Below are 72089 nucleotides of genomic sequence, written 5' to 3' on the forward strand. Positions count from 1 at the left end.
CCAAAGACAACCCGGTAACTGCACTTGAACCGTGTGCCCTTGTTTTAATAGAAGGAGGTGTGGGCTGCTGGAGTTCACATGTGCAAATTCTGAATCTGTACATGTGTAGGACAAATTGGAAAACACAAACTATTGTGAAGATATAAAAAGAGAAAATGTAATACAGGGAGTTGTCCCACAATTCGAAAGAGGGTGAAAAGCTGAACAGGCTGTGTGTGCTGACTCCAACAAGATCAGCAGTAGCAGAAAAATACAAGCATCTTTGCTTAAGCAGCAAAGGGGATGGCATCTGCTAGCGCCTGGGGCTGGGTGGACTAGAAACTACATGAGCAGGAAGAACAGAAAATGGGGTCTAAGGAAGACATAATTCTCCTGTCTATAATACTACAAAATACAGAGAAACGTTCAGGGAGTTCTCTTGTCTTGCCTATTCTGCTTTTTGTCCAAACTAAGACCCAGTCACCAGCCACCCCAAAAGCCCAACAAGTAGTCAATCAATTATCTGAGAGCCAACAATAAGATCCCACCACTCGTCTGATTCCAGATTTTCTAACGTGCTTATCTCTAGGTGTTGGTGCATTAAATATAATAAGAAATAAATATATAAACAAAATAAAATAGGAAGTTAAGTATTTGAAATAGTTGTCATTCAACAATTCATTCCCTTCCTTCATGCTTCAGATAGCTCTGAATTGAATAATTACTTATTATTCAACCTTTCTCGTTACATTCAATTGTTTACTCTAAATAATAGCAGACAGGGTTATAGACACTGTGATTAAGTTGTATGGATAATAATAATAATAATGCATTCATATGAAATAGTAAGGAAGACAGGAAGAGTGACAGTGGACACAAATCTACTCAGAGAAGGAAAGATGATGCTGTGATAGGCTTGCACAGAAAAAAAGATGAGGAGAGATAGAGGGGCCTCCTGACATCCCAAGAGGATCTCAAGACTTAGAGAGATCACAGAGATGCTGACATTGCCTGCCCCTGCATTTAACACATTCCTGAAGAAAGTAACCGGGTTCAAAATGGATTCAAGGAGAGATGAGGGAGTCTGGTTAGGGAAATGTACTAATCAGGAGTCAGTGGGAAAAGAGACAAGAAAAGGGAGCACATGGCAAACTATGATACAAAACCAGATGGAACTTCGCAGGACTATATACTCCTAATTGTTGGCATGCATTTTCTACTGAGTAAAATTTGTTTCACTATGGGACAAATGTATGACATAACCCCTTCCTAAATGATGAATATGCTCAAACTATGTGAACATCCTGAAATAAATGTTAAGCCAACCATCAGTTCCATCTTCCTCAAGCCATATTGGTCAATTTATATGCTGTTACCCATATCAAACACATTTTCTGCCTGTTTATTTTTTTAAAAAAACTATTATTATTTGTTCTCAACCCACACCAGAGAAACTGCTTCTTCCAGTACATGGTAACTAACATTGAGAACTAACTAGTCAACAAGCTGAGAATCAAACCTCGGAGTGCTCAATTCTAAATAGGGCCTACACGCTACATCGCTCTTCCCAAGGTTCAGTGATCTTTGAGAAACAGAAGGGTGGAAAGATTTTTGAAGTCAGAGGCGGTCGTAACATTAGGAAACGGCATTTTCCAAACATTATGGCAGATGAATAGATGAACTCACAGAGACTGTGGCACTATGCGAAAGCTCCTGTACAAACTCCAGCCAGACAGAATCCCAACATAGAAAAGGGAAAGTGGAGGGGGGACTGTGTGGCTGCAGAGGGTCTGGAGAAGGACACTGGATATGTTCAAAATGCAGTGTATTAAATTCTCAAAGAATGAGTTAAAAAGCTGCTTAAAATTAATTTGGCTACTAGAAAGTTGAAATTATATCATGCCATAAGTTCAATTGTGATGTATTCCTGCTGCCTAAATCTCATGAGCTGGCAAGCTAAGTGCTCTCAAGAAACTTTAAATAACAGCTGAACAATCTCTTACAAATTTTTGGCAGTTTTATTATAAAATTTTAAAAAATAGGATAGCTCCTATTATAAAAGTGTAGTAAAATAGAATAGAAAATTAAGATTTCTTTGGTTTTTTTCTTTCTGAGTTGTGTGTCCTTGTGTTGGCCAATATACAGCAGAACATTGGGCTAGAATGTCTAGAAGGACACTATCAACACAAGCCCTTTGTGGAACTCCTTACTTCTGTATGTGATCAAAGGCCTGGCTGCAGTATCAGTCTTATGGGATTAGAAACTAGGTTCCATGCTACCATAAGTAGCTATAAATACACTCACTTTTAAGTATTTATGACATCACTAAACATCATCGGGTATCCTTGTGTGACATTTTCATTTTCGTTCACGCAAGACCTTTAAGATGTTGTCATAGTTACTTTTCCTGTCGTTGAGCTAAAACACCTGTCAAAAAATAAAATAAATAAATAAATAAAAAGAACCGAAGACATCTGAAGAGATGTCTCACGGTTAAGAGCACTGGCTGTTCTTCCAGATGTCTCAGAGGTTAAGAGCATTGGCTATTCTTCCAGTGTACTCTGGGTTAGCTTTCGGGAGCCACGTGGCAGCTCACAACTCTCTGTAACTTCGGACCTTGGAAAGTGGTGCCTTCTGTGGGCCTTTGCAGGCACCAGACTTACAATGGTGAACAGATATACACGTAGGCAGAAGTATCATATACACAAAAAAATAATTTTAAAAGAGAAGTAACTTAGATAAGGAGGAATTTATGTCAATGTATAGCTTGAGGGTATAGTTCATCCTAGGACTTATACCTGTGGGAGCATGGGACGACAGCTGGCCACAGTGCATTCAGTTAGGCAGAGTGCAAAACACTGTGATCATCTGCCTTCCTCCTTCGTATTTAATCTGGGACCGACCTCAGCCAGTGGAATAGTGCCATTTCCACTCAGCAACCCTTCACACCTCAGTCAATCTATTCAAGTGATCAAATAATTCCTGACTGGCCTAGCCAGTAATTTTCCTAATCTAAATCATTTATCAGAAGCTTACCTTTTAGATTAAGATCAGCAACTTCAAAATTAAAACTTCCCAAGTTTTGAGAAATGAGAGGGTCACAAGCAGAGCAAAGATTAGAGAAATAGGTAATGTGGCCCAAGAGAGGAAAGCCAGAAGAAACTGAAAGGAGTCTAGGGGGAGATAGCAAACCAGCTGTTTCTAGAGAGATGCTATCACAGTGGTGGCTGCTGAGCCACAGAGTGGAGTGAGGCTCCAAAGTTGAGTCCAGCAGCACAGCCAAAAGGGCAGGACCACATGAGCAGACAGATGGACAGCTGTTCCAGATGGGCAGACAGCAATTGAAATAAGTGACATCAACAGCAGGGACTGAGCTGAGCTGAAGCTCCTGGGACACTTGACATTCCTCTAGCTTTTCTGGCTTTGACACATACCTTGGGTGATCAGATGACAGCCTGGCTGACCTACCTGATCATCTGTGTGGTGCCAGTTGCCCAGCATCCTCCTGGGAGCATCCCACGGCTGTGTCATAACCCTTCACACCGTGCACATGAATGGCTTTGGCAGCCGATGTTGTCACACTGCCTCTGCTGAACTCACTGAACAGCCTATGCTGAGCTGGATTCAAACGATTTTGCTCAAGATTCTAAGCCACCTCCGGCTTAATGAAATGTTTTCTAATATTGTTTCTAGCACATATATGACTTAATTATTTAAAATAAAAAATATTTTAAGTAATTATTGCCCTCTTCAGGGCATGCCCAAAATATAGTTTTCCATTTTCTCAGGTACTCTGCCTAAAATGAGATATATATTTTATCATAATATCATAATAGAAAAAGGTATTTTATAAAAAGATATAAAAGTGTACAATTATATTAAAATACCTTACCATGGTTATTACTTTTAAATGATTATAACATGATGAGTTAATTTCATAGCCACATTTGCAAAAAATAGTAATGCAGAGACTGTAAGAAACCAGAAGTTAAAACAAATAATCTGTGCTCATTTTTATAGTAAAACACTCAGGTAAGTTCTGAAGTAATAAGAGAAAATAGAATGTAATACACAATAGTGGTAAATGGTTTTTTTATAATATAATCCTTAAAATGCATATTATAGATGAAAGGAAATTCATCTTTCTTTAGGAAATTTTGTTTTAAGATCAATAGAAAATGAGATTAAAACTTCAAAATGGACTTTAGAATGAGGGTCTCGAAAGGGTAGGATGACAGTCTCTCTGCATGTCTCTGAGGGCTCTGCTGTTGAAGAAAAGAAAAAGATGGTTTTCATAACGAGGGAAAGAAAATGCCCAAAGACTTCTCTTTTGCTTCTTTTGTGACACATAGACAAAGACAGACACTTCTGTAAATGAACAACAAGCAGCCATTCTAAGACTACACAGCTGTTCTGTGGACTAGCTTTGGGTTTTGATCATGCAGAAGAAAGTTCCCTCTCTATTGTGAAGTGTTTCGATGTTAGCCTTTTATAGAATTTCATTTATATTTACTATCACAGTTATGCATATTTATGGAGCATGTTGTAGTATTTCAGTAGGTAAATACAATACGATGATACCAGGTCAAAAGTTAAACCCTACTCTGCAAACATAAAGCCACATGATGTGGCTTCCAGGTTAAATTAACAACTTAGACATCCAAGTGCTTGCCAAGTCTTCTGTCTTAAAGCCTTTTGTTTAAGATTACTTTGCCTTAAGAATGGCTGTGGGGTTCCTTGATCCACTTAGGAACTCTGCAAACATAAAGCCACATGATGTGGCTTCCAGGTTAAATTAACAACTTAGACATCCAAGTGCTTGCCAAGTCTTCTGTGGATCAAGGAACTTCACATAAAACCAGAGACACTGAAACTTATAGAGGAGAAAGTGGGGAAAAGCCTTGAAGATATGGGCACAGGGGAAAAATTCCTGAATAGAACAGTAATGGCTTGTGCTGTAAGATCGAGAATTGACAAGTGGGACCTCATGAAACTACAAAGCTTCTGCAAGGCTAAAGACACCATGAATAAGACAAAAAAACCACCAACAGATTGGGAAAGGATCTTCACCTATCCTAAATCAGATAAGGGACTAATATCCAATATATATAAAGAACTCAAGAAGGTGGACTCCAGAAAGTCAAATAACCCCATTAAAAAATGGGGCTCAGAACTGAACAAAGAATTCTCACCTGAGGAATACCGAATGGCAGAGAAACACCTGAAAAAATGTTCAACATCCTTAATCATCAGGGAAATGCAAATCAAAACAACCCTGAGATTCCACCTCACACCAGTCAGAATGGCTAAGATCAAAAATTCAGGTGACAGCAGATGCTGGCGAGGATGTGGAGAAAGTGGAACACTCCTCCATTGTTGGTGGGATTGCAAGCTTGTACAACCACTCTGGAAATCAGTCTGGCGGTTCCTCAGAAAATTGGACATAGTACTACCGGAGGATCCAGCAATACCTCTCCTGGGCATATATCCAGAAGATGTCCCAACCGGTAAAAAGGACACATGCTCCACTATGTTCATAGCAGCCTTATTTATAATAGCCAGAAGCTGGAAAGAACCCAGATGTCCCTCAACAGAGGAATGGATACAGAAATTATGGTACATTTACACAATGGAGTACTACTCAGCTATTAAAAAGAATGAATTTATGAAATTCCTAGCCAAATGGATGGACCTGGAGGGCATCATCTTGAGTGAAGTAACACAATCACAAAAGAACTCATACAATATGTATTCATTGATAAGTGGATATTAGCCCAAAACTTAGGATACCCAAGATATAAGATACAATTTGATAAACGCATGAAACTCAAGAAGAATGAAGACCAAAGTGTGGACACTGTGCACCTTCTTAGAATTGGGAACAAAACACCCAGGGAAGGAGTTACAGAGACAAAGTTTGGAGCTGTGATGAAAGGATGGACCATTTAGAGACTGCCGTATCCAGGGATCCATCCCATAATCAGCTTTTAAACGCTGACACCATTGCATACACTAGCAAGATTTTGCTGAAAGGACCCAAATATAGCTGTCTCTTGTGAGACGATGCCGGGGCCTAGCAAACACAGGAGTGGATGTTCACAGTTAGCTATTGGATGTATCACAGGGCTCCCAATGGAGAAGCTAGAGAAAGTACCCAAGGAGCTAAAGGGATCTGCAACCCTATTGTTGGAACAACATGATGTACTAACCAGAACCCCGGAGCTCTTGTCTCTAGCTGCATATGTATCGAAAGATGGCCTAGTCGGCCATCATTGGAAAGAGAGGCCCATTGGACTTGCAAACTTTATATGCCCCAATATAGGGGAATGCCAGGGCCAAAAGAATGGGAATGGGTGGGTAGGGAAGTGGGGGGGCGCTATGGGGGACTTTAGGGATAGCATTGGAAATGTAATTGAGGAAAATATGCAATAAAAATATTAAAAATCAAAAAAAAAAAAAAAGAATGGCTGTGGGGGTTTTTCAAAAGATTATGAGACGCTCTTCTCCTCAGAGAGAGCAAATCTTGCCCCAAAGCTAAGGGTATTAAATTCCTTAAAGAGATATAAAAATATTAGCATGGATTTGTTTACCCAGGCAACCCATCAGGGAAGAGAAGTGTGTGAGAAGCCTGGGGCGAGACAGCAACTGCTCTCTTGCCAGTGTGGATCTCTGGAGCCAGTGGAGGGAGCATGGCAAGCACGTGCATGCCAGGAGCTCTTAATGCACGGTCTCCTCAGATCTGTAGCCATCTCTTCCCTGATCATGTATCATAACCATCATAGTCACTGCGCCTTAGATCTGGGAGAAATGGGTGATTCACTCTACTGTAAGCCTATAGCACTGACATATTTTTAGAGAATAATAATAGCTGGCTTATTTACAAGTTCTCCAAAGTCTAGGTTTCGAGATTTAAAGTTGGGAACTTTCCTAATATAATCTCATTAAAAATTCTGTCACTAGTGATTCCACACCTGGGGTGTGCTTCATTTTCCAACAAAATGTTTACAAGAATAAGTAAATCCATGGTAGGTAGATGACATTCCGGGGCAGTCCTTATACATCACAGTACTTAGCAGAACAAATTAGACTCAACATGTTTTAGAAATTGAAATATAGAAGAACATTTTGATTGGGTAGGTAGGGATTTATCCAGGGAATATTGGGGAAGGGCCATCAATATGATCAAAATGCATTAATTCTCAGAAAGTTAATAAAAGATATTAACAAAATAATATTTAAACATGTTCAAGCTGGCTTCATTCTAACGATGCAGGGATAGTAAAAAAAAAATACAAACTAATAACTGTGATCTACCACATAACTAGACTTATGGGCATAAACTATATAGTTCTTTCCATGATATAAAAAAGCCCTTGGCAAAGTCCAACACAATTCCATGACCAAAGTCTAGGGATACAGGAAACATAAATCAATATAATAAAGGCAAACCCACAGGCAACATCATGCTGAATGGAGAAAAACTTCTAGCATTTTTACTAAGCTCAGGAATTCAGGGAAGGTCTTGAAGTCCTTATTACAGCAATGATACAAGTGAAAAAAGATAAAGGAGATACAAAGGGGAGAGGAAAAGAGTCAACATAACTTTATTTGTAGATGATATGATTCCATATATCAAAGATCCTAAAGACTCCACCCAAAACCTTCCCGAGCGGATAAACCTATTCAGCAGAATAGCAGGCTACAAAATTAAACTGGAGTAAAATCAGTAGCCTTCCTATGCACGTGACAAAGATAGTGAAAGAGACATTAGGAGACAGTGCCAATCTCAATAGCCTCAAAACAGAAAGTACCTCGGAAGCAAACTCTAAGAAGTGAGAGCTAGACAACGAAAAAGATAAAACACTAAAGAAGACGCCCGATGATAGAATCATCTCTTATGCTGCTGGACTAGTAGTGCCAATATCGTCCACCTCTGTGTCCGACCTCACAGTCTCTTGACTATTGGGTTTAAAAACTTTCAAACTGTGTTAACAGACCACTCGTTTCTACAGATCATAGGCTAATGATGTCGATGGCACTGGGCAGTGGCTGAGGCCTGTAGCAAACATTCCCTCACTTTTCTCCAACCCTATCTCCACCGTGTATTTAGAAAGTGTCTTGGTTGACAGTTTGCTTTATTCCGCTACTATGAGGTTTTATGTAAGCGATATCACCGTGGAACATGGGGTGTGAGAAATCTTGAAGATGTGCTTTCAAGCCATAACCATTCATGTTTGCTTCAGGAATAAACTGTCTCTTAGCCCTTTTGGAGTTGAGAATTGTGTTTTTCAATCGGCAAAGCTCTTTGGGTCGCTGGAGGCCCCTGGAGAGGATGATGGAACCTTGCCCCTCCCCCTTCGTTGTTCTCATTAGCTTCTAGGCTATGCCGATGATTACTTTTGCTCCACTGAGAGCCATAGGCCTGATATGCTACTCTCGGCCAATACGCAATGCACTGACACCTCTAAAACGAAAAGCCTCTATGAAACTTTCTCTGTACAAATTGATTATTTCACATATTTGTTATAATACAAATTTGTTGAGAACAGGCTGCACCATGAGCCATACTCTACTCCATATAAAGAGATGGGCAGCCTTGATGATGGCCCCTGAAAAGGAAAGAATTTAAATTTCTATACTCCCTCCTTACACACACACACACACACACACACACATTACACACACATACACACAACTCACACTCCATACTACATCACATTTTATCACAGATATAAACCATGCACATTTACTTTGGTAGACCTTAACTTATAAGCAGTCATGAATCCTATGCCATACTCCCTTGTCTTCACATGCGCTCCTAGTTGGCTAGTGTGATTTGTTTGTATTACTTAGAGAATTGGTTACCTGGTCAGTCGCTTGGCCCAAGTATATCTTGAGTTCTCAGCCTCTTTGGTGGTCTCCATGAAGAGTCCTTTGGCCAGTATACTATTCTGTTCTTTCCTACCTGCATACTTCAGTTTTAGGAGATATTCAGAGGGTCTTTCTGTGGTTCCTTTCCTCAGAAAATCTTTAAATACTATTTCCCAAATTCATATATTTAAATCACCAAGTTTAAACATGTCTTAGAATGGTAAATGTAAAGTCCCCAGTAGAGATTTTGTGAAGGTGGCTTTAGAATATAGGTTACCGTGCCACTTTGTCATCTGTACAGAGAATGACAGTGTTCTTTATAGCCAGGAACTTGACTTGAGTAGATGAATTATTGTTGTACTTTGAATTTTCTAAACAGTGTGACTCAAAAGTCACTATCTTGAGAAAGTACTTCAGTATGTGATCTCATTCAATAAGAATAACTTTATGGGGTTAGAAGAGTCAAAGAACAACCAGGGAATTCCTGAAGGGTCAACACACCCTTGGTTAGAAATAATCTTGTGTGGATTCTTGATAAAATGGGTGAAGCATCCAGGAAATTGTAGTAGTTGTTTCCCCAGTGTACAGAGAGAACAGGCTAAACCAAATCCAGAACAGGTGTCTGTTCTAGGGAGAAACAAATCAATATGGTGATGTGGCTCAAACAAGCCACAATTGCTCCCACATGTCCCCTTTATGCTGGCTCATGCTGAGCAACACTGTTCTCTGCTTCAGAACCTGCATATTTTGTAGTACTGCTGTTCTGGAAAACACGTTCCGTTCCCTTTTCATGGTTTCTTAGTCTCATTGGGAACATAATCTAATACCAGGGTCAGAAGGAACTCAAGAGTCATGTTATTGGCATTTGGGACAATAAATATGTGAATGAAGGCAGAGCAGGCTGTGGAGAAGAAGTAGGCATGTGAGAGGAAAGCAGAAAGCTTGGCCATTTAAGTTAAGTTCCAAGAAAGCAGACAGGCTCAATGATAGAATCTGTATGCAGCTGAATGCAGGGATTGAGAGAGAGAGAGAGAGAGAGAGAGAGAGAGAGAGAGAGAGAGAGAAGAAGAAGAAGAAGAAGAAGAAGAAGAAGAAGAAGAAGAAGAAGAAGAAGAAGAAGAAGAAGAAGAAGAGGAAGAAGAGGAAGAGGAAGAGGAAAGAAGGAAGAAGGAAGAAGGAAGAAGGAAGAGGAAGAAGAGGAGGAAGAAGAAGAGGAGGAAGAGGAAGAAGGAAGAAGGAGGAGGAGGAAGAGGAAGAAGAAGAAAGAAGGGAGGAGGAGGAAGGAGGAGGAGGAGGAAGAGGAAGAAGAAGAAAGAAGGGAGGAGGAGGAGGAAGAAGGAGGAGGAGGGGGAGGAAGAGGAGGGAAGGAAGGAGGGGGAGGGAGAGATTGAGGGAGAGAGAGAGTTCATGTCCAGGATGTTATGCAAGCAGACCTAGGGCATGGGCTGGTATCAGAAAAGGAGATAGAAAAGTCAGAAGTTATGTTTTTGAGTTAGAAAATGGGTTAACTCAACAGTAAACAACCTCTAAGCACCTAATTCAAGGGAAGGCTCCTAGGGGTTCATAAGTGACTACTCTTACAATTTCTTTAGCATGGGTTCAATCAAGTGTATCTGTTTTCCTGAGGGGTGGTCTCCTGTCCAGCTCAATTTTGATAACAGGAGCAATTTCCTTAACACTGAGCTCAGGGGACAATAGTATGTAATAGTATAATCTTCAGGGCTACTTAGAATGCCGTGTCTTCATGACAGAAAGTATAGCTCAGATTTTAGTCTTTTGACCAGCAGAAAGTAGCTCCTCTAATGTGACTCAAAAAGTCCTGGTACCTCCTTCCACTCTTCATCCTTTCATATGGTATTTTCAGTCCTGAAGAGAGGCAATGCTGATATGTTCTTTCCTTGTATCTTATCAGAGAAACAAGAGGTGGGGCCTGAAGCTGGTCATCCTCAATGGCCTCCAAGCTAGCTCATGGTTGTCTAGGTACCTCCCATGCTATTGAAATTACCTTTACCATGGAGGAACCTGTTCAGGATTGACACCCTGGCCCTGGGGCCATTTTGCTCCTGAAAATTTTCCACTTGAGAAAGCACTAGGTTGGGTAGAGAAATAGCCTGATGATCATGCATGATTCTTATCCACTTGATATCATTAATAATGAGGCCTCATAAAACTGTAAAGGTGTAATATTTATAATAGTTTACCAATAGGAAGTTACTTGCAGATTGCTAAATATTTTTCCCGTTTTTTAAAATTCCTTTTTATACGTATGTCTTGCTTTCATGTATGTTTGGACATCACATGTATGTCTAGTGTCCACAGTAACCAGAAGAGGATGTTAGGTCCCCTGGAACTGGAGTTACAGACATTGTGAAGCCTCCATGTGGTTGCTGGGAACTGAATACCCCCAGATTCTGCAAGAGTAACAAATGCTTTTAATGAGTCAACTTTCCAGTGATATCTAAGATGGTTCTGTTTCATCTTTGGGGACAAAGGAAATGCTACTTCTCAGGCATTTAATTGTGTACTGAGTGTTGAAAAGAATTTCCCTGTAAATCTAGTTTAGATGGTTCATCCAATAAACATGAATCACAGAGTTTGTGCTACTTAGGGAGTTTTCACGTTGGCTTCTAACTCAGAGCTTTGGTCCTTCTGTTTATAACTATCAAATTTGCAGACTGTTATGCCTCAGTACCTCCACACTATATTCATCTCACAATCATGATTTCCTATAAAATTCTGACACAGTGCTTCAGCAAATGCCATGTATGCTGAGCACACACCTTATGCCTTATTTCAAACTCTTCTCTTTTTCTATAGATCACCTAGGGAACTGGGAAGTCTTTGTTTCTGACTGGTATTGACAAACAATACAAGTCATCTAAAGCTCATTTTTATTTTTAGCAACCCTTTGTAACAGCAGTTAGGTCAGTGCTATTAGACATCATTAGCTTTGAGTTACTAAAACTTTTTACAGATTTTAATCCCATGACAATAAGCCTTATTATACAATATGTTTTATATATATTCATACATATATACATACATATTCCCTCATTATAACACAAGCCAATTAATTGTTGATTGTCAAAATCCAATCCTTTTAAGAAGCTACTACAGAAGTAAGTTTTCATATGGCTTCACTAAGACCTTTGTGTAAGTTATTCCCTCCCGGAGCCATTCCTCTGACCCGCCCTCCCACCCACCACCTTCTCTTGATTCACTTCAGTCTCCTACTTCTGTTTTGTTTGTTTGTTTTAAGAGAGAAAAGAGGAGAAGGAGAGAAATGAGAGAGGGGGAAGGAAGGAAGGAAGGGGGAGGAGGAGGAAGAGGAAGAGGAGGAGGAGGACAAGAAGAACAAGAAAAACAGAACAAGAAGAACAAGAAGAGAGAGGGAGAGAGCATGAAGTTGGGTTCTGGGGAGGTGAGAGAAGAGTTGGAGGAGGAGAAAGAATATGATCAAAATACACCATAAGAATTCTCAAAGAATAAAGGTAAAACCTTATTATGATACATCAACCATTTTTCTTTAACCTTTAGAGGAACTAAGGAGAAGAGGAGGAGTCTTGCTGCCTATTAAATGGGTTTTCTAATGACAAGAAATATAGTGATCCCTCCTTTGGGCATTTTCCTTGGCAGAGTATACTTTCAACACTCCTTTATCCACCATTTTATATGATGAGATATGGCCATATCTTAGCCATATTTAAATGCTTATGTAAGTTTCTCTATAATCTTTCTTTGTAATTACAGAACCCAGACAGTCTGGCTACCATCAGATAATATCACTTTCTCTAAAATTATAATGCACATAAGTTGCTGTAATTCTTAAACTTAAAAAGTAATATGCTTATAAAGTCTCTGGGGGTCAAATTTTATTGCAATATCCTGGCTAGAGACAGTATACATTTTTGATGAGGAAGAGTATACTAAGTATGTAGCCTTTGTGACTATGGACTCCTGATGCTCTCATCCTTTCATATGAAGTCTCTTTAATGTACTTTAGCCCCCAACAGGCTGGATCTTTGAGGAAATGTCAATACCCTCCCTTGTATTCTGACAGCTTGTCCTTGAGTAATAGTCATTCCGTCCTACTAAGCCTCATCTGCAAGTATTGCCTTTCAAGTGTCAAACAGATGGAGCTGGGTGTGGTACCAGAACCCAGGACAACATTCTGAGAAAGTATACTCATTCTCTCCATCTTACTCACCCAGGAGGTCTGTTGTGAACATTCCCAGATGCCTGATGACCTAATGCCTAAAACTGCTTATTTCTTCCCTTTTACTTGGTTTTAGCACTCCTTTTTGGGTTTGGTGGAGAGCATTAGCAATGAAATCTTTGTCGATAATCTTGGGTTATTATCGTGTAATGTACTCGCCGTCCTTGATTTAAAACCCTACCTCTCACTCAGACAGCCTACAAAAATAGTTTCTGGAGCTGAGCAAGAATAAATATGGCCTGGGAATGGATTTCAGTTACTGTTGCCTGTGCCTTAGACAGCTCTCCACCCAAGGGTACCTGCCCTTGGGGGTGGAGGGCGAGTTAGAGCAGAGTCAATGACACAGACTCTGGGAGCAGGTGAGAAATTCTGTAGCGTGCTCATCTGAGCAGGGCTGCAAGCTCCTTTAATACCCTCCACCCAAGCCCCCATTGGTTCCAAGAAAGTATCTATTCTAAACAGCAGTTTCTGATTGGCTGGCATTGTCTGCACCAGCAATCCTTGTTCTCTTAGGCAGTCCTCAATTAGGTCCTCCTACAGGAGATGCTTTTGCACCTGCACAGCCCCCATGGGTTACATAGAGGCATCCCTGCCATTCCTGCTACAGATTACCTTAACACCATGCTCCAGTATATCAGTTACATGAACTTCTTATAGTAACAGAACAAATAAAGTCACAAATCTTCATATTTAAAAGCTACTAGTAGATGTATCAGGTAGGCAGGTTAGACCATAGTGGAATGTGATCTGATGGTGCATTGGGTTGGTGGTAAGTGAAGGATTTGCTTGCACATTCCAAAAGGATCCACCTAATAGTCACAGCAATGGATGTTAAGTCCAACACTGAAATAACTATTAAGTTGATGGACTATGGTTAGTCTAAGCCAGTTTGGCTTTGGAATTTGGTTTCAAGATGACAATCACTGTTTTAATCAGTCATTCAGCCTTTCAGAGCTCTTCAGCTCTACAGCTCTTATCAGTTAGCTTTTAGGTCTCAAAGAAACCCAACACCACAATCACCACAATCATCTCCCACCACTTCTCACCAGGCCCCTACCCTAAACCTCTTCAGCCCAGGGGCTGAACTTCAATTCCCTTCCCCCTGCTTCTAATTCCTATATAACTCAGCCATTTCAGCTACATATTCTCTTGTCCTCTCAGCTCCTGGCAAGCTCACTCTGGTCCTTGCCGCCCCCCCCCCTCCTCTCCCTCCTCCTTTCCCTCCTCCTTTCCCTCTCCCTCTCCCTCTCCCTCTCCCTCTCCCTCCCCCTCCCCCTCCCCCTCCCCCTCCCCCTCCCCCCTCCCCCTCCCCCTCTCTCTCTCTTTTCTGTTTGTTTGTTTTAAGTCAAGGTTTCAATATGTATATCTGGCTATCCTAGAACTTTCTACACAGACCAGACTAGCTCTAAACCACAGATATCTCATCTACCTTAGCCTCCTGCGTGCTGAGACTGAAGGAGGTCACCACCACACCCAGCCCAAAGGATGACTGTTTGATAGAGTAGTAGTCAAAGCCATTCAGGCAAAGTCACTGTGTATTTTATAAAATAATTTTCTAGTGAAACAGTTCATAGGATCGTGAGTAAATAATTCACAAAATTTATGATAAAGCCATTTAAGATTCCTAAATTCTTATCTTTTAATATATTATATCTTGAACTGTATAATCACTCCCACCAAGATGCATTTTGACATATATTTCATGGATTTTGTTAGTAATACAAAAATCACTTTATTTTAAATATCTTTCCCTTGATACATTTATTGAGACATAACTCACTTATAGTAAAGCTTACTTTCAAAAAGAATATATGATTTTTTTGGCTTTTTTTTTCTTTTCAAGACTATGTTTCTCTGTGTAGCCCTGGCTGTCTTGGAACTCAGTCTGTAGACCAGGTTGGCCTCGAACTCAGAAATCCGCCTGCCTCTGCCTCCCAAGTGCTGGGATTAAAGGCGTGTACCACCACTGCCCTGCCTAATATATGATTTTAGTCTATTCATAAGGATGTGATTGACAGTAACCCCTTTGCCCTTTATCTGTAGTGATAACCTTGACAAAATACTTCATTCCAACTAAGAGCAACCATTTGCTTCTAATTCATAGCATGTGTTACCTTTTTCCTATTTTCCAGTAGTAATTTGTTCCTCTTATCTCAAACTCAAATTGACCAGGAAATCAATCCCAGATTTCCAGCCATGAGGGTCTACTTAGTACAATTATGGTAAAAACAAATTCTAGTGTTAAGCGAGCTTTAACACTAAACTCCTTTAGGGTTAGAAGTAAGGAGTTGGAAACTTGAAAGATAACGAACAGTAAGGCTTGTAGTTGAGCATCAGAGGGCCCAGTGACCAGATAAGAGGAAGGGCGGAGCTCTGAAAACCGAAATAACAAAACACAAAACACATTATCAAACACCATCTTGACAGGCTTTGGCTGGCTCCCACGAAAAACAAACTGCTGATATTTAGCACATTCTCTTCTTTTTTTTCTTTTTATTAGATATTTTCTTTATTTACATTTCAAATGCTATCTGCTTTCCTGGTTTCCACTTCAAAAACCCCTTATCCCATCCCCTCTCCCCCTGCTCACCAACCCACCCACTTCTGCTTCCCTGTCCTGGCATTCCTCTAAACTGGGGCATAGAGCCTTCATAGGACCAAGGGTCTCTCTTCCCATTAATGTCTGACAATTTCATCCTTTGCTATATATGTTGCTGGAGCCATAGGTCCCTCCATGTGTACTCCTTGGTTGATGGTTTAATCCCTGGGAGTTCTGTGGGCACTGGTTGGTTCATATTGTTGTTCCTCCTATGGGGCTGCAAATTCCTTCAGCTCTTCCAGTCCTTTCTCTAGATCCTCCATTAGGGACCTTGTTCAATGGTTGACTGAGAGCATCCACCTCTGTATTTATCAGGCACTGACAGAGCCTCTCAGGAGACAGCTATCTAATTACAATAAAATTAACTATAAGAAGCTGTGGTGGTTTGCATTGCCATTTTGATAGAATCTACAATCAACTAGGAGACAATTCTATAGACACGCTTATGAAAGCTTATTTAGTCTCTAGATTTGCCTGTGGAATATTATCTTAAGTTAATTGAAGTGAAAAGACAGTGGGAGGCACTATCTCCTGGGCTTAGTTCCTGGACTGTCTCAAAAAAGAGAGAGCTAGTTGAGCACCTGTATCCATAGCTCTCTTCTAACTAGTTCTAGAAAGATGTGACTAGCTGCTTCAATTTCCTTGATTTCCCACCGTGATGGATGGAGTATACCTTTGAACCATTGATCCAGCATAAACCCTTGCTGTGTAAGTCTGTTCTGTCATAGTATTCCTTTTGCAAAAACAGGAAAATAAATTATGACAGAAGTCTTTAAAGAAAAATAAGTTTAAGAATTAAATGCATGGTCTCAAAAATGGGGGGAGGGCTGTTCTAAATTAATATATGACCTGAATACATGGCCTAAAATACATGTTGTCATATAGGCACTGGATAAGAGAGCAGGACTAATTAATGTGCAACTATAATTCAGGATATCTCCGTCACAGACAGCAGGAGGTTGAACTTAATCCTTGTCTCCTCCTGACTCTGCTGGCAATCACAAGGGCATTCTCTTCAAAAGCAAAGGCCTAGGCTACTCTATAGAGTTCTTTACTTAGGACCTAAGGAACTAGATATTATATTTCCAACTTGTATAGAAAACATACACACACACACACACACATTAAGAAATATATTTTAAAGATTTAGTTATTTTTATGTGTACGAATGTTTTCTCTGCAGGTATGTCTATGCACTACATGTATGCAATGCTTCAAAATCCAGGTTCTCTGGAAGTGGGGCTAGAGATCGTTGTTAGTCATCCTGTGGGCACTGAAAACGGAACCTTTTGTCTTGTGCAAGAGAAAAAAAAAAAGTGTTCTTGACCACTGAGCTACCTACCCATGTCCCGTATAAAAATCTTTAAAATACACGGTATATAGAGTATAGAACCTATAGCGCGACTCTCCTTCTCAGGGCGGCATGAGGCAAACGACTCTCCTTCTCAGGGCGGCGTGAGGCAAACGACTCTCCTTCTCAGGGCGGCATGAGGCCATCTTTCTTTGGAGGTTGTACGATGCTTTCCAACACTGTGAGTTTCGTGGGAAGCCAGAAGACAGGGTTAACAGTCCTTCCACCCATGTTCATGCCAGTGTGATTGCGAGACTCTTCCTGATTTCCCTCGCTCAGCAAGAACCCAGGGCGTCGGTGTTGTCACGGAAGCAGAAAGACATGAATCTTTTCTCTGAAATCACGTGGGTCGTGACCAACACTTTGCCACGAGAGCAGAGATAACCAAAAGTGCATGGCAGCTTTACTTAAGGTTTAGTGACCCTGGGGCTTTCAGAAACGAAGATCTAAACATCATCCAAAAACTGTCCCCTAGATGATGTGACAACGTGGCATAAGTTGAAGGGTGAGGATTGGTGCCAAGGAACAGCCTCAGCTTGGAAAGGGGTTCCTGAAGACAGGCTAAATGCAAATTGTGGGTCCAAGCTGATAGCATCTGTTCTGCTTGAGACAACTTTTCATCTCTCTCTCTCTCTCTCTCTCTCTCTCTCTCTCTCTCTCTCTCTCTCTCTCTGTCCACTCTCTCTATACACTCTCTATGTTCTAACTTCTCTGGAGATCTCCAGACAGCTCTCTACTCAAGACAGCTCTTTTTTTCAATTCCAAAAACTCTCTGGATAGCTCATCTCTTTTATTACAAATCAATTCGATCAGGTTCCCTTTGGTTATCCCACGATTCAGCATCCCATGACCCAGCCCCGTGATTTTAGAGAGAGAAAGACAGCAAACACAAGCACAGACAAGAAGTAGGTGGGACCCTGCCCTGAAATTACCATTCTTTTCACACCTGGGCCTGGACCTAAACTCCCTCTGTTCCAAGCTGAGCTTGAACTCAGGCCTACCTTTATATCTGCCTGTCTGTACCTTTCAGACAAGCTGGCACATAGTGCAGCTGCCTCTGTTCCTTTAAATCTGTGAAGGTTCTTATACAATTCATATTGCATCCTTATATTTTGCACATGACAATTTATATAGTTTTGAACTGGTGTTTTTAGAGTTCTTTCCTATAGCTGCAAATGCTGTCCTGAAGTTCACAGCACTCTACCATTTCGTTGAGACATGGATCCACCCTGGCCTCTGAAACTCTGTTTTTCATGGAATCATTAACCTTGGCAGAGGGAACATTCCTTGAAGGAGGATGGTGAAAATATGTATACCATTATACAGCCAATCCTTTTACCCACAGCCACCATAGACACTCATAGAGCCCCACATCCTGCTGGCTCTGTTCCAGGGGCAGGAACCATGTCATTCCATCCCTTATACGGCCATGCCAGACTTGGCAGATTGGAATTATTCATCAGGGCTTGTCCAGCTTCTTCTTGGCCTCTGTACAGCATCCATAGACAGGGCTCACCAGGAGAGATGATTTTATAATCTACTAGCAGACAGCGTAGGTCAGAGAACATCTCTCTGTCTGGCTCTTACAGAGCCTCCCTGGTAGCAGGGAAGATTAAAGCTGACTAAAATTTAAGTCAAACCCCAGTGTTGACCTAGGGATGGGGGAAGGGCAGGATGCCTTTTGCAGGCATCCATCGGTGACCAGATTTGTTCACAGGAGTCTCTCGTAAGCTCCCCTACCACCACTGCTGTAAAGGATATCCTGCTCTAGATCTCTAATATCACAGAAGGAGAAGGTTTATACGGTGAAGATAATCAAAGTTTGACTTACTTTCTGGTTTCAAATTACATTTTCTTCCTTCAAATTGCCCAGGGTAGTCATTGTTTTTATTTTTATCCAATTTGTATTGACTCTAGCAAGGCAAAATAATTTTTCCTTATTGTGACTTGAGCCCATTTTTAGTAATTTTTTTCTAAAACTTCATTTAGAGTATTTTTCCCCCTTGGACTGGTAGAGCTCTCATTTTCTGAGGCAATTAAAAGGCTCTTTGATTTCTTGTTTGTCTCAATAGAGAGCTGAATAAATGGATAGAAAATTGCATTTCTATTGAAAATAAGGGAAAATATCCCCAAACACAGTGCCAGCACGCAGATATTCTTATATTGCCTCTTTTAATGAGGGATAAATGTCCTCATGCACATTATCCTAGCTTCTGAGCATTAAGAATTGGCAAACTACCACACACTATATTTTGCCTGTGTTCTCTGGGGGCTCTTGTATGCCTCAACTCCCCATGGTCCTTTTTATCTGAATGGTGCATGGGTTGAAATGTTGAAAATTTAAACTTCCGACCACCTCAAAATCTCCAATCAGAGTGACTGAGAAAGGAAAGGAAGAAACAGCAACAGATCCTGGAGAGAAGGTGGGAAAAGAACTTAGCTAATGGGGACATGAATTAGTGCAGCCCATGTGGGCATAGGCATGACAGTTCCTGTAAGTACAGAAACTACCATGGACCCAGCTATACAACACCTGAGAGTAAACACATGAGAGGATCAAAGCCATCAGACGGGCTAGTTCGCTTTGCATCAACTTGACCCAAGCCATTCGGAGTCATTTGGAAAGACAGAACCTTAATGAGAGAATGGCCCAGTCAGATTGGCAGGAGGGAAAGCCTGTTGGCAGGCAAATAGGAGCAGCATTTTTTTTTTTTGATTGATGATTGATGTGGGAGGGATAAGGTCACTGTGTGTAGCACCACGCTTAGGCTGGCAGGATTGGATGTTACATGAAAGCAAGTTGAGTGAGCCACAAGAAACTAGTGAGTCGTGTTCCTTCATGGCCTGCTTCAGCTCCTCCCTCCAGGCTCCAGTTTGGGTTCCTGCCCTAACTTCCCTCAATGGTAGTCCATGATATGGAAGAATATAGCTTTGTTTCCTTTTGTCTTCACATTACTTATGGTCATATTGTTTGATCACAGCAATGGAAACCCTAAGACACCAGGTATGTCTCCATCTATGTTTGTTTTGTTCCATGCTAGTCATAGAATTGATGGATATGGAAAGTGAGTGGGAGGAGGGGGAATGGAGGGAGGGAGGAAGGGAGGAATGGAGAGAGAAAGAGAGAGAGAGAGAGAGAGAGAGAGAGAGAGAGAGAGAGAGATTGATTTTCAGCCACAATGATCAACAAAGTTTAAAATTATGCCCAGGGGAATCTGTAGAAATGGAAGTGATCACATGAATAAAATAAAACAGACTCAGATAGACAGAGTTCTCAGGCTTTCATTTCAGACCAAGTCTAGATTTTAAAAAGGAAATGCAAAGAAGAAGTATATTTAGGGAAAGGGAAAGGAAGGACTGTGAGGGAGAGGGGTGATGTCCAAGAGAAATGGGGTGATTAATATGGCCAAAGAACACAGGATATCTAACAAACTGTCGAATGAAGCAAGCATACTACCTTGTTCTATTAATGCATGCTAATGTAAATTAATAAAAGTGAGCCTAACAAAGTGTGGTTTCCACTTTGCTACGTGGTAAGCAGCTAAATTTTTGTAATAAGGCAGTGGACAATGGAGGGACTGTGGACAGCGTTGAAAGCTGCGTCTACACTGCAGGTCTAGCCCCTTTTCTTAAAAAGGCAGAGGGACGGGGACACAAATCACTGTTTTCATATCATCAGACATAAATGAGTGGAACTGTGTAGTATGCCTTGTTGTAGATGATTGGCAAGCAGCAGACAGTACACTCATCTCTTCTGTCTCCTTTACAGAAATCTGTGTGAAGTCAGGTATAATATCATATCACATTAAATACTGTTCATTATTTTTTAAGACCAAGGAATTCTTTTTTAATAGCAAATTTTACTCGGTTTAATTTGGGATGAAATTACAATGCCCCAGACAAAACAATGCAGCCAGCTAGAAATGATATTCCTGACAATTTTCGGGGTGGGGAGTGAGGGAGAATCTTCTCTAATGGCTCCCTTTGTGCCCTGTAATCCGAAGTCATCTCCCGCCCCTGCACCTGGAAGTGAAGAGCTCCCATATTCTGTGAGGAGAGTGTTCCCAGTGACCTACTTCTCTGCATGGCTGCTGTGTCCCTTTCTCTCCTGAAAGAACTGATTGATTTCAAAGACAGCAGCGCACTGAGATACTCTCTGATGCCATGAGAATTAGAACCAGACCCAAAGGTGCAAGGGCAACCTGGACTAAAAATAGCCCACAAGCCTGAAAGTTGATTAACACCAAGAGAGTATTAAGTCGTTCAATTAGAATAGCTGCACTTGGAGAGTCTGTTTCAACCTTTTAAGGCCTCATATATGTTAAATACAAGAGCCTGGGCCTCACTGGGTACAGGGGAAGAAATGGGCAAAGGCTTCCTTTAGAAAGCAACATGGACAAAATGAGAGGGGCAGGATGGAAGTTATTGCCTGTGCCTTCATCTAAATTTTCTCTCGGCTAGCATAGTAAAATTTTATTTAGTTATTTTTTTATTTGGAACCCTACAAACATTTTAAACTTTGAGATTTAAAATCTGTAACGCCCTCATGTGCATGCTATTTGCTGCTTGGTCACGCTGCAACACAGTGGCAATAAGATCCCAAACATTCAACAGGAAACATAAAATCTAACCACTCCCTCAAAAAAGAGCATTGGGTATCACTGGATGGAAGGTTGGTCTCTCAGGTTAGCGTGGAGTCCTTGAGTTCTTCTCCTTTCCACCCATTACCAAGCCATGCCAACCACGCTTCTTCACACTGAAGTCACCCCCTCCTCTCTGTGTGCCCACGGTGACAGCCCTTGTCCAATCCACCAAAACCTCCTGCCTCAGCAACTTCAGTAATCTCTCAACCCTCTTCCTGGTCTCCTTGTGTTCCTCAATCTTTTAAATTGGTAGACCAAAATTTCATGTTATTTATCTTATTACTCCCTAAATCTCCTGCCTACTGTTGGGTCAAGTTCAGCTTTACAGAGCTGGCTGGTACAGAGTTAGTGGACTACCTCTGCCTCCTCTGCCTCCTCTGCCCCCTCTGCCTCCTCTGGCCTCTCCTACCCTCCACTCTGCTTCAGCCGCTGAGCGGCAGGAGATTCCTCCTGCCAGCACACAGGATCTTCTGTTAGCAACCATGCCTTTTGGAGAGCACTTCCATTTTGGCTGAATTGTGACAATGACTATAGCTCCGGTTTCCAGAATGAAAGCAACTGTAGCCCTCCCTATCCTGCCCAGTGGTCAAGAACAAGCAAGGGGCATGCTTCTCCTCATGGGGACATTCTTTGTCTCATTACCCCTTGGCTAACCCTAGCAATGTGCAACTGCTGGTGAAAATAGGAAACTTTCCAACCTCCCCCCACCCTCCTACCCTCACCCTCCTATCCCATACCTACCCTAGCTGGTAAGTGAAGGAAGACTCAGATTCTTAAACGGACCCCTCTGAGGGTTACTTCCCAAATAAAGGCAAATTGTTAGTGTTTTATCTGTTTTCTGTCTTTCCTTCTTGCTGCACTCTCTCTTCCTCCCTTTCTCCCTTTCTCTCCCCTCTCTGGAATCTCTTAGTTGTGTGTACCCCTAATTAGAATGTTGGAGGGTGGGGCTTCTTCTCCATTGTTTTTCGTCTTAATTTTTGAGCAGGGTCTCCCACTGAGCCAGAAGCTCTCCATTTAGGCTGGCTGGCTAGTGAGCTCAGGATCCAACAGTCTTGGCCCATGACATAGACACAGTCTCTCTAATTCTTCATAATGCTTATCGTACTGTGAGCCTTCTATTTAATGTTTCACCATCCTATAGCTGACAAAGGCATCAGGCATACATGTTTCTGTTTACTTGGCACAGAGCCGAGTACATGCTTGGTTAGTAAATCCCTGGGTGGACAATCGGGTAAGAAGCTATAAATAAGTATTGCAGGGCCAGCAGGATAGCTTGGAAGGTAAAGAATGTTCCTTGCATACCTAATGACCTAAGTTCTGTCCCTGGGTCCTAAGATGGAAGGAGAGCACTGACGCCTGAAGGTCATCTAACTGCCTGTGCACATACCCACACGCGTACGTCACACACATGTATGCTCTCACACACTGTGCACACACATACCCCAGGCACACATTCACATAGCACTTACATCAAACACACACACATGCACACATCACACAAACACGTGCTGTCACACACACACATTCTCATGCATGTTACATGCATACACATACACATCGCTTTCTCATATCACACATACACACACTCTCACATATCACACACATACCATCACATACACACCGTTACAACATGTTCACACATCACAAAACACTCATACACTCACTCACACATCACACATACTCATATACACACTCATTCTTTCACATATGTCATAATACACACTCACACACATACACACCTATCTCAGATGCCACAAACATGTGCTTGCTCTCTCTCTCTCTCTCTCTCTCTCTCTCTCTCTCTCTCTCTCTCTCTCTCTCTCTCTCTCTCTCCCACACACACAAAAAATAATATTTTTAAATTCTTATAGAAACAAAAGCAATCTTTACCCTAACCTAAGGGACAGTGAAGGGCAGAAAAGCATCCTGGAGATGCTTTATTTGAAATGAGTTGTGAAAAATAAATGAAATCCTGTCAGGTAAAAAGGCAGATTATTAAAGGCTTTTTGCAATCTAAGTGCTGAGTTCTGACAGAAGGTAATGGTCCCAAAGACGAAGAAAATCACCACAGGTGTGATTGAGTCTCCATCAAGAGCACCTGAGACAGCCATGAATGTTTTGGGTTTTTGTTTGTTTGGTTGGTTGGTTTTGTTTTAACTTTTGACCTCAATTGGTAACAAGTGAATTATTTAACTTTCAAATATAAACTTTATCATATGCTATTTATATTAAAACACTTTGGTTGAAATTGAGTATTTTCTAGGAAAGGAAACCTATTCTTTTTAATGACATAAATCTGTAAATTTGAATTGTTTTTTTTTCTTTTTTTCTAGACAGCTTATTACCCAGGGGAATTTTCACATTGAATTTGTAAACTGGCGGTGGAGGCTGGGAGCTAGCTCAGTGAGTAACAGCACTTGGTGTTCACACATGAAGCTCTGAGTTCAAATCTCCACCATCCATGTTAAAAAAAAAAAAAAACAGGCACCGCTGCAAATACCTGAAACCCTAGGATAAGAGGGAGGAGACAGGCAGATGGCAGCTCATTGGCAGGCAGCCTAGCTTAAACTGTGAGCTTCAGACTCAGGAAGAGACCCTGTCTCAAATGAACAAGACAAAGAGTAATACTGGAAAAAACACCAGGCACCCTCCTCTGGCTTCTGCTTATTTATAAATGAATGTATAAGCCCCCATATACAAATGTATGCAACATAAACGTGTGTGCGCACAAACACACACACACACCACCCCCAAATAAACAAGTAAATAAGTAAAAATAAACACCAACCGGAAATAAACTGATGGATTGATGGATGCTTTAGTCTGTCAGGAAACTGGTCATACTCTGATAATTTAAATGAGGACAAAACTAAGAGAGCCATGGAAGTGATGCGAGAGGAGGTGACTCTTTGCTGCCACCTGGTGGCAGTGCGTTTTGCCACTGGACCCTCTTCCGAGCCTAATTTTAGATCTCCCGGAGGCTTTTAGGCCTCCAGAAACTACAATGAAGCAATCTCCAGAGAAGGGTGCCCCTCCCACCTGACTGTGGCCATACAGCGTTTGAGATGTCCAATGCTTATCGCTACTTCTTTAGCAGCTAAGAGATGGGAAGACAACAGGATTAATCCGTTATGGTAGATAACGGAGTCTAAGAAGACGTGGAATTGAGAAGAAACTCATGTTCCTGAGCAAAACTCAGGACTGTTCCTTCGGAAACCGTCCCCGATCACTAGGACTTCTCTTAGTCTTTTCTCTCGAACCTCTCCCTTGTAGAAACAAATATGGCCTTGGGACCACTAGTCTACACACTCGTTTAAGAAATGAGTGGGACAAAAAGCACCAAACAGACTTGGAACGCACATCCCAGTGAGGACAGAAATATACATGGAAGTATGAGATCCTCTAAGTGTTACAAATTATAATTGATGTTCAGGAAGCAGGTGTGATAGGCATGCCAGTGAGAGGACATCAAAGGATGAGGTGAGGGTGGCTCCTGAGGACGTGCACTTGAGATCTAAGGGAAGAAGATGTGCCAGTCATACAGGATTTAGCATGACCGTATTTGAGAGAAGTGTAAAGGCAGTAAGATGGCTAAGCCTGGACCACTCGGTGTACACTATAGTTTCTACTTTAGTGGATTGAGGTTACTAAGGCAAGGCAGTGGAAGATGAAGCTAGACCTAGGTAGTATTGGTTCCTGGGGCCTCTCAAAGGGAGATTAGAATTTGTTGTAAGTACAATTGAAAGACTCCAAAACTCCCAAAGGGAGGCACTTACTCAAGCCTCGGGTCAGCCGCGCACCCAAGAAGACACTGAGACCGGTACTTAAGATGTATAGGGAGTAAGATTTAATACAGCAACGACAAGAAAGCAAACAAAACAAACAAAAAGCACATATACCAGATATCTGGGGTCGGACCTCATGCAGCCTGCAAGGTGCAGAGGAGATCCGGCCATTAGCCCAAATTTTTCACAAGCTTTTATAGGAAGGAGGGCAAGGGGGGAGCAGGGCAGGGAAAATACAGGTTTTACGTCACTAAGTGATTCAGCCAAGGGTTTTTCCAAAGTGCTTTTGCAACCGCGTCCCACACTTTGGCCATGTACTTGATTCATTGGAACTGAGGTTTTTACTCACACCCTTATCTCAAAAATGTCCCTGGCACAGTCCTTAGTTGGGAGGGGTAGGACTGGGTTCGTTCCAGGAAACCCTTATCTCAGAAATGTCCCCGGAACAGTTTTCATTTGAGAGGGGGTCTGACTCTGGTGTGAGAGTTCAGAATGTACTCTGGGGTGAGAGTTCTGGTGGTCAGTAATTTTCCTCTTTCATTCCCCCCTTCTTTTAGTAAATAATTCTAATCTTAGAATTTCAGATACTGCATAATGCACCAAATGAAAGACTCTATTTTAACATGGGAACAAAAACAGAACAAGAAGCATTAGTAAACAGAACTAGGCAGGGGCCCTTTTAGCGAGGCTTGAGGGTCTGGGCATGATGTAGGTGCACGTAGATCAGATCTCTGGCTGGAACTGGTGAGATGTCCTTGGGGTACCCAGCTCGTTCACTGTCTCAGCTGTTGGGATCCCTGGAGCAATGTCGTCCGCGTACTCAGTCCAATTTTTCCCAGTTGTGACCAGACCACCTGCAAGCCTTTTAACTTAGCATACAGATCATTATTAATTTAAACACATCATTTGAGACTATGATGGGCATAGGAGCTTCATAAAGGATTTTAAACAGAGTAAAACTGAATCAAGAGATAGGGCATAGGGAAGGAACACCAAGTCTGTGCCAGTCTCTACGATTAATTTTGTCAAGGTCTGTCTTAGAGTTTTAAACTAATTTTTATCTATCCTGAGCTCTGAGGTCTATACACACAATGTAATTTTTGACCTCTGAATGCTTGGCCACACCCTGACTTACCTGGGCAACAAAGCAGGGCCATTATCTGACACTATTGCTTTTGGCACTCTGAACCTTGGAAAAATTTTCTTCAATAATCTTCTTGATGACTATGTGAGCAGTCTCATTTATCCATTTTGAGAACGTTTTTTCTCAGTAAAATTTATTTCTCAGTTGATGTCAGGTCTGTCTTTTCAAGGGAGGACTAGTTTTCTTTCTTTCAGTTTTTACCATTTTATACAGGGTTTCTTTTACCAGTCTTAATTTGTCTATAACTTGATAGTCTTCAGACTGCCAGGATCATTGCTCTTTGGGATACCTGTTTTTGGCGGTTAGATCTGCCATCTGATTTCTTTTGTTCACAGCATCTTAGGTCTTTTTCTGTAGATGTCAACAGCTCTCTTTGTCTGTATATTGTTCCATACAGTGGCAAAAGCATACCTGCTGTCAGTGTAGACTTTTATAAAGCTTGTATCAAAGCCACAAGTTTAGCTTTTTGGGCTGAAGTCCCTTCAGGGAGGCTGCTGGCCTAGATCACTTGCTTTTTGTCCACCGCTGCACTGCTGTCCCCGCCTTCCGCTTACCTTCAATCGTGAGGCTACTGCCGTCCGTGTACCAGCTCAAACTCTCAGGCCAAGGCTGATCTGATCTTTACTTGCCGAGGTAAGTAGCCCTCTCTGTTGGTAGATGGCCCCATGGATATGAGCTGCTTTTCATCAACTACTGCTGCTCCTGTGACAAAGCTGCTGCCATCTGTGTACCAGGCAGGCACACCTGGCCAAGGCTGATCAGTCAGATCTCTTCTTGTTCCAGTTTCCTCAGCCAGGACATCAGCACATTGATGTACAGGAGTGGAGTCATCCAGTTCATTCAGGAGCTTCTAGGAGGGCCAGAATTTCTTCTTTGTCTTTGATGTCTCTGCCTTCAGCCAACCGCAGGGCTTGGGTTAGCGCCAAGAGTTCATGTTTTCCAGAGCATTAGTCAGCCATCGGTCAGGGGGCTGAACCACACTTTTAGGGCATGTGCCAAGTTTTGTCTCAGAGTCAGTTTATCTGCGTCCTTGACCAGAAACCACTATGTGCAGACAAGCAGGTCATCTTACAGTCACCAGGTCTAATTTTTACAAGTATGCCATCGGTCTTTTTCAGGGTCCCAATCTCTGAGTAAGAACCTCTTTGGCAATACTTTTGTTCTCAGTCACATCTAGGAGTCCCGAAGTTAGGGACAACATTAGGGCAGTCTCAATAGCATCTAAGGCCATCCAAGGTTGTTCTTTTTATTTTTTATACGAAGGGCTGTTTATCTTTTTAATTCAGCAAAACCTGGAATCCACAGTCTGCAAAGGCCTGCAGTGTCCAGGAACCTTTTAAACTTGCTTTGCACTGGTCAGTGGAGGAATATGAAACACAGTCTCTTTTTAGCTGCTTTTAACAGGTAGACCACCAGTCTCTTTTTCTTTAACAGATAACAGTAAACACTTTGATCTTCAGCCAAAAGCTTGCTTTTGTTGCCGGGTACTAAGTTTTCTAGTCTCCCTGACTTTTGTGACCAGCAGTTCATTTCTCTTATCTTTTTTTTTTTTTAATTTTCTGGCTCCCTATTTCTTACAGATCATCTCTAAGTGCTAGTATTATTAGCAAGTATCACTTTGCTAGGTTCTAGTCTTTGTCATTTATCTCTCTTTACTCCTGTTTCTTAACTGCAATGGAGATCTCATATAATGTCTCTCTTTCTATCTATATATATATCTCTTTCTTGTCTTTGCTTACTTCGAATGTTATCTAATTATTACATCTATATTCTGTCACTTAACTTTTTTCATAGTTCGACTACCCTGGTTTATTTTTCTGTCTTACAGCACATTTCTGATTCTGACTCTGGTCTCTGTACTTGCCAGCCTCATTTTACTGGTTCCTCTTTTAAATATTTCTCATTTAGAGTATCTTTCTCATTTCAGACCTAATTTTCTTTATCTCTATTTTTACTTCTTTTCACTGTTAACCTATCTCTTCTGAGTCTGCTGAAGCTTTGCTCTCAGCTCTTTTTTGCAGACCTCTATCCTTCATCAGAGCCTGGCAGTTAGACCCGTAGGTGCTCCTTACCTTGTATGTCTCCCTCACCGGAGCCCAGAACAGACTCACTGCCAACAACTCAGGGCAGTGCCTGAGAAGAGAAAACACATGGGGCAGAGAAGGGAGTGCAGTTCTCACATCAGACCACTGATATTTCAAAATGAACACAATTTTTTTCTGTTTACAAGAGACAGGATACAGGGGACAGGAGAATGAGCCTTTCTCCCACCCAGGAGGCAGGCAAAGGCTGAAAACAGATCCTTTGATGTGAAGAGCCCAGCGCTGAGTCTCCTGGGAGTGGCAAACAAACGCTGGCAGGCAGAGGCAGCAATTTAACTATTTAACTACCTGATAGATTCCTGGTGCTCTCTGCACTGTTTTCCCGCATGGCTTGAGCCCTTGGAGGCGGCGGCGGCGGGGGAGTGAGCACAAAGGAGTGTGGGCACGCACCCGTGCGCAGACTCTGGGGGGGAGCCAAATGAGGGACTGACGGCTGTAGTCGGCCCCTCCCCAGCTGTGGCAGGCTTTACAGCCACTCCGGGACTGGCAGGCGGGGGCCGGCAGGCCGCTGCACTCATCACCAGCATCTCACAACTCGGGGCACAGACAGCCTCTGCTTCTGCCGTGCCTGCAGAAGCCAGAACCTCAGCGCCACTGCTGCTATCAAAGCCCTACCCGCGCTGCCAAAGCCGGAAATTCTTAGCCCAGCTCTGCAATCTCAGAGCTCTTTTGAGCAGTCTGGGACTCACCAGCACTGAGTTTTTTTCCCTTTTTTTTTCCTTTTTTAAAACTATTGCTGACAAATTTTGTCCTGACGTCAGTCCAAGTCTACAGTCGACAAAGGGTTAACACACACACACACACACAGTCTTGTCACGTGACACAAACACAGCCAGCCAAACGCCACTTTTTGACGGGGTCGGATTTCACATTGACTCTTTTTCCTGATAGGGGTGGGATTCCACATCCACTCCCGCTCTGGCAGAGAGAACACTCTCTCTCTCTTTCACTCTGCCAGGCAACAGCCAGGTCTTTTTGACTGTTCTGTACCCTGGGCACTCCTTCCAGGGTCTCCCTTGGAACATCTTTTTGGGGTGCAGATTGTGAGGCCATAGACAGTCGTCCTCTCACAGCCACTGCCAGAATAAACCCACAATCTCAGAATACACAAATGCAGCAGTTCCACACCTACACACCCAGCAGATTGTCCCATTTCTAGAATAATAGCAGACACGACAAAAGCAGACACAAGACTTAGACAAAAGAAACCAAAAACAGCGGCGACTTCCCGTCGCCCACAGGCAACTCACAGATTCAGATGGCCTTTCCAAGGCCGGCCAGCTTAGACCTTCCACCTAAGTGATGGTCTCTCGGCCTTCAGAGGGGTCCGCCAAGCGTCCTTGGCCCTCCCCTTGTCTTCCTGGGGCGTCCCCCAGGGCGATCGGACGGTGAGCACCAGATACGTCTATCTCTACCCACCCCGTGCTCTCTATTGAGACCTGCTTGGTCTCCAGTCAGATGGCCTCTCCCAGGCCCACAGTCCCGGAGCACGGTCTCTGGTGCTCGTACTGAGCACAGAGCGTCACGCAAACCCAAAACAGCGATCGCACCAGATACAGATTCAGATGGCCTCTCCCAGGCCCACAGTAAACAGAACACAGACACTAGACCAAAGCAGAACAGTAAATCTTACTTCTGGGCGGGTCCAGGACTTCTGGGTGGACGCGCTGATTCCCGGCCAATGCACCAAATGAAAGACTCCAAAACTCCCAAAGGGAGGCACTTACTCAAGCCTCGGGTCAGCCGCGCACCCAAGAAGACACTGAGACCGGTACTTAAGATGTATAGGGAGTAAGATTTAATACAGCAACGACAAGAAAGCAAACAAAACAAACAAAAAGCACATATACCAGATATCTGGGGTCGGACCTCATGCAGCCTGCAAGGTGCAGAGGAGATCCGGCCATTAGCCCAAATTTTTCACAAGCTTTTATAGGAAGGAGGGCAAGGGGGGAGCAGGGCAGGGAAAATACAGGTTTTACGTCACTAAGTGATTCAGCCAAGGGTTTTTCCAAAGTGCTTTTGCAACCGCGTCCCACACTTTGGCCATGTACTTGATTCATTGGAACTGAGGTTTTTACTCACACCCTTATCTCAAAAATGTCCCTGGCACAGTCCTTAGTTGGGAGGGGTAGGACTGGGTTCGTTCCAGGAAACCCTTATCTCAGAAATGTCCCCGGAACAGTTTTCATTTGAGAGGGGGTCTGACTCTGGTGTGAGAGTTCAGAATGTACTCTGGGGTGAGAGTTCTGGTGGTCAGTAATTTTCCTCTTTCACAATGAATAAACATCGTCACGATTTGGGCAAAAGAATGCCAGGCAATTTACATATTAAGTTTACTTCCTGGTAGCAAAGAAGGCGTTAAAAATGAGACCACAAAGAAATAGATTTTATGAGCCGCTGTGATCTCAGAAAACGTAGCTGGATGGACATTGACAGGCTTCGAGGCCACTGATGACGGATATAGGTTGGATCAGTTGTGGACTCAAACTCCTGTTTTAGAAAGGGATTCATTTGGGAGAAAGGTACTTCTTTCTTGTCAAAAGAAGAAATCTGAGCTCCACCTCTGCCCTGACTGGGTACCTGACGTTCCAGGCTCCAAACTCATTACATCACTCTTTTTCTTACAGTGGTTCCCAACCTTCCTGATGCTGTGACCATCTGACATAGTTTCTCATGCTCATCACCCTTCCCTGCCGGGGCCCTCAAGCTTCCCGATGCTGTGACCAGTTGATACAATTGATACAGTTGATACAGTTGATACAGTTGCTCATGTTGTGGCGACCCCCCCCACCACCACCACCATAAAATTATTTTTGTTGCTACTTTATAACTGCAATCTTGCTGCTGTGATGAATTATAATGTAATTACACATGTTTCCAATGGTCTTTGGGGGTCGCGACCTGCACGTTGAAAACCCCTGCCCAAGAGTGACCATCGAGGACCCAGACAATCACCTGACTGGGAGACCACCCATCAGAAGAGAGGCCCATGGAGGAAATCCCCTAATATGATGGAGAGAATAATTCTCTCGTTCTGTTCATGAGATGATGTACCTATTCCCCAAGCAGCCCCTCCCTTAGGTCAGCTGCTACAGATCCTCACTGCTGTTCTTACTCAATAACCATAGCTTTTCCTATCCTCCCTTCCTTTCTCTTCCATGGATATCTGCCCAAATCCTAAGCACATTTGCTATGGCTCTCTGAAAATACTCTCATATTTTTCTCTAAACACTCCCTCCACTTGATGAATCTGTGTGCCTAATGACTTGCTGAGCTTTCCTGTTCTCTTGGCCCCTTCCTCAGAAGACAGGGCTTTTTCTTTTCATCTTCCCCATCACCTTCCTCTTGGAACTGCAAAGATTCATAGCTTCTCTGCTGTGTGTATGCACACACACACACACACACACACACTCACACACACACACACATACACATATACCAAAGAACATACAGACCCAGAAACCAAAAGGAAACTTATGTTTAGTCCATTGTAGAGAAAAGGATGTCAGGAAGAATATTCATTAAAAATCAACTCTTTATGTTCAATTGTTTGAAGTCTGTTCACAAAAGGGTGGTTGGGTACAGGTCTCTAATCCCAGCAACGATGAAGCATAGGCAGGGAGACCAAAGGGTATCCCAGGCTGCATAGTCTGTCACTATCTCAAGATTTATTTAAAAAAAAGATGTTTGCTAGTAAAATGGAAAATAACTTCATACTATTAATGAGTTTTATTTATTTTGATTTATTTTAATTCATGTCACTTTACTATGTTGGAATAAATATCTAATGTATGTGTACAACATATATGCACATGTGTGTGTATATATATGTATATGTGTACATATATATGTTTGCTAAAAAATAGTAAAATTAATACCTAAGTTATACTGAAAGAAAATAAAATTTCTACATCTCAGGATGCCATGAAAGGAATAACAAGAAAGTTTGTGTCCTGGAGAGTATAAAGGATGGATTGGTGAGTTTTTACATCATGTACAGTTTACCACAAAACAATTATCTATGTTTCCGGATATATGTGCTGATGTGTAAGTATATGTGTATGTTTATGTGTATATATATGGTAGTATATACAAACACACACATATATATGTTATTATATGTTATATATAATATATGTATGCATCTATATATATTATTCAATATTATATGAGGTTTTGCTTTGTGTCACCCTTTGATCTCTAGCTGGGACACTGGTGCTTATGGGTTTAGTCTTCTTTTTCACTGAAAATTATGTGAGATGATTTAGCAGTTTTGACTAGAAGACATTTTCTCTTTAATCACACTGACACGCTACTTACCTTCTCCTTCTCTTATGAATACTGATAAGTTGTCTTAAAATGGCATCTTCAGGTAAGTAAACAAATCCCTGCAATGAAGAGCGAACTGAAAGCCAGAATGGCAGACGTGTCTCAACAGAAATCTTACAGGAGTCTCTCATTGTCCTCAACCCTGCCTTTGGAAACTGCTAGAGGGCAGACACTGTCTGTATTTAAATTTGTGCTTGCTTGTTATTTGACTGTAGTAAAACCCTGATAATAGTATTAAAATAGAAACCTACCACCTTCCAGAGCATCAGTGATTGGCACATAAGTCAACAGAGAGCCAGCCAGGTTCTGGACTTGGACCTCGGGAGCCCCGTATGAGGCCGTAGTGTGTGAGGCGGTGTTGATCCCAGCATGTGCTACTGCTGGGATTACATCCTCAGGCTTCATGGTGAGGTTCTCTGAATGGGTACATATGCGTTAAGCGTTGAAGTTTGGTCTATTGCTATACATTGCAGTAAGTATTGTAATGCTATATGTATAGACAAAAGGTCTAGGATTACTCATGACTTTTTATGTTTACAAGTTTTTGTTGTGCAAACCTTGTTCCTTGATTTAAAACTATTGGTTAAAAAAAATTTTGGCTACAGCCAATTACTGGAGGGATTGGAGGTAGATGGATTAGGAGTGACCTTGCTGGTGGAGGAGAAGCCCAGAATAAAGAGGAAAACGGGCATGGAGGGGGGAAGCTGTCATGAGGAGAGAGGAGCCATGAACACGTGGCCAGGAGAAAGAGCAAATGTCTGGGGTACACCGCTGGGGAGGTAGCCAAGCCTGCAGTTAGAAGAGTAGATTATGGGTGACCCCCAGGAGTTGTCAAAGCCAAAGAAAATAGCTGTAGTCTGAGTCTCATTTATTTGTAAGCTAGTCAGGCATAAGCTTAAATAGTTCTTACTAGAGTTAAATGAGGAAACAACCTTACAGGTGGTTCCTACGAGTGCCAAAGACAATGAAGAGAAAGCAAATGGCACATACTTAGGTTTCCCATAATGACAGAAGACGATTGCTTTCCTGGTCAGCAAACATAGGTAACTTAGATGAAGGTCATACAAAAAAGGGGTAATTCTAACTTTCAAAGATGATCTCTTTATGATTGTATATCGTGCTTCCGAGGAGGGAAGATTTACTAACCGTTTACTTTGAAGCAGTAAGCTCTGACCCAATTTCTCCAAGCCAGATGGCAAAGCCACTTCCAGTGGGGCAGATGGCCCTATTGATTTGCAGAACCGCAAAAACATCAGGCTTAGAAGATACTCTGGGATGCAACTGGTGCACCCAGAAGATAGAAGACGACCTTTGATGTTAGCCTGGGTACCAAGGAAGTGCAGACTGTCAGAAAGAAGTGTGTGGCTTCACACACTCGCACAGTATGGAGGGTGTGAAGCGAAGCATTCAGAGCAAGCCAAGCTGCTCTCGCCAGCACCGGGTGCATTCAAGAAGCTTCATGAACTACCCCTCTTTGTGGATGGGTCCAGCAGTGTTTATGAGTACCAGATGTGCTCGCCATGAAAGGAAATGGGAGAGCCACACATTCATATTCATTAATGAGGTAATAGCAGACATAATCGGCAAAGGCATCTATCTGTCGAAGGCACACTGGTAAGAAACGTTGCAAGGAAATATTGCTCAAATGGAAAGCATCCCCAGGATCTATTTTCCCTTGCAATCATTATAAGTTATATTGAAAATAACAAACCCCAAGTTTGGCACTGCAAAGAGTGTATCTGCTTGTAATACGCTGTGCTTAAATTCCAAGAGAAATACCTCCAGAGCTTTCTGGTAATCAGGCATCTTTAGAGATAGAATTAATTCCCTTAGCAATGATGAGTTCCTAACCTGCAGAGGCCAATCAGCAAATATAATATGGGAGAATTCATTAGCACCTGAGAAGATATTGTCCTTGCTGGGAGTAAAAGCATTGATCGGTGGCTTCATTCTTTTAAGCATCACATTCTTTAAGAGAGTATACAGGAATTAAAGATTTGAGCCTAGGCCTGAGTCTAAGAATGCTTTGTCTATACACCATGGTTTCCTAGTCTCGCTTATGGGCAAGCTAACACTGACCTGCAGGTACAAATACTCCATCAGAAATTACTCTTCTAGATAAACTACAATGAAATAATTTTAATTACAAGCTTCACACACATTTATCCTCCTATTGCATAGCCTTATTTACTATTTGACCCTAATTGTACTTATGGCAAAAGAAATTTATACTCTTTGCTTGTTAATGGTTATAAATGATCAGATAATCAAGTTCTAGCCAAGGTTTTATATGGGTGATTAGGCTTTGGGGAAAGGAAAATTAAAGGCCATGTACAAACACATGCTTTCAAGCTATTTTATTTTAAATGTGTGATGTACATGATTTGTAATAAATTCGACAATAACATTTCTATTGTGTTCTAGTGGTCACTTGTCTAATTCTACTGTATGACAAACTTTATTTATTTGGTTCTTTCAAGACAGGGTTTCTCTGGATAGCCCTGGCCATCCTGGAACTTGCTCTGTAGACCAAGGTAGCCTCAGATTGAGAGCTCAGGGTCAGAGACACTTTGTGACCACAATGCAGGTATGAAGCTGTCTCTCTATTTGTTCAGCATTTACTTAGTACCTCTGAGTCATGATTGTTTAGATATTGTTTAAGATCTTTCAGTTATACTTTACATTTTTTCAGCAGTAGTTTACAGCTGAAACATGCTATCTTTGTAAAGACAAAAAAAAAAAAAACAAACTAAAACAAAACAAAACAAAAACACAACAAAACAAAACAACCAAATAAACAGAAACGCCATAGGAAATTTGTAATGTAACCATTTGCTTAGGGGAATCCATTTTATTCCACTCAAGGGAGTCAGACAAAAAGACAAGAAAAATCAAAGCGTCATTGTCATTTAGTATAGTTATAAATATCACAATGAGACTGAGTAGGAAACAACGTAAAAAAGAATAGGCTGCTCTGTTAGCTTTCTCGATGAATATTCAGTATTTAGATCCTGGAACTATAAAAAGAAAATGGTCTATTTGAATATTTAAAAAAAAAAGCCTACCTTGACACTGCTAAACCATTTTCTTTCTTTTTTGTGCATGTGTGGGGAAGATGGCTGATTCTAGAACATGCACAGAGATCCTGTACAGCTTAGCCATCTTCCATGAGGGACAGGCCTGTAAGAGGAAACTGACAGGCAAGAGAGATCAAAGGCGGGACTTTTGCTTATGGGTCCAGCTCTCCAAACCCATGTTTTGGGTACCTATGATGGCTATGATATCTACTAATATGTGTCCCTTAGACATCTTGTCCAAACCAGTCACATGGGTAAAATCAGGAGCTTTGGTCTTACACCAATAAGGGCAGCTGCTACCATTAGACATAAAGTATATCCTAAGCTCTCCCTTAGGAGCTTCAGTGACAGTATATGTGGCTCCTGGAGGAACTTGGTAGCCCTCAGTATACAGCCTAAAGTGATAAATTAGTGGAAGACTTCCGTGGAAGTCTTCATTTCTGCTCCTTTAGGTGGAGACACTTTGGCATCATCAACCTTGATCTCACCCAGAGGCATCTTGCTCAGACACAGTCCGATGATTTGAAGGGATTGGTGCATCTCTCCCACACAACACAAGTACCCAGCATACCAGTCCACCCCAGAACCAGTAGGAACATCAAACTCAACGTGGTCAAACATCACAGAGCTGAGTCCCACCAGACGCCTGAGCTTCAGAGTGTCACTCTGCTGAATCCATAGTTGAGGGATTCTTCTGCTGATGTAACCCCAACGTCAACTACTCTTATTTTGCCAGATCCCATTGTTGGTCGGTATCTCCTCCACCTCATCATTCCGGAGGAGAAGTTCTTGGAAAATTCATAAATGTCATCCATTCCCATATGTAGCCACCAAACCCAGTCACTATTGCTGATGCCAAGAAGTGCTTGTTGAAAGGAGCCTGATATGGCTGTCTCCTGAAAGGCTCTGCCAGAGCCTTACCAATACAGATGCAGATGCTTGCAGCCAACCATTAGATTGAGAATGGGGACCCCCAATGGAGGAGTTAGGGGAAGGAATGAAGGAGCTGAAAGGGTTTGCGACCCCATAGGAAGAACAACAATATCACCCAACCAGACCCTCCCAGAGCTCCCATGTACTAAACCACCAACCAAAGAATACACATGTAGGAACCATGGCTCCAGTTGCATTTGTAGCAGAGGATGGCCTTATCTGGCATCAATGGGAGGGGAGGCCCTTGGTCCTGTGAAGGCTTGATGCCCCAGCAAAGGAGAATGCTAGTATGTTAAAGTGGTAGTGGGTAGGTAGGGGGTAGAATACCCTCATAGAAGCAGGGAGAGGGTTTGGGATAGGGGGTTTGGGTAGGGGAAAACTGGAAGGGGTATGACATCTGAAATGTAAATAAATAAAATAACCAGTAAAAAAAATTTTTTTAAATGTCTTTCATAAGCCCAAGAGGTAGGTCCTGGTGTACTCATCATCAGATACAAGCAGCATGCATTTGGGCTCCAGACACCCACTTGAATAACTCAAACATCTTCTCTCTTTCTTCAAACATCAGAAGAAAGGAGTCATGTCACCTGCTAAGGACTAGCTTTGGCTGGGTTGAGAGTCCTGAGGAAGGTGTGTTTGGGAGCAGCGAAGGTACAACTTGAAGTCAATCATGTTTCAAGCTTGTGTCCTGCTCAAGACAGCCCTCCAGAGATCTGAGACAGCTCTCTCTGCTTCAGACAGCCCTCTCTTGCTAGATTTTTTTTTTTAAAAAGAGCTCTACGAATAATAACTCATGAGTTTTCCAACCAAAGTTAGAAAAGATGTTAGAAAAAAATTCTTAGATTGTCCATCCAAAAATCAGAAAAGTTGCTGGAAAAACATGCAGCTATTAATATAGCAATGCATTCAGAGGTATGCCTGCCTTTGAAAGCACAAACAGTAAACTTAACTGGTTGGGATCTTGCCCTATGATCACAACTCCCAAATCCCTTTATCTCCTTTCTTACTATCTTTCTGACAAGCTGGTGCAGCTGTCTCTGTTCTTTAAGGACACAGTGGACCCAAGTATGAGTCCTCTCATATAATTCATATTGCATCCTTTTATTTTTCATAGTTGAGAAATTATACAGTCTTGAACTCATGTTTTCAGAGTTCTTTCTCACAGCCTAAAGGGCTGCCCTGAAGGTCATAGCCTTAACCATTTCCCGAAGGATATTAGACACACCCTTGCCTCCCTGACTCTGTCTCTGATTATCATGGAGTCATTAACCATGGCAGAGAGGACATTCCCTATAACTTTGGCAGGGAGAACATCTCCAAAGGAGGAACATAAAGTAAATTATGTACATTATTATACAAACAAGCCCTACATCCACAGCAACTGATAACACTCATGGATGCCAGAGCCCTGCTAGCTCTGCTCCTGGAGTGGGAACTGTGTTACACTGTCCCTTTTGCACAGCAGGACTTGGCAGCAGCACCAATATCTAGGACATTGGTAGGCACGCCAAGATGTGGTTTAAAAATCCATGTGATCTTTCCAAACAGCACTCAGGTCCACTGTGCCCACAGGCTAGATGTTTAACAAGTTCTCCACAGCTAGGGAACCAGCCTGTCCATTACACATTATGGTCAATAGTCTACCTAGTCAAAGTACAGTTGCGCCTGCAAATGGGTCTTGTACTCAGTGAGCTTCTCAGAGCCTTTGTATAGATGCCCAATAGGGTCATACTTCTGCTCCATCTCTCTACTCATTTCCATTCCCAGTTTCAGGACTCCCCTAGACTGCTGGGGCCTGGGGCCCAAAGTTCAGGGTCACGGTCACCATTTTTCCCAAGGAAGAGGTTCCTGTGGGCAGCTTCCTTGGAAAGGTACATGCCAGCTCCAGAAAACTGCTCTTCCACATCTGGATGGCACTGCTGAGCACCTCTGCTGGGCTGATTCTACAGGCAGATCTCATACACTGGCCACAGCATTCAGGTTCCAATGTTTGGAGGTAGCTCAGGACTGCCATCTCTACTGGGCTGCAGAGTGTATGAAGCAACCATATTCTGAGACTAGATTTTTTTTGACACCTTTGTGTATTTTTGTGCAATGTCATATGTTGGCTGAAATGTGGGTTAGGCATGCCCTCCACCTAGAAGTAAGACATATGCCACACTGGCAAAAAGGGAGTGGTAAAGCCTGCAGCCAATGGGAAGTCCTCGCGCCTGTGGCTCCCTTTGCCCTTTTCATTGATTTCTTCCAATATCTTCTGCCACACCTTCCGTGGTTGTGTTTTATTGTAAAACCTGTTCCAGCATATCCCTTCCTTTCTCTCTCTTAAAATGACATTTTCAGAACCTTCATACCATATCATACCTAATACACGTGTTAAAGAGAAAAAAATATTGACAGGGACAAAAGCCAGTTATGTGTCCTGGGTTGTTTTAAGCACCAGAGATAGTCCTACATTCTCACCAGAGAGAGGCTGGGACAAAACTAATTCTGTAAAACTGAGGTCTGTGAAAATGGCGTCATGTTATTCATAGGGTCACACAGAAAATGCCACACATTGAGAGAATAGAAATTAACACCCAAAGAGAGGTAATCTTGGCAAGTACAGCATGGGAATATAGGTCTGAAAGCATTATTTTACCTTTAAAACAAGAATGTAGCTGTGACTCTTAAAAACAGTAGTGTGTACTAGAGAGACAGTATCCATTAGGGACACTAGGTGCTTGTACTGCTTACGGCATCTAATGAGGTTGTCTTCTTTTGTGGATTCAAAGACTGTTTTCCCTATGATGGTTCTGCCAGCTTCCACGGTTCCCCTAGGAATCCTGGGGGTGAATCTGGGCAAGAGTTCTCCTTATTCTTTCATTCCCCTGCTGTGCTTCAGCTAGTGAAGAATTCATCTTTTAACTTTATTTTTGAGATTATAATATGGTTAAAAATGTATTCCTTCCCTTTCCTACCTCTGAAACTCCCTACACTCCTCTCCATTCTCCTTTAAACTCAGTTTTCACTGTTATTGCATTGCATAACAGTTTTCCTCCATTGCCTGTAATTCTTTGTGTAGAGTTGAGGCCTCGTGTGCTTGCTTTTCCCTGTCCAATAGACATTCCATGTCCACTTTGGCATGTCCATTGACAAAGCCAATGTTTAGCTCATGTTTGAGCACCCACATTAGTAGGAGGGGGTCTTGTTGAGAGGAAAAAGAGATTTGGTGAGAGGGGTAAACAGGTAAGAAAAATAATGGGATGATATGATCAAAGTATGTTACATATATGTATGAGACAATGAAAGAATTAATGAATAAAAATTTAAAGACTGGAAATACAGCAAGAGGTAGAATTTTTGTTTCATAGTCTATAATTATGTTATAAAGCAAAATAAATTAAAGAAAAACAATTTTTAAAACATCAAGCTAAAATGAAAATATGGGTAAAAATGTGATCCACGGAACATGTTACACAAGAGGGCAGACTGATCCCCCTTGGTTTAGATCTAAACACAACTACAACCCAGCTGGTTTACACTCAGTGCATTTCTTAACATCATCAATCCTCAGTGCTTTATTCTTGTAGCTGCAAATGGGAAGCACAACAATACATTGCCTCACAGGGCTGACTGGAAGATGGGATGATAGTGTATCTTCTATTCTTATAGCAGTGCTTGACACAGAGGACAAACTCAACTAGCACAATTATTGTGATTATTGTGGTCCAAGGGCTTCAAACCACAGGCTGAAAATAGGCAGAGGAAATAGGAGACATTGAGGTGGGTGGAACTTCATGGTCAGAACAGTTTTAGGCCGGTGTCAGGACAGATAGTTCTGCTTTGGAAACTCACTTGCAATCCAGATTCAGGTTTAGACACACACACACACACACACACACACACACACAGAGAGAGAGAGAGAGAGAGACAGACAGACACACACACACAATATGTGTGTGAATATATATATATATATATATATATATATATATATATATATTACTGCTGTGAACAGACACCATGACTGTGGCAACTTTTATAAGAACAACATTTAATTGGGGCTGGCTTACAGGTTCACAGGTTCAGTCCATTATCATCAAGGAACATGGCAGCATACAGACAGGCATGGCGCAGGAGGAGCTGAGAGTTCTACATCTTCATCTGAAGGCTGTTAGAAGAACACTCCTTTACAGTCAGCAGAACTAGGGCATTAAAGCTCACTTCCAGAGTGACACACCTACTTCAACAAGGCCCCACCTCCAAATAGTGCCATTCCCTGGGCCTAGGCCAAACATATACAAACCATCATTATATATATATGATTCTCCCCTGTCCCAGAACTACACCCCATGGTATTTTGTTCTCTCGCCCAGGTCTCCTTCTCCCAATACCTGATCTCTATCCCATTCCCATCCCCAACCCCTCTCCCACCCAGTTCCCTCCCTCCAACTACTTCAGATGTCATATATGTCATGATATATATGAGAGAGATAGAGAGATTGACATATATATCATGATATATATGAGAGAGATAGAGAGATTGAGAGAGATTGAAAGAGGGAGAGATACATAGATAGATACATAGATATATAGGTAGATATATAGATAGATATGAGGAAAGTCCCCCAAGGATAGATTAAGCATCAGAGAGACAAGTTAGCACTCCACTTATGTAGCACTATGAACGAATAACCCCTGCTCTTTACATCTAAGTCAAGGCTTTCTCCTTTGATAAGTATCTTGTGATTCAGTTCTTTTTCCAGGTTTAGAGAACCAGCTACCACTCCAGAGGATAAGTGCCTCTCTGTGCTCAGAGTTTCTGCCACAGTGACTGTTTCTTAAATACAAACAAAACAATAAAACAAAAGGAGGAGGAAGAGGGAGAGGAGGAGGAGAAGAAAGAAAATAAAAGGAAGGAAGGGAGGGAAGGAGGGAGGAACGGAGGGAGGGAGGGAGGGAGGGAGGGAGGGAGGGAGGAATAAAGGAAGGAAGGAAGGAAGGAAGGAAGGAAGGAAGGAAGGAAGGAAGGAAAGAAGGAAAGAAGGAAAGAAGGAAAGAAGGAAAGAAGGAAAGAAGGAAAGAAGGAAAGAAGGAAAGAAGGAAAAAGAAAAAAATCAACTAAAATAACCCCCTTGTCAAAGGTCGTATTTGGAGTACCCTACTCTGATCTCTCACACCCTTCCTCTCACAGTCATATTCAAAAAAGAGGAAGGTCTCCTCACCAGTCACATTGCTTACAACCGTGGGTCAGCCTGATCTTTGCTATTCTTGGTGACAACCAGCAAGAAACAGATGCACAGAAGTATCACAGCACCAGGTTTTGAGAAAAAAAGAAAAAAAAAAAAAAGAATGAGCTTTGCTGTGAAGCCAACTGGCAAGGGAGCCACGAACTAGGGGGAAAAATGCTCAAATCTGACTCTCTAATGGGTTGGTGCCAGGGAATAACACAGACTTGTAAAATACATAAATCCTAAAAACCCTGCTACAGAATCCTAGATGCAAAATGAAAAGGAAATGTTTGATTACCTAAGGCTCTTTAAAAGTTATCTGCTAAGAGGTGTCTCATCTGTTAAGCCATATCATAAATGATAACTACATTTCAATTCAGCAGACCAATTTGGTGTTCCATGAGGTAAAGCGTCTACCGGCTTCTCTCTCCCGTGGGGACCACATCTCATTGCATCTGTCACAGTCACAGTCCTGGCCAACACTGCTGCAACCTCCAAATGACCCCCACATACATAAGCACCAGAGGAGCACACATAACCCTACATTTTAATAACAGTTTCATGCTCATGATGATCTCTGCTCTCAACTGAGAGAAAAGGGGGTGGGGCGAGGGCGAGAGGCCAAACCATTATCTTCCTTGTAGCATCCAAAGTCCTACCTGACTGGGCTCATCAGTTTATGTAATTTCAGTCATTTTACTCACCCACTCCTCCAGCCATTCAGGATACGTGGGAAATCACCCACTCTATTCTCAAGTCAATACCTGTAATTCAAGGTTCAATTGTCTCTGGAGATCTCCCCCCAGCTTTTGCATATTTCTAAGGCAAAATTCCTCATTCTTCTCAGCTCTATATTCAGTAATCACACTCTCCCAGAGGCTTCTCTGATGACCATTTTCAAGTGGCCTTTTCCAATCGCCTCACAAATCTACTTAACCCATTTTCTTTATTGCGTGTGTCACAGACTACTATTGGATTATAACAGTTCACTGACTTAACTAGAAGCGGTGTCCATCATCATGCAAGCTCCAAGAGAACACAGACGTTTTTTATTTTTAGAAAAGAAATCAATGCTATACCATGAATATTCAGAACAATGTGTCCCACATAAGAAGCCACTCATTTTTTTTTTTTCTGAAGGAGTCAGTGAAGTCCCCTGCCACCATGATGACTTGAATGTAGTAACAGCAGCACATAATCGATTAAGTGGACCATCCCCCTATCACCTACTTAGAAGTCTCAGGAACACATGTGATGAAGAAGTTGGCTGACCACTCTGTCTGCTCTGATATATGTGTCAGTTTTTCCAATCTTAAAGAGAGGAGCTGGAGAGAGACCCCAGAGTGTGGATGAAGAGGAATCGGCACATTTGACCAGTGACTGAAGCAGGTGATTTGGGGAATTTGGGAGGCGAGGGGGAGGGAGGGGATACTTGTTGGGCTTTCTAGTTCCATGGCTGTTTTGGCAGGGCAGAGTCATGACAGATCTCTTTCTGCCAGGATCTTGTCCTTTGGTACTAAATTACTCACGTAGTGGCCAGAAGTTTGCTCCTGAAGAAGACAAGTCATTCTTTTTGTTCCTTTCTTTGTCTGTTTTGTTTTGTTTTATTAATCATTCCATTCATTTACATCTCAAATGGTCTCCCACTTCCTGGTTACCCCTCCACAAACCTCCTTTCCCACATCTGCTCTCTCCCCTCTCCCCTTTGCCCCTATGGGGGTACTCTCTACCCACCCACTCTCTTCCACCCCAACGCTCTAGCATCCCCCTACACTGGGGCATGTAACCTCCACGGGACCAAGGGCCATCCCTCCCATTGCTGTCAGGCAAGGCCATCCTCTGCTACAAATGTATCTGGAGCCATGGATCCCTCCCTATACACTCTTTGGTTGGTGGTCTAGTCTCTGGAAGTACTGGGTGGTCTGGCCAACCAACATTGTCCTTCCTGTGGGGTTGCAATACCCCTCTGCTCTTCCAGAGCAGCTCAGAGCTCAGTCTGATGGTTGGCTCCAAGTATTCACATCTGCATTGGTCAGTTGCTGGCAAGGAACAGCCACACCGGATGGTAGAGCACTGAAGGTTCACAACAGTTGAGCTTATCAAAGCCCACTTGCCAAAATCCTATTGTAGTTTTAGAGGGCAGCTAGAATCTGAAAGTGAGCTAAAAGCAGAGTAAATGTAATGGGGCCTACAGTATATGGACCTGTGGATGGTCTTCAAATAGGACTTTCTGGAGTAAAAGAAACCAGATAGTAGGCTGGCTCAGATGTGGCTAGAGCTGATACAGAATATGAACTTTAAGAACAACTCCATCTCCAGGAAGGCTCCCAAGTGGCTTCCTGGGCCTCAGTTTAACATGGAGTCCTCTTGGAAGAAATGCAGTTCAAACTTCATGGCTCTTGCCAGGAGATATTCTTGTTTCAGGTGCAAAAAAAAAAAAAAACATGAAAGCTTATCCCTCATCCTGTTCATTTAAGTCAAACTAAGTTCCCCATCACCCAAGCATGCTTGTCTCTTGTTGGCACAGCGTTTTGGCGTCGGATGCTGATCAAGACTTGTAAGGAAGCAAGCCCTCCATCTCATTCTTCAAGTATGTTTGGGATCTGAGGCTCTTTCCCCGTCTTTGAGAACTGCTTATTGAGATACTGGCCCTCTCTTTGTCTAAAGTCCTTAGTGAATCTTTTGTGGACAGCAACAAAGATGAAAACAGAATACAGGCAAGAACAATCTTAAAAGAGGCCAGGGGCAGAACCTGGACAATTTCTTTGGTTCATGATTCTTCAAGTGTCTCCTATGAGCACTGATAGCCTTACTCCAGAAACTTGAGAAACTACCCTATAGTATCCTTACTACAGTTTCTTAAAGCTTCTAACAAAGGCACAATAACTTTACCTATAGACTTTTGAAATCAGTATCAGTCTAAAATGCTTGTGCCAAGGAGTCGTGCCATGAATCAAGCTATATTTCTAATAGTTTGAGTTATTATTGTTTGTTGATTTGGTTTGGTTTATTGTGACTTTTTATATTGACTATGACAGCTGCCTTAAAAAGAACTTCTCAGATGTGCTGGTTTGAGCTTGCCCCTGACTGACTCTGCATATCAGATGAAACCCTCTTTTCTTTATTCTTTTATACCATCTTGTGTTGTTTCCTACACGACAGTTTGCCATTTCCTTCTTGAGTTACTTAAGGACTCAGCTTCCTATAGGTGCTAATATCTTTTTTTTCTAAAAGTCTCTTCTGCCTTCAAAGAACTTTTGCCAGACTTTACAACCAAATGAATAGCATGCCTTGCGATCATTTCAAACTAGGAGCTCAATCTGCTATTCTTCTGTGTACTCAGACTGTTTCAGTTTAATTTGCCTTTAGGGAAACAATGTAAGAATCTTACTGTATTGTGGATTTCCTTTGTGGTCAGCTTTTACAAACTAAGCAAACAATTGGACTCATTCCCATTTCTGACCCTGAGTAATTTGTGCTGTGGTGACTAGTCGCCATACACAGCTAATTAGTTGATTTGTTGGTGGTGGCGGTGGTTATTTTTTTTTTAAGTTTTTGTTAGACTGTTCTTATTTATAGTATTTTTAATTTTTTAAAAATTATAATAGTTATAGCATTTTCTTTCTTCCCCACCCATGCATCCCCTTTTGTCTTTTGCTCTCTCAAATTCATTATAGATGTGCACACTTCCCTGTCCCAAGACTTTGAACTGAGTCACATAATCTCTGCTGGTTAGTACATTAGCCCATGATATAGTGTGACCCTTTTGCTTCTATCCCTTCCTGCAACACCTCCTGATAAGAAGCTAATGTGAAATTTGAAGCTGTGCTACCCCGGTAAACCAGAAAATTCATAAGCTGCAAAGGATGCTTATTTCTACTGCGATGACTGGAACGAGAATGGCTCCAGCATTCTGACATATGGGAATACTCTCTCCACACTATGTAGGACTGTTTGGGGAGGATTAGGAGGTGTGACTCGTTGGAGGAGGTGTGGCACTGGGGGAAGGCTTTGATATTTCATAAAGCCTTCATCATTCCTAGTCACCCTTCTCTACCCCCTCCTTGTATGATTCAGATATTAGACAGAAACACTCATAATCAGACACACACATATACATAGATGAATGTCTAACACACACATATTTAATGGCATATACATACATGTTTTCTTATCACTTCTCTAACAAATTATCATAAATGTAGTGTCTTTTTTTTTTTTTTTTTTTTGGTTTTTTTTTTTTTTTTTTTTTTTGGTTTTTCGAGACAGGGTTTCTCTTTATAGCTCTGGCTGTCCTGGAGCTCACTTTGTAGACCAGGCTGGCCTCGAACTCAGAAATCCGCCTGCCTCTGCCTCCCGAGTGCTGGGATTAAAGGCGTGCGCCACCACGCCCGGCTAAATGTAGTGTCTTAAATCAACACAAATTATGATTGTACAGTTTTTGAAATCAAATGTACAAACGGGGATCATATGGGCTAATATTAAGAAATAAAAAGGTTTTAAAAACTAACCAATGTCTTTTCTTTATCAGCTTTCATGGACTCCGTATTATTATTATTATTATTGTTGTTGTTGTTGTTGTTGTTCTCTTCAAAGGAGGCAGTGTAAACTGAATATTTCTCATACTGCCATCTCTCTTGGTATTTTTTTCTTCCATTCCTTTCCCATTTACAAGTCTTCTTAGGATTACATTAGGCCCATCCAGTTAAGTAATGATTATATTTTATCCCAAGGTCAGTTTAGTCTATTGTAACCCAAATTCCCTTTGAGATGTCACTTGATATATTCATATATTTAACTGTATAATCTTTAGGGAGCCTTTATTGTACTTACCACAAAATATAAGACTTTGTATTAAATACTTAAGACCAGATGTACTGTGGAATTGATAATTTTAGGGTTTCAATTTAACACTCTCGATAGCTTCTACAGGAGCATCCATATGCAAACACATTAATCCTTCCACAAGAATCTATGAATATTCACCCCAAGTGGCACAAACAAGTCTATAAATAAGCTCATGTCAGTGAAGGTCAGGCTTTGCCTGCCAGATGAGTTCAGTTTGGGTCAGATATTGTTGTCAAGTGAGCTATTTAAAAAGGCTGGGTTTTGAACTTTGTGGGTTACAAATTCGCAAAGAGTATGTGAAGGAATAAATTATATTTGGAAACATGTAAGAGCATTAGCATTTGTTCTGTCCGTCCTTTGTTTCCCAAAGTCTATTCTCATCCTGCAAAGTCATAAGTAAGGTTCTCCTGGTTTTGAACTTTTCTTTAAAAAATATTTATTTTATTTATATGAGTACCCTGTAGCTGTCTTCAGACACACCAGAAGAGGGCATCGGATCCCATTACAGATGGTTGTGAGCCACCATGTGGTTGCTGGGATTTGAACTCAGGACCTCTGTAAGAGCAGTCAGTGCTCTTAACCGCTGAGCCATCTCTCCAGCCCCGGTTTTGAACTTTTAAAACATAAATCCATAAAGTATAAATTCCCTTAGTTATTTACCTCGATATCATTTAGTATCGCTTAAGTGGCTGGATGAGTTTGTGGATTTTTTCTTAGTCATCCCTCTACATAGTATCCATGCTATGAGTAAACCACAGTCTGTGTATCTTCTGTAGCTATTCTATAGCGATCCATCAAGGGGCATGGATTTTTATTTAGGATATATTAAAGTCAGCATAACTATAAATACTATTAGACCCACATGGACTTTTTTGTTACTCATTGACCAAATGCCTAGAAGTAGAATTTCTGGACCTGAAAGTTGCTAGTGCTCAATTTAAAGAATTCTACTGAAGAGCTTTCCCAAACCATAGAAAGGAAGGATATATGCAAAGATAGAAAAGGAAGAAGAAATCTAGACTGGTTCTAGAAAAGGAAAGAGCATATTACCACTAGTAGCATAGGATTTAGTCCTGGCTCTCCAAAGCTGAACTCTCTTATTTTAATGATAAGGTTGAAGGGAATGATTGCAGAAGACCTGCTCAAACATAAGCCTAGGAAAAAGAACAGTGCAGAAGGTTCTGCCAGGTCAGCACATGATTCCCCCTTCTGCTTTCTATGTCTAGAGACTGAACCACACCATCCCTTGGGCTAGTGTGAAGTTACCCCCACCCTCCCGCACACACACTTGTCTTCGTATTGCTAGAACAGCACTGATATATAACAACACATCCACTTGAAATGTAAGGAAAACTAGAGACTGGGACAAAGGGTTATTTAGAAAGAGCTGGAATCTGTAGCTAAGTAGTAGTCTTTGCAGCAAATCTTGTGGAGCAAAGACTTATGTGAGAACTAATAGAGATATGTGAGGTTGGTTGCTATAAGGTCATTCATTAATCCTGGAAAGATCAGTGTTCCTATAATTATAAGCATTCTAAAGTCATGCCATCAGAAGGCAGGAAAATCTTAAACGTGACTTTCCTTTTGTTCTAGCTCTACACTGGCTATGTTGGTTTATGCCACAGTTAGCAGCAAGACTTTAAGACTCAATTAAAAAGGCATCATTAACACCATTCAGAAAACAGCTTAGTAACAAGAAATGTGCTTAGCAGGCAGGAGACAAGAGTGCTATCCCGTTCCTGCCTCCACAGACACATGCAGGCACATGTGCACACCCCACTACTATCAATAACAACAACAACAACAACAACAACAAAATCTCAAGCACAGAAGCTATAATCATGGAAATCACACCTGTGAGGAGCCTGAATAAAAGAAAGGAAGGTGTTTGGAGAGATAGGCATGAAGCCAAGGACATAAAGGTCTGTAAAAGTAGGACAACTATATTAAATGATGCTTCAATAAAATCTTCTGGTTAAGTCTCACCAGTTTCCTCTCCCTGAATACGCATAGGTACAACCTCTCACCCAAAGACTTGTCTTTGCAGCAAAAGGAGGCCATCATAGAAAGCCACAGCTGAACACAAGTGAAACTAGTACAGAAACTAGTAAATCATGGGAAGCCCAGATGTAGTATCTACATCTGTGTTCTTATGTTGTTCAGCCATGGTTTGTTTGTGCATGTAGTGTAAGGGTCTGTGATATCCCAGACTCAAATAGTATGAAGAAATAAAGAGTGTTTTATTTTGGAGACATCCAGCATGTGGGGGTCTACCATCATCTACCAAGATGGAGATTCCCAGGTGAGCTCAAAGACCTAACTTAAAGCACATTAGGGGAATTCCAGGAAGGGGTAAGGTGACCTTTATCTTAATTGGTTGGCTCAATCTGTAGGGGTATGGGGGTCTTTGGGATTGGCTAGGGCTCTGGGAACACTCCAGAACTGTTACTAGGAGATGATGTGTGTGTGTGGGGGGGGGGGGGGGCTGAAAACTGTTGCTAGGGAAACCTGGAAACTGTTGCTGACTCTTTGTCTTTGTCTCAGGCCAGGAGGTGGCGGGACAGTTTCTGATTGGCTGCCCATGGCATGAAGTTTTCCTAGTAACTGACTAACCTGGACTTGCCCAGTTCTGGGAAACAGAGATCTAGGCCTAGTCTCCTGAACTGCCTGTTTGAAGCCTGTCATGGAGTCAGCCTGTGTCTCTCAAGAGTTGCCTTTAATTAACAATCTGTGATGGAATCAGCTCTCCCTTGCCTTTATTTGGACCTAGAAACATAGCCTTCTTAGGAAAATATTTCTGGGCCTAATTCTTAATTGATTTACTTGCAAGTATTTTCTACATGTCTGTACTAATCTGAACCAGATAATGATTGTCTAGCCCAAGTTTCAGTGGAAGATATTAAATATTTTTATGTTATTTGTAGATATAAATTGGGTTCACACTAGATAATACAAAGCTCATACAAATGTGGGACTGAGGAGATTAAACTATTGCAGACTTTCCTTACATCCTCAAGAGAACATTCATTCCCAACTACATTCCCTACCTTCTTCATTATTGCTCCCAGAAAGAAAGCATGGCCAGTCTGAGTAGAGTGGGTTTTACTGACTCTAAGCTAGGTGAATGGAAGTATAGACAGTTCACTTCCATAGGCAGTCCCTAAGGTCATCATTGTTAGATCATTACTGATTCTAAACTAGGTGAATATATGACATACGTGCACTGAGGTAGGAGAAAATATGGACAATTCCCAGGTGACAGGAAAGGGGACCATGGGAGTGGGGAAGCAAAAGGCTTTAGGGAAATGGCATGCAGAATACTGGAGGTGAAAGGGTAAATCAGGAAGTGGGTGTTGCGGTAAATCTCCAACCCAAATATGCCCAGGCAATGAAAGCACAACTCAATTAATATGATTACATGCTGTGCGCCTGGACTGGGCAGATCTACTGCTACACTACCATCTTTCCCCTATTATGAGACCCCTTAGAACTCACGGTTTCTCCAGGCCAAGTGCTTCTGCTCAGCTTCTTCTTCCTCCTCCTTTGCCTTGCCTCTCTCAAACCTCCTTCTCTTCCCTCACCTTCCTCTCCACCTTCCCTTTTATCTGCCCAATCATCAGCTCTCCTTTATTTTACAAATTAAGTTGGGAAGCAGGTTTACAGGAAATCACCTGAGTGCTGACTCATTCCTTGTTCACAACCACTCACAGGAGAACAGAATTAATATCAAATATAATTAGCCCCAGGGCTATCCACAAGTGTGTACAAATATGAGGGGAGAGAAGAAGTGATGAATCAACCTAAATAAACTACTTATGAAAGTCCCATTGGTTTTCAGTTTTGTGTGTATATATTTCTTTTTGTGCATATATGCATGCATGTGTACACATGAGGGTCTGACATCAACTAGTGTAAGTTAATTCTCTCCTACCAAGTAGATCCAGGATATTGAACTCATGTAATCTAACTTGGCAGCAATTTCCTGTATGCACTGAAACATCTCAATGATCCTCGAGTGGCTTATATTTGTTTGTTTGTTGAGTATTATATGCTATTAATTGCAGCATGTAGGGATTAGAGGCAAGTAGATTTCTGTGAGTTCAAGGTCAGCCTGGCCTACATAGGGAGTTCTAGGCTACCAGGAACGCATAGTGAGACACTATGCATAGTAAAAGACTTATGCGGATACTGACAATGGCTTCCCAGAGCTTTAAATTCTGTGCACCATAAATGTTAAGATAGCAATAGGATATCCAAAGATTTCCTTGAGTTCTGACCACATAACATAATTTATTTCCTTTTAATAGTTTGAGAAATGTATACAGTATGTGTGTGTGTGTGTGTGTGCGCGCACGCATGCACGCACATGCACAATTAAAAGTACCTACCAAAAATGTGAGGCTCATACTATATCCTTCAAACTAAAGATCAGTCTATTCATTTCTACTTGATGTGTATTAATTAGATATGAATGTTACAGTGGCAATGTCAAAAACTGAAAGTTTTAAACCAACCTCATCTTTATTGAAATATGCAAGGCCTGTTGACTTGTGAATGTGTAAGAGGACATGAGTAGGGAAATAAACCACATTGTCCATTGTGAGTATTGAACAAGGCTGTGCTGTTGACCCGTCCAGCAGGTCCAGTTATTTGAGGGTCTCAAGGGGACCTCCTCCTAAGAACCAAATGGGGGGTAGAGATGGACGAGGGCCTTGTTCGAATAACGACACGGAAATGTTCTGGAATGCATCAAAGCCCCAATGTATTAGTCAGGCCCGAGGTTTAAATACACAAGCAAAAGGGGAAGTGCCTTTCAGCAGGAGGAATGGGGCAGAGGAAATGCACCTCAGCAGGAGGGATAGGGCAGCAGAAAAAGAGGAAGTACTTCTCAGCAGGAGGGATGGGGCAGTGGAAATTTTTCTTTTGGCAACTACAAGGGGAAGCAGGAACTTGGCAGTATCAGGGTACACCTTGAGGTCAGGACATCCAGTGCTGACTTAGGGCTGGAACTATCTGTGGTTGTTCTCGGAGCGGTGCGTCCAGTGGCCCGCTTTTGACCCTCTTTTCTTCTCGGGGGGAGAGGCCCAATTCAGAGATCAGGACAATACCATTGCCTTAATAGCTCCCAACATGCTGTCTTAACAGTTGGAGTTCTATTGCAAGTCTGGAATAGGAACACATAGCATACAACCCATCATCACACAGTGAAATCAGCATGATCCTTCTACATCATTTAATGTCTAGTTCTCTCTGTCTCAAGTATATTGTTTTTTTTTTAATCACGTCATGTTTAGCTCATGCAGTCCTAATACCTCCCTTATAAACTATTTTCTTCCCTTTAATTCTAGTTGTTGAAAATAATGGACCATTGTGGAGTTTATCAGTCTTTGCATTGCTGTGAGACATACCTCAGAACTGCCAAAGGAGGGGATTGTTTTAGCTGGCTATTTCAGGGTTTCAGTACAGTGGTACAGTGTGGCAGACAGCAAGGGATGGGACAGAACAGATAGAACTGTGGCTCTGAGGATGTAAAGAAGAGAATCCTGGGCTGAAGGCCTTTCTCCTTTTCTCCCTTTTATTCCATAGTATGTGAAATAAAAATTAGGTGGATCTTTCCTCTCTATGGTGGTTAGTGTTTGTTGACAATTTGACCCAATTTGAATCAACAAAAGCTAGTCTTTGGACATACCCCTAAGAAGTTTTCTTGATCATGTTTCTTGAAATGTGAATGGTAAGCCACCCAATGTAAACATCATTATCTAGTGGAAGCACAGATAAAAATAGATCCAAGATCAGGGGCACAAGTCCCTTCCGGTCCACTGCAGAACCGGGGTTCCTGGTCCGGGGAATCTCCCGACACCCGAAAGGACCCACACAGAATCCCCCACGGGATCCTAAGACCTCTGGTGAGTGAAACACAGCGTCTGTTCTCTGGTGAGTGGAACACAGCATCTGCTCCAATCCAATCTCACGGGACCTGAGACTGCATTAACCAGGGAAGCAGATAACCCGGCCTCATCAGGGGCACAAGTCCTTTCCGGTCCACTGCAGAACTGAGGTTCCTGGTCCAGGGAGTCTCTGAACACCTGAAAGGCCCCACACAGAATCCCCCCCCACGGGATCCTAAGACCTCTGGTGAGTGGAACACAGCATCTGCTCCAATCCAATTGCGAGGGACCTGAGACTGCATTAATTAAGGAAGCAGATAACCCAGCCTGATCAGGGGCACAAGTCCCTTCCGGTCGACTGCAGCACCAGGGTTCCAGGTCTGGGGAGTCTCCGGACACCCCCAAGGTCCTCACAGGACCCTCCATGGGATCTTAAGACCTCTGGTGAGTGGAACACAACTTTTGCCAGGAGGCAGGTACGAACACCAGATATCTGGGCACCTTTCCTGCAAGAGGAGAGCTTGCTTGCAGAAAGTACTCTGACCACTGAAATTAAGGAGAGAGCTAGTCCCCCATGTCTGCTGATAGAGGCTAACATAATCACCTGAGGAACAAGCTCTAACTAGAGACAACTATAACAACTAGCTCCAGAGATTACCAGATGGCGAAAGGCAAATGTAAAAATCCTACTAACAGAAATCAAGACCACTCACCATCATCAGAACGCAGTGCTCCCACCCCACCTAGTCCTGGGCACCCCAACACAACCGAAAAGCTAGACCCGGATTTAAAAGCATATCTCATGAGGATGGTAGAGGACATCAAGAAGGACTTTAATAACGCACTTAAAGAAATACAGGAGAAACTGCTAAAGAGTTACAAGTCCTTAAAGAAAAACAGGAAAACACATCCAAACAGGTGATGGAAATGAACAAAACCATACTAGACCTAAAAAGGGAAGTAGACACAAAAAAAAAAAAAAAAAAAACCCAAAGTGAGGCAACACTGGAGATAGAAACCCTAGGAAAGAAATCTGGAACCATAGATGCGAGCATCAGCAACAGAATACAAGAGATGGAAGAGAGAATCTCTGGTGCAGAAGACTCCATAGAGAACATCGGCACGACAATCAAAGAAAATATAAAATCCAAAAAGATCCTAACTCAAAACATCCAGGAAATCCAGGACAAAATGAGAAGACCAAACCTACGGATAATAGGAGTAGATGAGAATGAAGATTTTCAACTCAAAGGACCAGCAAAAATCTTCAACAAAATTATAGAAGAAAACTTCCCAAAGCTAAAGAAAGAGATGCCCATGAACATACAAGAAGCTTACAGAACTCCAAATAGACTGAACCAGAAAAGAAATTCCTTCCGACACATAATAATCAGAACAACAAATGCACTAAATAAAGATAGAATATTAAAAGCAGTAAGGGAGAAAGGTCAAGTAACATATAAAGGCAGGCCTATCAGAATTACACCAGACTTTTCACCAGAGACTATGAAAACCAGAAGATCCTGGACAGATGTTATACAGACACTAAAAGAACACAAATGCCAAACCAGGCTACTATACCCGGCCAAACTCTCAATTACCATAGATGGAGAAACCAAAGTATTCCACGACAAAACCAAATTCACACATTATCTTTCCACAAATCCAGCCCTTCAAAGGATAATAACAGAAAAAAACCAATACAAGGACGGAAATCATGCCCTAGAAAAAGCAAGAAAGTAATCCCTCAACAAAAAGAAGACAGACACAAGAACAGAATGCCAACTCTAACAACAAAAATAAAAGGAAGCAACAATTACTTTTCCTTAATAACTCTTAATATCAATGGACTCAATTCCCCAATAAAAAGACATAGACTAACAGACTGGCTACACAAACAGGACCCAACATTCTGCTGCGTACAGGAAACCCATCTCAGGGAAAAAGACAGACACTACCTCAAAGTGAAAGGCTGGAAAACAATTTTCCAAGCAAATGGTCTGAAGAAACAAGCTGGAGTAGCCATTCTAATATCGAATAAAATCGATTTCCAACCCAAAGTTATCAAAAAAGACAAGGAGGGACACTTCATACTCATCAAAGGAAAAATCCTCCAAGAGGAACTCTCAATTCTGAATATCTATGCTCCAAATGCAAGGGCAGCCACATTCATTAAAGACACTTTATTAAAGCTCAAAGCACACATTGCACCTCACACAATAATAGTGGGTGACTTCAACAAACCACTTTCATCAATGGACAGATCATGGAAACAGAAATTAAACAGGGACACAGTGAAACTAACAGAAGTTATGAAACAAATGGACTTAACAGATATCTACAGAACATTTTATCCAAAACAAAAGGATATACCTTCTTCTCAGCACCTCACGGGACCTTCTCCAAAATTGACCATATAATTGGTCACAAAACAAGCCTCAACAGATACAAAAATATTGAAATTGTCCCATGCATCCTATCAGACCACCATGGACTAAGGCTGATCTTCAATAACAACATAAAAAATGGAAAGCCAACATTCCCGTGGAAACTGAACAACACTCTTCTCAATGATAACTTGGTCAAGGAAAAAATAAAGAAAGAAATTAAAGACTTTTTAGAGTTTAATGAAAATGAAGCCACAACATACCCAAACCTATGGGACACAATGAAAGCATTTCTAAGAGGGAAATTCATAGCTCTGAGTGCCTCCAAAAAGAAACTGGAGAGAGCACACACTAGCATCTTGACAACACATCTAAAACCTCTAGAAAAAAAGGAAGAAAATTCACCCAAGAGGAGTAGACAGCAGTAAATAATCAAACTCAGGGGTGAAATCAACCAAGTGGAAACAAGAAGAACTATTCAAAGAATTAACCAAACGAGGAGATGGTTCTTTGAGAAAATCAACAAGATAGATAAACCCTTAGCTAGACTCACTAGAGGGCACAGGGACAACATTCTAATTAACAAAATCAGAAATGAAAAGGGAGACATAACAACAGATCCTGAAGAAATCCAAAACACCATCAGATCCTTCTACAAAATGCTATACTCAACAAAACTGGAAAACCTGGACGAAATGGACAAATTTCTAGACAGATACCAGGTACCAAAGTTAAATCAGGATCAAGTTAATGATCTAAACAGTCCCATATCCCCTAAAGAAATAGAAGAAGTCATTAATAGTCTCCCAGCCAAAAAAAGCCCAGGACCAGATGGGTTTAGTGCAGAGTCCTATCAGACCTTCAAAGAAGATCTAATTCCAGTTCTGCACAAACTATTCCACAAAATAGAAGTAGAAGGAACTCTACCCAACTCATTCTATGAAGCCACAATTACTCTGATACCTAAATCACAGAAAGATCCAACAAAGATAGAGAACTTCAGAGCAATTTCCCTTATGAATATCGATGTAAAAATCCTCAATAAAATTCTCGAAAACGGAATCCAAGAACACATTAAAGCAATCATCCATCCTGACTAAGTAGGTTTTATTCCAGGGATGCAGGGATGGTTTAATACACAGAAATCCATCAATATAATCCATTATATAAACAAACTCAAACACAAAAAACCACATGATCATCTCGTTAGATGCGGAAAAAGCATTTGACAAGATCCAACACCCATTCATGATAAAAGTCTTGGAAAGATCAGGAATTCAAGGCCCATACCTAAACATGATAAAAGCAATCTACAGCAAACCAGTAGCCAACATCAAAGTAAATGGTGAGAAGCTTGAAGCAATCCCACTAAAATCAGGGACTAGACAAGGCTGTCCACTCTCTCCATACCTATTCAACATTGTACTTGAAGTCCTAGCCAGAGCAATTGGACAACAAAAGGAGATCAAGGGGATACAAATTGGAAAAGATGAAGTCAAAATATCACTTTTTGCAGATGATATGATAGTACATATAAGTGACCCTAAAAATTCCACCAGAGAACTCCTAAACCTGATAAACAGCTTCGGTGAAGTAGCTGAATATAAAATTAACTCAAACAAGTCAATGGCCTTTCTCTACACAAAGAATAAACAGGCTGAGAAAGAAATTAGAGAAACAAATCCCTTCTCAATAGTCACAAATAATATAAAATATCTTGGCGTGACTCTAACTAAGGAAGTTAAAGATCTGTACGATAAAAACTTCAAGGCTCTGAAGAAAGAAATTAAAGAAGATCTCAGAAGATGGAAAGAACTCCCATGCTCATGGATTGGCAGGATCAACATTGTAAAAATGGCTATCTTGCCAAAAGCAATCTACCGATTCAATGCAATCCCCATCAAAATTCCAACTCAATTCTTCAACGAATTAGAAAGAGCAATCTGCAAAATCATCTGGAATAACAAAAAACCTAGGATAGCAAAAACTTCTCAAGGATAAAAGAACCTCTGGTGGAATCACCATGCTGGACTGCCATATCCAGGGATCCATCCCATAATCAGCTTCCAAATGCTGACACCATTGCATACACTAGCAAGATTTAGCTGAAAGGACCCAGATATAGCTGTCTCTTGTGAGACTATGCCGGGGCCTAGCAAACACAGAAGTGGATGCTCACAGTCAGCTATTGGATGGATCACAGGGCTCCCAATGGAGGAGCTAGAGAAATTACCCAAGGAGCTAAAGGGATCTGCAACCCTATAGGTGTAACAACATTATGAACTAACCAGTACCCCGGAGCTCTTGACTCTAGCTGCATATGTATCAAAAGATGGCCTAGTAGGCCATCACTGGAAAGAGAGGCCCATTGGACATGCAAACTTTATATGCCCCAGTACAGGGGAACTCCAGGGCCAAAAAAAATTGGAATGGGTGGGTCGGGAAGTGGGGGGGAGGGCATGGGGGACTTTTGGGATAGCATTGGAAATGTAATTGAGGGAAATACGTAATAAAAAATATTTTAAAAAAATATATCCAAGAAGAAAAGCTTTTCTTTCTACAGTCTCGACTTCCTTTCTAGTGGCAAGTTCACACTCTGTCACTATTGTTACTGCTGGTGCATTTCTTAGCTGATACCAGCATCAAGCTTCTTTGTGATTCCAATGTAGACTAAAGACCAGTGGCCTCCAAGGAGCCTTCTAGCTGTTCAATGCCAGGTTGCAATGGTGAAGCAACTAGCCTCAAGACCTGAGAAGCAACCAGATTCTTGACCTCTCCAGTGTGAAGATAGTGACTGTAAACTATCCAGTATGCTGTAAGCCAATCTGATAAATCTCCTTAGTAGTAAACAAGGCCTGTTCCCTTCCTCTAAAGAACCCTCCAGGGAAAAAAGTCTTTAGTGTGACCAGAGGTGTGCTCTATTCAGCCATAGCCTCTCAATCTATCCAAGCCTATGAGAATTACTACCACACTTTTAAAATTTGGACTTTGTATTCTTGTAATCTAATTTAGAATGTTTCTATAGTTGGTCATTAAATTTAGAGACATAACTGTCTACATGCAGCTTTGCAATTGATAACAAGACCATTTTATAAAAATGCTATTTGGGGCTGTTGCACCATCAAATGTAAATGTCTGGTATCTATATCCTTGGCAAGTTTGTTACTATGAAAGAAAAACCCAACCTGCTGAAAAATAGAAGCAAAACAAAGGAATAATTTGGCTTGCGGTGTGGCTGGATAATAGAGTACTTTATATGAAGCCTTGAAAAAGAAAGCATTTGATTGATTACACACGTGATTGTCTGATGTACTTGAGGGTGGTCCCGTGAAAGTCCTCCCTTAGCGGTGGATTGACTGTTTCTAATTGGTTTCGCTTCAGATTCACTGTGATGTTCACATTCCACTTCAGTCCACTGTGGATGCTTCATGAGCTGTCTCAGTCCCTCTGAATTAAAACATCAGATGCACCAACACTTTCCTAAAGGTGACCAAAGAATTTTTCTTTTCTTTCTAGTAACACTATAAATTCATGGGTATGTTTTTTTCACATTTTTTATATCATATTTTATTTTGTATTCACATCAAATACATCGATGTGTTTTAATGCATTTAAATAGTTGTTATTTTGATGCTCATATTGGCTTCTGAATGGCCAGTGTGAGTTCTTTGGCATATCTTTCTCATGAATTTGAAAGGTTTAATATTTCCATGGTTCTTGGGGTAGAGAGATATCTTAGAATCGTTTTGTATCACTTAGGAGAAGAATCTTCCTCAAGAAGACATTTTTCTTGTTAGTTGAAACTGGGGCTTGAAGACAAAGGCTTACATAATCCCCTAACCGATGCAGCTTTTAGACAAATGAGAGACAAAGCTAGCAGTATACAGATGTGTGTGTGTGTGTGTGTGTGTGTGTGTGTGTGTGTGTGTGTGTAATAAATCCATTTTTTCCTCTCATCCCCTGCTCCCAGAATGATGACTCTGAGACTATTTATTACTAAATGCCTAGGTCACAAGCTTTGGCTCATTCCCTAACTCACTCACAACCTATTTAACCCATTCAAACTATTCTGTCTTCCACATGGTTAGTTACCTCTCCTCAGCTTCATGCGTCCAAGTTCATTGTGAATACGAACAAGTTCAGCTACCTGTTGGTTTATGACCTTCTCTTCAGCATTCTTAAGGGAATCTCTCACACCTCTCAATATTTTCCCGAATCTTCTCTCTTCCTGCCAGTGTTCCACTTCCTATTTCCTGCCTCAGCTCATTGGCCATAGGTTTTTTTATTGGCAGGTGATGCTTATAAGAGACCGAGAGTGGTTAACCGAACTTTTTCAACAAAGCAAGGTCAATATGCAGAAAATGCTGCCAGAAATTGATCAGAATAAGGATCGAATGTTGGAGATTTTGGAAGGAAAGGGATTGAGTTTCTTATTCCCACTCCTTAAATTGGAGAAGGAACTATTGAAGCAAATTAAGCTGGATCCATCCCCTCAAACTATATATAAATGGATTAAAGATAACATCTCTCCCAAACTTCATGTAGATAAAGGATTTGTGAACATCTTAATGACCAGCTTCTTACAGTACATTTCTAGTGAAGTCAGCCCACCCAGCGATGAGACAGATTCTTCCTCTGCTCCTTCCAAAGAGCAGTTAGAGCAGGAAAAACAGCTGCTGCTCTCTTTTAAGCCAGTGATGCAGAAATTTCTTCATGATCATGTGGATCTACAGGTCAGTGCCCTGTATGCTTTGCAGGTGCACTGTTACAACAGCAGCTTCCCAAAAGGCATGTTACTTCGATTTTTTGTTCATTTCTATGACATGGAAATTATTGAAGAGGAAGCTTTCTTAGCTTGGAAGGAAGACATAACTCAAGAGTTTCCAGGAAAAGGCAAGGCTTTGTTCCAGGTGAATCAGTGGCTAACCTGGCTAGAAACTGCTGAAGAAGAAGAATCAGAGGAAGAAGCTGACTAAAGAACCAGCCAAAGCCTTAAATTGTGCAAAACATACTGTTGCTATGATGTAACTGCATTTGACCTAACCACTGCGAAAATTCATTCCGCTGTAACGTTTTTTCACAATATTTAAAGCAGAAGCACGTCAGTAAGGTTCCTTCTGCATAAGGTTTTTGTAGTGTGATGTCTTAATCATAGTCTACCATCAAATACTTTAGGAGTATCCTTAATGTTTAGATAGAATATTAGCAGCATGCAATAATTACATCCTAAGTTCTCAAGCAGAGGCAGTCTATTGCAAGGACCTTCTTTGCTGCCAGTTACCATAGGCTGTTTTAAGTTAGAAAACTGAATAGCAACACTGAATACTGTAGAGATGCACTTTGCTCAGTAATACTTGAGTTGTTGCAATATTTGATTATCCATTTGGTTGTTACAGAAAAATTCTTAACTGTAATTGATGGTTGTTGCCGTAATAGTATATTGCCTGTATTTCTACCTCTAGTAATGGGCTTTATGTGCTAGATTTTAAAATCCTTGAGCCTGGGCAAGTGCACAAGTCTTTTTAAAAGAAACATGGTTTACTTGCACAAAACTGATCAGTTTGAGAGATCATTAATGCCCTTGAAGTGGTTTTTGTGGGTGTGAAACAAATGGTGAGAATTTGAATTGGTCCCTCTTATTATAGTATTGAGATTAAGTCTACTTAATTTATCAAGTCATGTTCATGCCCTGATTTTATATACTTGTATCTATCAATAAACATTGTGATACTTGATGTAGTTGTACATGACTTCAAATAGTATCTGCAAAATAATGGAGAACTCATTTGGTTTTGAGGTATGGATTTATCTCCGTTTAAGAACTTGGGAAATTTTAAATTTCATAGTCTTAATTAGTAGTGATTGAGCCTGTAACACCCCTTAATTCAAGCATTAAATTTTTTTTCACCTCAAAAAAAAAAAAGAGATTCTCTCTACACTTTCTCGACAAGATGCCTGCATGACTATGTAAATTCATAGAGAGTTTTGCACATAAGGAATGAGAAAGTAAATGCCAATTTAATACTGATGCTTCTAATTTAAAAAAAAAGAAAAAGAAAACAAGAAAAAATGTAAGCTATCTTTGTTTTTTTAAGTGTTTGTAGTACATATTTCTTAACTTCACATCTTGGGTTTTTCTAAAAGATGTTTCCTAGGAAACCGTGACAACAAGAAGGGGAAGTATCACCTATATTCGGGGGCATTTTTGTTGTCATTGTGGATAAATCTGTAAACTGGTTAACCACTACTCTACAAATGACACATCATAATAAATGATACTACAAAGATATTTTTAGTGATTCTCTTACTCTGTGTCTAAACTATTGGTGACTTGTATAAGGTTTACTCCCCAGTGTATTATAAAACTACATATTATTGTCACTAAGCACTTTTATTTTTCCTGCTATGAACTGCTGATCATTGCTTGGCCTTGGCTGCATTATGAAACACCTCCAGTGTTAGCAGCTTGGAACACTATAGCATTTATTGCTTTCCACAATGATGTAGAGCACAGGTGGCTGTTTGGGACTTCTGTGAGCTGGTTGGGACTAAATACATGAGTATAATTTCACCCATTTGAGGCTTCACCTGTGATGATGACTTTGGGGGCTCAGCCATCATGGAAACATGCATGTGGTGGTGCTCATCCTTCAGGAGGCTAGTCTAGATTTGGTCATAGAATGGACAGAGTCTCAAGAGAAGAAGGGCAATCATCCAACCATCTAGTTCTATTTTGAGGTCTCTGCTTGTCCCTCCAGAGTAGGTCTCCATTTAAGCTCCAGACTCAAGGATTCAAACAGACTTCATGTAGCAGAGGCTATTCGTGAAGGGGTGGAAGGGCTGGGACCATTTTGCCACCTGCCTCCCATACAGGATGTGTAGCTACTGACAATAATGGTGGTTTCAGTTCTACTTTCAAGCAAGCATTTACCATAATCAGCCTACTTCGTACAGATCCAATCAAAAAGCCAACCTTTGTCTCTTTGGAGAGTATTCGTTGACTTCTAATGCTACTCAAATGAAACCAAGCTGCTTGCCTTTTGCCCCGTGTAATCAGGTATTAGACTTCTTGTGTGACATCATCTCACACCATTCCTCCCAGAGATCTTCCTGTGTGTGTAGTACAGGCTCTTGATTTGGATGTTTCTTCTACTAGAGTGCTTTTCAACTCTGACTTCAAAGGCAGGGCTTTTTCTCATTCTCACCCTCAGAAAGGCCTTCCTTTCAAGTATCACGGGAAGATACCTCTCTGCCAGATACATAGATGGCCATGCTTTGAACCTTTAGGCTGTGCTCTTTTATGATTGCTCTTTATATCCCCCACAGGACAATCTGTGAACTCTATGTAGAGATTTATATGCACTTATAACTCACATTCAGCATATTATACATATATATGTATATATTAACAGTGTTGTATATTTGATTATACATATACATATATATAATAACATTGTATGCTACTAATATATGTTTGATATTTCCAAGGCCTAGAATAGCAGATGTTTGGGGAATAATTATTGAAAGATTCAGTATGGAGTCTATTCCTTCATACTTTCTAATGGATGAGCTTGTATTTTACAAGAGGACATGATTTCAGAACAAAAAAAAACAGGATACATGACTTTTCAGCCAAATGAAATATGAAATATTAGTAATAACGTCAATGACTTCTTTGGATAACCTTTTAACCACAAACCATGTCAATAGAGATAGAATGCCCAGTATTAATATCACTAGCAAAAATATACAGAAAGTATATATTTTTATTTATATTAACTTTATATTAACTTTTGTTTCTCTGTCTGCATATGTATGAAATATATACTCTTGCCTTAGTTGACCATAGAATTTATATTTAAGGGCCACTGAATTAACTAAAAGGATTTAGATGAAAGAGAATGTGCTTTTGGTCTGGCTTTGCTTTACCAGCGTTTTCATCTTTCTTAGTGTTTCTACTGCTGTGACATACTTGCACACGGATGGCACTACCCACCATGGGCTATGCCCTACCTTATTGTTCACTAATTGAGAGAATACCTTACAGCTGGATCTCATGGAGACGTTTTCTCAACTGAGACTCTTTCACTTTGAAGACTCTAGCTCATGTCAAGTTGACACACAAAATCAGCAAGTACTCCATCCAAAGACATGATATGTCACACATTGCACTTGGGCTAACCTCGTATACAATATGGGGTCAGCTTATATCCTACTGACATTCATTCTCTTACTCTGCGTCTAAACTATTGGTGACTTGTATAAGGTTTACTCCCCAGTGTATTATAAAACTACATATTATTGTCACTAAGCACTAATCAGCCTACTTCGTACAGATCCAATCAAAAAGCCAACCTTTGTCTCTTTGGAGAGTATTCGTTGACTTCTAATGCTACTCAAATGAAACCAAGCTGCTTGCCTTTTGCCCCGTGTAATCAGGTATTAGACTTCTTGTGTGACATCATCTCACACCATTCCTCCCAGAGATCTTCCTGTGTGTGTAGTACAGGCTCTTGGGGTGTTCAAAGCATGGGGTGGGTATCTTCCTGATAGGCCTCAGAAAAAAAAAATGCACAGCTGATGCCTCCTAAAGGCTTTGGCATTGCCAAGATCTAAATTTTTAGTTTCATTAGATGTAATTCTAACTGTACAGAAAGACAAATCCACACATGACTGAACCGAGTTCATGGGTTGTCACAGAGCCACTCAGTGCATTTCAAGGAAAATTGATGGACGATGCTTCCCATGATGCTGAACACTCGGTAACATCAATGAAATCTGCTGAACATTCTTTGAGGAGAAGCTGTTGCCCTGAACAGTAAAGTACAAGCAAGGAAGTGCAGCCAAAGCCCCATGCTCCTATAACCCATTTCCTAGAAGGGCCCAAGAATGTTTGGAAATCAAGGCAGGATTAAGTAAGAAGTAAGGAATGGTAAGAAGTAACAGGTGAGGATGGGCTGATGAGAGGTACAGCATAGCATCATTTTGTCGTGCTGCTATTCGGTGCATTGCCAAGAAGAGTTAGACTGTAGAGAAGGAGAACACAAGCTCAAACTGGAAGGAAAAAAAAAAGGCAGATCTCAGTAACAATATGGAAGCTTGGTTCTCACAGCCAAGCCACATAGGCTTAATGGTGGCAATGGTGGGCAATGTTATATGGAAGGTTAACCTATGACCCCTCTCAGGTAGACTTGCTAAAGACTGCAAGGGGATATTTTATCATCTTTTATGGCTAAAGATAGATATTAACTACCTTAAGATACTGGGGAGAGTAGCAGTAGCTGTGGAATAGATAGATCTGTACCCAGACAGGGACATCAGGAAGTGTTTAAGTGAGGGTGGATGAGGAAAGACTGGGTTAAGTCAGTGAATGCTTGTGGAATGCTTTAAATATCATTCTGAACCCCATAAGTGTATTAATGAGCTATCAATTGTTGCATGTTAGTCAATGTGGTTTTAAGTGGAAGAGAATAGACAAAAAGGACAGCGAAGAAAACAAGGGTAGTCAAAGAATTCATTACATGTGGCTAGAATTTGCATAGGAAGTCTCCAGAACAGAGAATTTCATTATCTTTGCGCATGCAGGCATTGGTGTTATATCTTGACTAATGATAAATATAGTCAGCATTGCTCAATTATTTCTCCTCTACAGGAATAGTCTTCAAGTGTATTTCCTTGAAAATTCGGATTCCTATGTTTACTGGAAGAAATTCGCTTTTGGTAATTAAGAACAGTCTAAATTAGCTATAGAATTTCATCTATGTTACTGACCAATAATCCTAACAGTAAAATTAAAATGGACACAAATAGGGATGGAGAGATGGCTCAGCCATGAAAGGCTAGGCTCAAAACCAAAACTATAAAATGGACAAAGGTAATTTCAAAGACAAATTATTCCATCTTGTAAAACTGACCTGGTGTCACGGGGCTGTAGTCCTGTCTACAGAGAAACTCCTGGGGGCTAGACTACTTGCCTAGAATATGTGAGGTGTTGGGTTTGATCCCCAGTACTGAGAGCAAATATGGGATACGATGAAGGAACGCAGTTAACTGATTTTTTTTCTATTCTCATAAAGCTCCTTTAAGACAGTGCCAACTTCCCCCCTCCCCCCGCACCATCATAGGAGGAGCGCAAACAAACCGATTTCAATGTTTGTCACTTTTGCCTTTTCATTTCACAAGAAACATTTCAAATGCTTCTCTGAACCTTTCTTCATGACCAGCTCATTTTCAACAAGTCTCTAGCCAAACTTGGAGATCCTTGCTATCAGAGGCAGTCATCTTCTTATCCCCTACAAGTGCCATTTTGTTGGGTCAACATCTGCAAGTCTGCAGCTTGCAAACCTGTTTCTAGAGCTGCAGAGAAACTCAGTACTGAAGACTGGCAGAATGGCAAGTTGCGAATGAGAGGATTTTCAAAGCAATAGGCTAGCAAATATAGATCCTTTCATTAGTTCTATTCCATACGTAAGAGAAAGAATTTGAAAAAAAAGATGTTAAATAACCTGTTAGGAGATAGTGATTATGTCAACAAGGATATAGAGAAGCAATGTCAGTGTGCGTGTGTGTGTGTGTGTGTGTGTGTGTGTGTGTGTGTGTGAGGGGGATGTAAAATTGCAACTCCATTTTGGAAGATGAGGAATTTCCTCAAACTGTTAAACATGAGCTCAATTCCATACATACACATACATGTGTGTTTCAAAATATATAAACAGAACCTGCTCAATCTGTATAAGGTTACATGTGTGCATGTTTTCTGAGCTGACCATTTGATGCAGGATAACCAGTTATAGTGCTCTCATCCCTGGAGAAGGCCTTTTTTCCTGATACCAGCATTTCTTAGTTGCCTATAGATCTGTAGGTAGGGTTAATGCCTTGTAAACATTTCCCCTCTCTACATTATTGGGTCTACTGGTGCTCTCCTCATTAAACTCAGGTTTAAGCGGCCCCACTAGTGAGGCTTTATGGGTGTCGCTTATGACATTACCGAAAGACACAATCTCACAGTCAACTCTGTGTTCCTCTAGCTCTTAACAATCTTTCCACATCCTCTTTTGCAATCATCACTAAGTTTTAGGTGCAGGACGGTAGTGCTATCGACGGTGGTAGTTATGAGTAGGTCCCACAACTCTACTTTTGGATAGGTAGAGGTTTTCTGAGATGATTTCCATCTCTTGCAAAGAGGCTTTTTTTTTTTTTTTTGGATAAGGGGGAACTGCACTTCTCTGTGTGTATAGGAAGAGTATTTAGACTGTCATGAGGAATTACAGTGATTTAATAAAGTGGTGCTTCTCCTGCAAGACCCATGCCTTCACCATCTTTGTGGTAGTTAGCTTGGTTTCCAGTGAGAGCCATGTTTTCCTTCTTGTTGGACATGCCTAAAGTCCAATTACAGAGCTGTTGGTTGTTACTAGGACGTGAATTCCATAACTGCATCCTTTGGGTTATCATGCCATGCTGCCCAGGCCATTGTTATGGATCATAGGCATCATAGCTGGATACGACTGTCCTTTTGTTCCGCTTTTCGAAGCTTACATATCACCTTTCTATACTATGAAAGTTGTTAGTCCTTCAGACCAGTTCCAGTTTAGCAGTCTCTGGGCCTGTGTCCTAAGTTGTCTATGGCACGGGGACTTATTGTTCACTCAGGAAGCAGACAACCAAGGACAGCAGCAATGGTCTCATGATTTGGGAGTGTCTTGTACAATCCTGAGCAACTGGGAATGGCAGAAAGATAGGGCGGCAAGCTCCGCCCCATGCTCTCTAACACTTCAGTGAAACCTGAGCAAACAGGTTTCAGGCTGGGGAGGTTACAGCTAGGCAGGGAAGAGTGGTGTGAGCCTTGGTATTGGGGTTGGTCTGGTACTGCTATGTATTCAAATGCTAAATACTGTTTCCCAAGCTCTGATTGCCCCATGATGAGCAAATTCTCACATTCTCACACACAGCACCTTTTGTTGTATAAAACTTCCTCCCTGAGTTAATTGGTTAATTAACAGTTAAAGCCTCTTATTGGACACTAGAGAAAGGCAAGCTTGAGGATCCAGTGAGAGGTCTCAAGAAAGACCAAAAAGAAGAAAAAGAGCAAGAGTGGAGGAGTTCACCATGAGAGGAGCTAGACCATAAGCACATGGCCAGGAGAAACAGCAAGTAACGAGACATATGGTGGGTTGTGTTAAGTTAGAATAGCTCAAAACCTGCCCAATCTAGGCGTATAGCTTGAAAACAAATACCAGAATTGTGTGTTTTGTGTATGGGATAGATAGAATAATATAATTATGCTACACTTGGACCTGCCCAGTGCAGTACTGTTCTTGGTGGGCTAGGAACCCAGAGTCTGCATAGTGCTTAAGCTCAACTGTCAACCCAATGAGATCTAGAATCACCTGGGAGTGGAGCCTCTCTGCATTCCTGTGGAGAATTATATTGACTACATTAATTGAAGAGGAAAAATCCACTCGTTACAGGTAGCAGCAGTCCCTGGACTATATAAAAAAGGAGAACCTAGACCGAGCACAGGCATTCATTGTTCACTGGTTCCTGACTATGGAGACAATGGGACCTGTACGTTCAAACATTTACTGCCATAACTGTCCTGTCACAGTGGGCTATATATTATGGTACTGTGATCTATTGTCATAGTTGGGCTTCCTGTTGCTGCTAAGAAACACCGTGACCAAAGGCAAGTTGGAAGGAAAGGGTTCATTTGGCTTCCATTTCTATATTGTAGTCCACCATTGAAGGAAGTCAGGACAGGATCTCAAACAAGGCAGGAACCTGGAGGAAGGAGCTGATCAGAGCTCATGGAGGGGGTGGTGCTCACTGGCCTGCTCTGCTCCTCAGAGCTTATGCAGTCTGTTTTTTTTTTTTTTTTTTAAAAACCCAGGATTACCAGACCAGGGATAAAATCACCCACAATGGGCTGGATCCTCTCCCCATCAATTACTAGTTAAGAAATTGGCTAGAATTGGATCTTAGGGAAACATTTTCTCAATTGAGGTTCCCTTCTCTCAGATGACTCTAACATGTGTCAACTTGACATAAAACTGGCTAGGACAGCTAAAATTAATCCTTTCTCCTTAAAGTTGCTTTGGGTAGGGTAGTCTATCATAATAAGAGAAAATTAACAAGGACAGACTGATAACACTTGAAGGTTGTATGATAGGAACTGCAGGGCTGTCTCTATGTAAATACCAGGCCCTGCAGCTGCAAGAGCATCCCCTACAGGAGGACCTAATTGAGGACTGCCTGAGAGAGCAAGGTTTGCTGGCATAGATAATGCCAGCCAATCAGGTACTGCTGTTTAGAAGAGATGCTTTTTTTTTTTTTTTTTTGCTAGAATCTTGCTCTCTGCTCTCTGCCTGATGTTGGAGGGATTTTGGGAGGGAAGCCCTTTGGTCACCTGTTATCCAACTTCTAGGGTCTCACTCCTTGGGAAAGAAAACATCTTAGAACCATAGATTTGGGCCATTTTCTGACACCATGTTTCAGCATAGCAGGTCTGCTGTTGGGTTTTAAGCCCAAGGCCTTTATTTATGAGGATTGACTGATAATGTCCCTAAAGTCTTGATTATTTTAATGCCTGGTCCCCATTTAGTGGTGTTGTCTGGGGAGGTGTAGGAGGTAGACTTGTTGGGGTAAGTAGGTCACTGTGGGTGGGCTTTGAGATTTTAAAGCCATACTCCATTCTGTTTGTTCTTTGCTTTCTCAATGCAGTTTAAGATGTGATTTTTTTTCAGCTCCCTTCATCATCTAACGTGTCTGACTACTGTCAAGCTTCTCTGCCAAGAGGTAACGGATGTTTATCTCTCTGGAACTGTAAGCTCCAAAGAAATCCTCCCTCCTATAAATTGATTTGCTTGTGCTGTTTGACACAGTTATAGGCAAGTAACTAATACAGTTTAATACCTCTTCTCTTGGCAGATGCAGAACATGTTTCTCCAGGCAATTTGATTCTGAGAATAGGTAATGTAGGCAACCCTGTATTTCCTGCCTAGTTCAATGATTCATTCTCTCTCTCTCTCTCTCTCTCTCTCTCTCTCTCTCTCTCTCTCTCTCTCTCTCACACACACACACACACACAAGAGAGAGAGAGAGAGAGAGAGAGAGAAACACACAGTCTTCTGCCTATTTTCTTAATGATGTACCTTTTGTATGAATGACTGTTTAAGTTTAGATGGATGGCTCTGTAGGGATAGTGACCGCTGAGCAATCTTTCTCAGCTTCCTTGGTCAATATATTTTCATCTTCCTTTTATTTGTTCCAAGGATCTAGTTTAGCATAGAAGGGATAGTCAGGCTGCATGCAATTTTCCATGAACAGTTTTCAGTGAGCAGATATTTCGATAAAATTATCTGTTGCTATTAATTCTAATCCTCAATATGAACACACAGGTATATATGCCAGTGTTTTAAGGGAAAAAGTGTAAGTCGCTGAATTTATTATCTGGCTTTCATTGTTAAGTTTCACTACCAATTTTCAATAAAAGATTCTTTATTGCCAACAATATGCTAGATCCTCCTCTAGATGTTGGGAATAGAGTTATTAAACATAGATGCAAATTCTTCTTTAGAAAGCAATTGCAATTTAGAATAACAATGGCAGACAAATAGGCTTTAGAGGTGACTGTAATCAGAAGTGTGTATAGGTCTTTGAAGTGCACAGATGTGGATAATGAGAGGTTGATAATGTTGGCATGGTTAAAGGTGGAGAGAAAGACATTAAAATAAAAATAGTTCCAAAGGAATACTCCCAAATCATAATTTTAGATTTTTGAGTTTTAATAATTTACTTATTTCATGAATCTTGTGATCTCAGAACATTAAAACAGTGTGCTTCACATACAGAAAACTGTGTATTTTTTAAGGAAAGCCAGGGGAGGATTATAAGTTACTAGAGTGGAAGAAGGCTCCTCCTGTAGTTCATTCCAGCTATCAAAGACTAGCAAAGACTGAATGGGCCAATGACTGCATCTTTCCACAATCAATCTTCAGACTTCAATAGCACAGCCATTTGAAGAGTTCTAGAGAATGATGCATATACAATTCAGATTAAGTTACCTCAGAGAAGACGCTAAAGTCAATATTTTTATAAGATGTCTTTATTCAGAATGCTCTTGGAAAGCAGACTCAGGCAAGAAGGGAGCAAGACTGAATACAGGAAGAAATCAAGGCACTGGACCTCTCAGTGGAGGCATCTGCCACCACTGTAGGGAGGTCATGGTCTCTTCTTGTGATTAGAGAATCGGTCCTTTTTACTGACACCCATCAATCACTGGGTGCTACTCTTTCCCACAAAGGGAGAACCACACAATGAGGCAATCTCCAAAGAGGGTAACAGCCAAAAATGCTCTTCTGGTGTATTCTCAACATGTATGAAATAAATACATTATTTGGGGAAGAGTATATAGACCTACACCACAGCACTCTAATAATAATCATAGTTTAATGATGTTTCAAGGTGCACTTGTACTAGCAAGCTCCAAGTATTTGCTTGCATTAATTAATTTGACTCATTGATTAATCATCTACTGAAGTGGACGTTGGGGGGAAGTTCCTAATTGCATAGTTTTACAAAAGTACTAAATGTTAGACCTTCATTTAGAATCATCATGTATGATTCCACAAGCAGCTTTGACTCTGTATTTTTACCGACTCATGTGTTTGTGAAAGAATGTGTACAACTTCTAGGTCTTGTCCTCAAAGGAAAAACATCAATCACTCCCCACTTCCCATTCCTCTCTCTTGTTTACTGCATTAATATTGAGATACTATGAAATAGAGGGGATTCCTTTGAGCCATCAAGGTAGAAGAAAGAGGCAAGTTAAAAATGATAGAACAAGAAAGAAAGAAGGAAGAGGAAGAGGGGGATGAGGAGGAGGAGGAGGAAGAGGAGGAGGAAGAGGAGGAGGAGGAGAAACAGCAGCTAGACAAAAAATGAACTTTTATATCTGCTGAGTTTATTTCAGTTTCTTATGGTTTAACTTTAGTAATTTAGAGATAATGACCCATAACCTCTAAAAGTGGTGCCAAAGTGCTTGGAATAAGATATATATCCCTTGTTATGCTTGCCTATGTTGATACAATGTATCCAAATATGAACTGAATGAAAGGAGGAATAAGATGCAATAACAAAAGTTGGAGTCCACAAAATGAAACTATTCACAAAGGGCCAATTATGGATTTCAAATGGTGTGGAAATAGCTAGAAAAATGCATGGGGAAGCAAGAGTAGAAATGATATGAAACTCTTGGGAACAATTAGGAAGTCACAATGTCCCAGAAGAGGGTGATATGGCACAGGGAGAGTGGTGGTTCAGCTGGGACAGGGACATGGAAAGGAAGGGAGAGTACATTGTTATTAAGTATCAAGAGGAGAGAGGGAATGAAACAGAGCGCTGGCCTGAGGACACTGAGAGCTGTGACTGACTGGCGTTCTCTGTTAATCGCAGAATTCACACTGTGTCAACAAATCCACGTCTTCACCAAGTCCTTGCACCATGGCATTTATTTTCCAGCCAGCATCAATAACAGAACAAGGACAACCATGCCTCATGGTGAGCCTCGCCTTTTGAAGAAGACAAACTCACACACATCCATTCTCATTCTTTAATGATTCTTTTTCTATCCTTCTAGAATAACAACAACTGGAAAGGCAACAAGGGCATTAACTGGCTTTAGACTGTTCACACTGGTCCCGACAAGAGCAGGTGGTAGTGTGCCTGTA

At 41.4% G+C, this 72089-nt stretch overlaps 1 protein-coding gene and 2 pseudogenes across 1 annotated transcript in view; 1 reads left to right on the top strand and 2 right to left on the bottom strand.

The window, feature by feature from the left end:
- Positions 1–36232: 36232 nt before the first annotated feature.
- LOC110310089 (NADH dehydrogenase [ubiquinone] iron-sulfur protein 2, mitochondrial-like) lies at positions 36233–40201 on the bottom strand (annotated as a pseudogene).
- Positions 40202–59678: 19477 nt separating this feature from the next.
- On the top strand, positions 59679–61028 carry LOC147000716 (eukaryotic translation initiation factor 4 gamma 2 pseudogene; annotated as a pseudogene).
- Positions 61029–72029: 11001 nt separating this feature from the next.
- Muc19 (mucin 19, oligomeric) overlaps positions 72030–72089 on the bottom strand; it is a 92631-nt gene continuing 92571 nt past the window's right edge. Inside the window, 1 exon segment of the mRNA XM_085831916.1 lies at positions 72030–72089. This exon segment is cut by the window's right edge and continues 115 nt beyond it. Coding sequence (XP_085688042.1) covers positions 72030–72089 — 60 coding nt within the window.

The sequence above is a fragment of the Mus caroli genome, unplaced genomic scaffold (genome assembly GCF_978045245.1).
Source record: "Mus caroli unplaced genomic scaffold, Mus_caroli_1 scaffold_16, whole genome shotgun sequence".
NCBI classification, from domain to species: Eukaryota; Metazoa; Chordata; class Mammalia; order Rodentia; family Muridae; genus Mus; species Mus caroli.